Genomic DNA, 72,089 nt, shown 5'->3' with positions numbered 1-72,089 from the left:
TGTGTTCTAGATTTGTATGCAAGTGATCAATAAAATCTGTGGTACATTGAAAATGGATGTTTGAAGCATATGATAGGTGACAAAGATAATTTTATTTATCTTGATAAAATAAATAAAGAAAAGAATGTAACCTTCCGTAATAACTCACTTGCTGCTATCAAAGGGAAAGGGGCTGTGTTGTTAAAGAAAAAGGGCAAGGATGAAAATGTTTTATTTGTTGATGGATTAAGACATAACTTATTAAGTATTAGTCAAATGTGTGACCAAGGGCATGAATTTACTTTTATATAAAATAATTTTGTGGTAAGATATATGGACATGGGTAAGAGCACAATAAAGGGAACAAGAACTCCAGGAAATGTCTATGTCTTGGAAGGTGGCCAAGAACATTGTTACTTAAGAAAATCTAAAGAAAGATGGATTTGGCACAAAAGGTTGGGACACCGTAGATTTTATAAATTATACAAATCAAGTAGAATGGGAGTAGTTCATGACTTTCCCAACATCTCTCCACTTGAAAATAACATTTGCAAATCATGTCAATTTGGTAAGAAAACTAGAGTTCAGTTTAATGCTAAAGAAGGTACTTCAAGTAAGCCACTTGAACTTATTCATACTGATTTGTGTGGTCCTATGAGAAATAAGTCTCCTCGTGGTGAACAATATTTCATATTATTCATTGATGATTTTACAAGAACGTGTTGGATAGGTTTACTAAAAAATAAATATGAATCATTTGATAAATTTAAATTATTCAAGGATCTGGTAGAAAATGAGTTAGATATGAAAATGAAATGTATTAGATATGATAGAGGAGGAGAGTATATATCAGATGATTTTTTGAATTTCTGTGAACAACATGACATTAAAAGATAATTTTGTATAAATAAGACTCCTCAACAATATCGAATAGTAGAAAGAATGAACAGAACAATCCAACACATGGAACCTGTGATGCTTGATGAGTTAGGAACATCACATACCTTCTGGGGGGTAAGCGACACATACAACCACATATATTCTTAAGAAAGTTCATGTTTGAGTAAATGGTGATAAAAATCCATATGAACTATCGTATAGTAATCCTGCAACTTTCAAACTGATCTGATCCTTCTAATCTTGATGATGAATCACAGAGGTTGGTTCGAAATTTCGATACAATAAAATCATGAATGCGATGAATCCAGAAGACAAAACCACACAAAACTTTCAAACAATTTAGAATTTTTGGAAGCAAATGTTACATAAAAAAATGATGATAAGCTTGGAAAGTTTGAATCTAGAACTGATGAAGGAATCCTTCTCAGATATTCTTCTAGAAGCAAGCAATATAAATGCTATAATAAAAGGCTTCAAGAGATCATTGAATGCATAGACGTTGTGATAGATGAAGCATCCAAAAGTATAAAAAGAGAACCAGTGGATGACAAATCTTTCCCTACTACAGGCCAAAAGGTTGTAAGAGAAGGAAATAGAGAAGCATCAAAAGAAGGAAACGAAGATATAGATACATCAGAAAAGACTACTTCAACGTATGATTAGAAAAATCATCCTAAATCTTAGATTATAGGTGGAAAGGAAGCAGGAATACAAACTAGAAGAAATCTTGTTGGAACTTCTAGTTACTAGCCTTACTATCCAATATTGAACCTCAAAATGTGAATCAAGAAAGAAAATATGAATTTTCGGTCAAATAAATGCATGAAGGCCTTTATCAAATAGAAAAGAACCATACATGTGAATTAGTACCAAGGCCTCATGATAAAAATGTTTTTCGGACAAAATGGGTGTTCACGAATAAACTGAATGAAAATGGAGAAGTAATTCGAAACAAAGAAAGCCTTGTATGCAAAAGCTATGCTCAACAACAAGGGATATACTTTGAATAAACATTTGCACCTTTAGCTAGACCTAAAGCCATAAGACTATTCTTGCATTTTCAAGTTTTCATAAATTTAAAGTATATCAAATGGATGTTAAATTTGCATTCTTAAATGGGGATCTAGAAGAAGAAGTCTATATTGAACAACTTGAAGGGTTCATTCTAAGAGATGATAAAAATCTTGTTTGCAAAATTAAGAAGGCTCTGTATGGGATAAAACAAGCTCCTCATGCATGGTATTATCATCTTGATAGGTATATTCAACAACAAGGCTTCATAAAAGGGTCTTTAGATAACAACCTATATATCAAATTTGATACTGAAAAATTGTTGATAGTTGTTGTTTATGTAGATGACATCATACTTGGAATTAATGTAGAATCCACGAGTCAAGAATTTTCTTCAATTACGCAACAAGAATTTGAGATGTATCTATTTGGTGAACTAACATACTTCCTTGGTCTCCAAGTTCAAAAAAATAAGAATGGTATATTTATTTCTCAAATCAAGTACCTAATAAACAAATTTTGAAGAAACATGGAATTGAATAATGCAAGAATGTATGCACACCAATGGTAATAGGATGCAATATTAGTCAAAATGATGATTCTCCTTCAGTAAATCAACCAGACTATTCTATAAATGCTTGGAAACTTTCTCTGCGTTACACGCATAAGATCAAATATTATGCATGTGGTTAGAATTGCTGGAAAATTTCAAGAAAATCCTAAGGAAACTCATCTCCAAGCAGTTAAGAGAATATTCAAGTATCTACAAGGAACTCAACATTTTGGTCTATGGTACCCCAAAAATGTAGACTTTGCACTTCATGCTTACATAGATGTAGATTATGAAGGTAATATTGATGATCGTAAGAGTACTGGTGGAGGAGCATTATATTAGGGACCCTAATTGGTATCCTTGTTCATCAACAAACAAAGCTCCATTGCTTTGTCTACTATTGAGGTGGAATATTTTGTTGCTGCATCTCATTGTACTCAACTTCTATGGATGATCTAAACATTGCAAGACATTCAAGTCACTAGTCCTCAACCTGTACCTATTCTTTGTGGAAATACTAGTGCCATAAGTATCTCTAAGAATCCTATCTTGTAGTGAAAACCCAAACACATTCCAATAAAATATCGTTTTCAGAGAGACCAGGTGCCTTAACAAAAGGTCAAACTGGAGTATGTTCCTTCAAAGGAACAAGTTGCAAATATATTTACAAATCCACCTCCACATGATTCCTTTGAATATATTAGACAAAAATTAGGAATGATTCCTTCTTCATCAGTCCGCTAATTGTTCTAACAGGTATGTTATGTTCAAGGGGAGCTGTGACGATAAATTACTACATTTTACTTTCTGTACACAGATGGTATGAAGGATAGTCACATATATATGTGGTTTCAAAGTTAGATAGATGTGTATACATATCAACGATTAATATAAAATCACATAGATTCAGGGGGAGCCTCCTATATCCATTCAACATTTCATGTTTGGTCTTATGTTTTTGAAATTGGTTTGTTACAGTATGTTGGTCTACGGGGGGGAATTATTATTCCTTTTTGGCATTATGAGTTCTTAAGCATGTCTTGTTGCATATATTTTCTAATGAATGGGTATTTCTACTATTATTGTTGAAGATTTATATGTTGTTCTTATGTCACTGGTTATCAATTATGCATGGATTCTAAATGAATACATTTATTTATTAATATGTTTGATGAGGAGGACGTGTCTTCTATGATTGATATTGATGATTGGTTGTTGATTTTTGAAGTTACTTGGTGATGTTCATAAGCATTACATACTTAGTATCATATTGATGATGCTGAAGAGATTGATGACACATTTCCCTATCTTAATTCTTGATGAGGATGTTCATGTTGCTTCTATATTGTTGCTATAAAATATTCATGTTGTAGGTTCCTATATGGTATATGGTGGTTGATGATGACTATCATGATCCTACAACTTCATTGTTGAGGTCCTAGTTTTGGTTATATATGTCGTATATGCCCCCTAATGTAAAGGTCATGTAAAGAACCATGATTTAATCATTGTAATATTCAGTCATGTATGAGTTATTGAGCCATGATATGACATTTTGAGACATTGATGTAAGTTGGGTCAAATATGTAAACCACTATTGATCCGAATCAGATCCATAGAAGCTGTCAAAGAACCATGATTGTATCAGGTTGGAACAAATCTCTAAAGAATCTAAAACAATGATCAAAAACACCCTGAACTAGTGGCAATGGCAGCCAACGTGGAACAACGAGGACCTCAGTCAAAGCACGTTGATCAAGGCCCATGGAGACTGCGCAGGAGGTCAAAGTAGCCCCTGGGAGCCTCGAATCGAGAAAATAAGGAGGTTTTTGATGCACAATTAGCGCTAAGTGTGCATCACTAGGTGAACAGGGCCGTGAAGGAGGAAGCCTGAGAGCATGGACACATGGGGAACTGAAGAACTGCGGGCGGAAAAGCGAAAAGCACTAAAGGATGAAGGTGGGACCCGCGCTCTAGAAACCAGCAGTATTGATCGAGGTGTCCTCAAACGGTAAGAGTTTTTGGACAAGAGAGGAGCGATTCCATTCATCGATTGATGTGTGGCAAGAAGAGGTGAGAGAAAACTACCATTGATCGTGTGCTATCGGTCAAGCAAGTCAACCACGTGAAACGTGCATATGGCGTCGGATCTGGAGGCCCCAGATTGGACGGTTGAGAATGCACTCGATGGAGGAAGCGGAATTGACGAAGGAATAAGTCATGATTTGGAAGGATTTGGAATCCCTTTAACCGCCATTGTGGAGGAAAGAGTCATCCATGACGTAACTGAAGAAATGAACTGATGAAGCAGGTTGGTGCCGTTTAGAGGAGGACATGTGGCCACTCCCTGAGCACTGATGATAACGTCGAACAGGGAACTCCAAGCGCAACTGCAAAAGGTGAATCGACAGTGGCAGAAGAGGAACTGAACAGGCATTGGAACGAATGTCTAAAAGTCGTGAATAGAGAAAAAATACATAGTTAGTCAAGTTAGAGTTAGTCGAGAGACGAAGAAGTGGAATAGTGAACCCTGAGAGGAGGGTTGAAAACAAAGTGACAGAAACAGATAAAGAAGACAGTAAAGCAAAGCAGAAAGAGGACAGAGGGTCGCGCTAACCAGAGGCAGCATCGAGCACCAAAGGCTCGAGAGACCGAGCCATCCCAGAGAGGATCTATTTGGGCTGAGCACCACATTGGGCTCTCCACTGTAGACTATAAGGTCACAGAGCTAGTAGGAAGAAGAAGTCTGTGTATTCAAGTGGCTTGGGGAATCCAAGAACCACCTTGCCAAGCAAATCTACTTCAGGAGAACTCATATTGAGTCCCTGTATTGTAATTCTCTGCTTAAAGGCACAATAAAACAAGGCCACCACTGAAAGCTAGACCGGAGATGTAGCCCTGGAGAATAGGGTGAAATCCTTATTAATTTCTCGTGTCTTTGTGTTTTCTTACTGTATTTCTCTGTTGTCTTTCCATTTGAATGTCTGTGTATTGGCAATCTGATCGATCCGTTGCTTAAATAACATAGAACAAACACCACCACATGAGTCTGTAATACCTTTGTTTTAATAAATTTTTAACTGATGTCACTCATAGGGTGAATATTAGATCAAGTGGTATCAGAGATCTAGGCTATAAGGTTAGACAAGCTTGTGTTGGTTTAGCTGTGAATGCTAACTAGATCAAAGCTCAAATTAGGAGAAGGAGAGTTGGTGGAAACTAATACTGAAATTGGGAGAGTCTATTCTTGGAAGACAATGTGAGAGGAAGGTTCTGTGGGGCCAGACCCTCAACTCATAGAAAGTTTCCTAGCTATAAAGTCTATGGTAGAAGAAATGTACAGAGACTTTAGAAATCATAAGGTTGAAGATTCATCAGGTTCTAAACAAGATAAAGAAGAAGACGAGTCTCACTTCCATGACCACTCCAAAGGAAAGGGGAAAGAGGAAAGCTTTCTCACACCTCCTAATAGCCCTGTGCATAATAAGAAAGCATCTTTGATTAAGCTAGATGTTAAATTTGATTTGACTATATATGATGGAGAGCTAAATGCTAAAAAGTTGGACAATTGGATTAGACAAATTGATGTGTATTGCAGGGTACAAAACATAGATTTAGACAAGAGTAAGATTCAGCTAGCAAGCCTACACCTAGGAGGCACTACCTTGGTGTGGTGGGAAGGCAAAACCCAAGCTGATATGAAAAGACATGGCAAGACTATCTCTATCTAGAATGAATTTGTTGCTGCAATCAAAAAGCAGTTCTATCCATTGGCCTACATGCAACAAGCCATGATGAGTTGGCAAACTCTTCGACAGTTGAAAGGGAAAAGTGTGCAAGGGTATAGTCAAGAATTTAGAAAGAGAGCATTGATGTTGGGTATCTCATTAGACTCACCAGAGACTCTTTTGAAGTACATTGGTGGTCTACATAGCTACATGAGGCATACCATCCTCATGTTTAATCCCACTAGTATAGATGAGGTATCTATACAAGCTACTCATCTAGAAGCTAGAGGAAAGAACAGAAATCCAGAAGTTAGGGGATCATCCCAACCCACTATAAGCAAGAGCAAGGAGAAAAGAAAGCAAAAGTGGAAAGCAAGGAAGGCTAACACTATAAAGAAAGATAAAGATTCATGCACTCACTGTAAAAAGGATGGGCATGATGATGAGCATTGTTGGATTCTGCATCTAGAGCTGAGACCTAAGAAGTCCGAGGGCAAGAAGAAGAAGACAACTGCAACTATTTAGAAAGATTTGGGGTCAGACTCAGAAGATGAAACAACTACAACAGCCACAGGTATAAAAGGTAATAATTCTGAAGCATCTACTAGTAATTCTTCTCAATCTGTTATTGATGAAGAAAATGGGAGAAAAAGACATGAGTTTTCCATATTCGAGTTATTTCTAAAAATCAAAAGATTGACACTTTGTTTGATAGCGGCTCACAAGTAAATCTAATTTCTAAAGAAATTGTAAAGAAATTGGGATTGGCAACTACACCTCAAAAGAAACCATACCCATTAGGATGGTTGAATGATAAAGCACAAATACAAGTGACTAGACAGTGCAAACTCAAGTTTTCTTTTGGGTCAACATTTGTAGATGAGGTTGAGTTAAACATAATTCCTTTGGATATATGTCGAATTGTTTTAGGAAGTCCTTACTTGTATGATAGAAAAGCTATTTTCTATAGAGCTAAGAACAAGTATCTACTTGTTAAAGATGGAATCAAATACTTTGTAAGAGCTCATAAGCTCAAGAATAATTATACTCTCATAAACTCAGGACAGATGAAAAGAATGATAAATTCATGCAAACAATTCTTACTGATGGTTGTAAAGGAAAAGAAACCTGATAAAACCAATGTATTTGAGGCCTGTAATGTTGAATAACAAGTTGATATAGAAAAGGTTGTTTCAGAGTATGATGTCTTGTTTCAAGAACCTAAAGGTTTGCCACCCAAAAAGGGAATAGTACATGATATTATTTTGTAGAAATATGTTCCATTGCCTAACATTGGGATGTATAGGTTGTTTGCTTTGGAGAATGCCAAAATCAAGAAGTAGGTGCAGGAGTTGCTTGAGAAAGGGTTCATCAGACCTAGCACATCACCATGTGGGTCACCAATCGTTTTGGTGAGAAAGAAAGATGGCACGTGGAGAATGTGCATTGATTACCGAGCATTGAATAAGATAATAATAAAAAATCCTTATCCCCTTCCTCGCACATATGCTCTTTTAGATCAATTAAAGGAAGCTGTTTATTTCACCAAGCTGGATTTGCACAGTGGATACCATCAGGTTAGAGTTGCAGAGCAAGATGCATGGAAGACTGCTTTCAAAACAAAGCAGGGATTGTATGAATGGCTGGTTATGCCTTTTGGCTTAACTAATGCTCCTGCTACTTTCATGAGATTAATGAATGATGTACTCAAACCTTTTCTTGATGATTTTGTTATTGTGTATCTGGATGACATTTTGATTTTTAGTAAAACGTGGGAAGAATATTTAAAGCATGTTACACAGGCATTAGATGTTTTGAAAAGAGAAAAACTTTATGTTAAACTCTCAAAATGTGAATTTGGCAAAACATCTCTAAACTACTTGGGTCATATAGTAGGGGGAGGTGAATTGAAAATAGACCCCTCTAAAGTGGCAGTCATTGTGAACTGGCCTAAACCCAGGTCTGCTACAGAAGTGAGAAGCTTCTTAGGAGCAGCACAATATTGGAGGAAATTCATTTCTAACTTCTCCTCGATTGCAGCTCCCTTACATGCTTTAACAGGATTGAATAAGGTGTTTCAGTGGGGAGGCAAACATCAGAAAGCCTTCGACACCTTGAAAGAGAAAATTCGTACAACACCTATACTAGCACTGCCAGATCTATAAATACCATTTGAGATCCAAACTGATGCCAGTGACTCTACCATGGGAGCAGTGTTGACACATCACGGTAAACCCATATGTTATCATTCTGAGACTTTTAATCTTGCAGTAGTTAACTATCCTACATATGATAAAGAATTGTATGCATTAGTTCAGAGTGTGAAAAAGTGGAAACATTATTTAATGGGCAAAGAGACAGTAATACATACTGATCATCAACCACTTCAATATCTACACTCCCAAACTAAGTTGTAGCAATCAAGACATTAAAAATGGATGGGTTTCCTACAACAGTTTCACTCAGTCATCAAATATAAAAAGGGTGTACATAACAAGGTTGTAGACATGTTATCTAGACCAGTTATAAATGCATCTACTATACTTAAGCATAATTCTGTACTACATGAAAGCTACATAGAACAATATGCTCAGGATATGGACTTTAAAGATGTATATGCAACTTTCAGTCAAGGAAAAAGAGTAGAAGAATTGGACTACTGTATAAAGGACCGAATCTTATACCATTGTGGGAAACTTTACATTCCACAAACTAAGAGGATAAAGATAATTAGGGAAGCACACGCTTCTCTGATATCAGGTCACTTTGGGGTAAGTAAAACAGTTGCACAGCTGCAAAGATTCTTCTATTGGCCGAAAATGAATGAGACAGTTTCTAGGTATGTAAGAGGGTGTGCTATGTGTGCTAAAAGCAATCCCAACAATAGAAAACTAGGCTTGTACACTCCATTTCCAGTTCCTTCTCACCCTTGGGAGAGTATTTCCATGGATTTTGTTGGAGGACTGCCTAAATATAGGAAAGGTCATGAGTATCTATATGTTATTGTGGATAGGCTCAGCAAAATGTGTATTTTGATACCTTGTAATAAACAGATTATAACTGAAAAACTGCAAAATTGTTCTTTGAACATGTATGGGTTCATTTTGGATTACCCACTTCCATTGTATCTGATCGAGACACCCGATTTGTGGGGAAGTTTTGGTCAAGTCTGTGGGAACTGATGGACACCAAACTGAAGAAAAGCACAACTTTTCATCCACAAACAGATGGCGAGACAGAAGTAGTAAATAGGATAGTGATCCAATTACTGAGAGATTATTACAGCAAACATCCTAAGCTTTGGGATGAACACTTGTGTTATGTGCAACATGCTTACAATAGAGCCAAACACTCTTCTACATAGAGATCTCCTTTTGAGACCTGGTTTGGTTTCACACCAAGGTCTCCTTTGGATTTTGTCTTTTGTAAAGACACCATGATTGATGGACACAGTGATGTGGACAAGGAAACTAGGTTCATTGAATAGATCCAAGAGATCCACCAGGTAGTATAGGAATAGCTAGAAAATAGCCAAGCCAAGTACAAGGCTAGGCATGATAAGCATCAGATGGAGCATAGTTTTCAAGTTGGAGGCCAAGTCTGGCTATATATCAGCAAGGACAGGATGCAAAGTGAAGGTAAAAAGCTAAAGCCTATCAAGTATGGACCTTTTAGGATACTTGAGAAGATTGGTGAAAATGCTTTTCGCCTTGATCTACCAGCTTACATGCACATCTACTCAGTCATAAATGCAGATTTCTTGAGATTGTTTGAACCTTTAATGATTGAGGACCCTGAAGAGCAGAGTCAATTGCTTTCTATTGATGACCTGCTACCTGAATATCTTAATGAGTTGCAGGAAGACACAGTGCTGGACAGGAAGGTGAGGATGATGCGTAGGGGAGATGTTGAGTACCTCAGGATTGGGCTCAAAGGTTCAAAGCCAAGCAGTGCAAAGTGGATTGAGATTAGACAAGTGAGAAAGAAATACCCTCACTTAGTCGATGCTTGAAAACCAACTTTTGGTGGTCCAAAAGCTTTTTCAGTGGGAAGGCCGTGATTCGAATCGGATCCATAGAAGACTATCAAAGAACCATGATTGTATCAGGTTGGAACAAATCTCTAAAGAATCCAAAACAACAATAAAAAACACCCTGAACCAGTGGCAATGGCAGCCAATGTGGAATGACGAGGACCTCGGTCAAAGCGCATTGACCGAGGGCCATGGAGACCACCCAGGAGGTCAAAGTAGCCCCTGGGAGCCCTAGATCGGGAAAATAAGGAGGTTTTTGATGCGAGATTAGCGCTTAGCACCAATCGCGCATTGCTGAGCGAACAGGGCCATGAAGGAGGAAGTCCGAGAAAACGAACGCATGGGGAAACAAAGAACTGCGGGCAGAAAAGAAAAAAGCGCTAAAGGACGAAGGCGAGATCCCAATTTTGGAAACTAGTGGTATTGATCGGGGTGTCCTCAAACGATGAGAGATTTTGGACGAGAGAAGAGCAATTTCATTCATTGATCGACATGCGGCAAGTAGAGGTGAGAGAAACCCATCGTTGATCGTGTGCTATCAGTCGAGTAATTCAACTGCATGAAACGTGTGTATGGCGTCAGATCTGGAGGCCCCAGATCGGACGGTTGAGAATGCACCCGATGGAGGAAGTGGAACTGATGAAGGAATAAGCTATGATTTAGAAGGATTTGGAATCCATTTGACCACCATGGTGGAGGAAAGATTCATCCATGATGTAACTGAAGAAATGAACCGATGAAGTAGGCTGGCGCCATTTAGAGGAGGACATGTGGCCACTCCCTGAGCGTTGATGATGATGTCAAACAGGAAACTCCAAGCACAGCTGTAGAAGGTGAATCGACAAAGGTGGAAGAGGAACCAAACAGGCATTGGAATGAATGGCTAAAAGCTATGAAAAGAGATAGAATACGTAGTTAGTCAAGTTAGAGTTAGTCGAGAGATGAAGAAGTGGAACAGTGAACCCTAAGAGGAGGACTGAACACAGAGAGACAAAAACAAAGAAAGAAGACAATAAAGAAAAGCAGAAAGAGGACAAAGGGCTGAGCTGACCAGAGGCAGCGTCAAGCACTAGAGGCTCGAGAGATCCGAGCCATCTCAAAGAGGATCTATCCAGGCTAAGCACCACATTGGGCTCTCCATTGTAGACCAAAAGGTCATAGATCTAGTAGGAAGAAGAAGTCTATGTACTTAAGTGGCTTAGGGAATCCAAGAACCACCCTGCCAAGAAAATTTTCTTCAAGAGAACTCATATTGAGTCCCTGTATTGTAATTCTCTACTTAAAGGCACAATAAAACAAGGCCACCACTGAAAGCTGGACTGGAGATGTAGCCTTAGAGAATAGGGTGAACTCCTTATTAATTTCTTGTGTCTTTGTGTTTGCTTACTGTATTTCTCTGCTGTCTTTCCATTTGAATGTCTGTGTATTGGCAATCTGATCGATCCGTTGCTTAAATAACATTGAACACACACTAGCACATGCGTCTGTAATACCTTTGTTTTAATAAATCTTTAACTGATGTCACTCATAGGGTGAATATCAGATCAATTATGTAATCACAAGTCATTGGTAATAGGAAAGGTCATTTTTTGTTGAGTCATAAAATCTTTTACTCTAGTGAATATCTTCAAAAGGTTCAATATATGCTTAGGAGGAGCACGGTCAATATGCAGTTTTCATATTCCGCAGATCAGATCTATAGTGATCCTCTATACTCAATGGGAATGTAATACCACTATGTTGTTATGGAAACATATTTTGTTTTTCATTTGACTATTTTCAATATGTTGGCTAGTAAGCCATGATGAAATGGAATTAAAAACAATGATTTAATAAATACATTTTATAAATAAACGCTGGAAAATTTACGGGAAAGAAACGCTTGAGTAAGAGATGCTTGCCAAATATCAAAACCAATGTGGTGGATCATAATATGATAAAGTTTCTTAAAATAATCAGTTGAGAAAATACTGAGAAAAGTGTCGTGGGAGAGAAAAAAAAGCTTTAAAGGAAAAAAATTTAAAATAAGAAAAAAGCCTAGGCTAGTGGGTTGGAAGAACTGTGAAAGGCGAGACACTTCCAAGGAAAAATCTACCGAGGGTTAACGTATAGAATACATTATTTGGAATCATGAAGAGGTTGTTGATTCCAGGTAAGAATTTCTTGGCTCAGGGAGAACCAGAGGATTTTGGTTCAAGTTTGGGAGGAAAAGTGTTTTCCCAAGTGAACTTTCCAGCTAGGATTTTGGTTAGAGGTTTTTATTACTATCATTTTGAAGTTCTTTTATTTACATATTTGGAACTCTGAAGGATGAACCGATTTGTTTTGAAATTATGTTATGTAAATTTAGATAATTTTATGTGTAGGAAATTAAGAAAGACTAGTGAAACAAATGATGTGATAAATGATTCTATAGATATGATTCTCATGTATAGGTTTGATAACATAAAAAATTGTGTTGTAAATATTCAACACATCCTGAGGTCTATGTTTTTATGTATTTGGATGATTCTATGAAGGGGACCAGTAAATTATTTCATGGAAAGTGGATTATATGTATATGAGATATATAAAGGGATTAGTTATTCATAAGTCGATTGTTAAAAGAGTAATAAAATTTTATGCGACAGATGAGTTGCATGTTAATTATGCTGAATAAATATTAACTAATAATCGATTGGTATTTTATTCTGTGTTAACATTCCATCTAGTTAAAGTGCATATGTGTTCCATAGGTCATGGATAGGTAGAGAGAAACCCTTATCCAGATGGAGACAGGTACAATAAAACCGTTAAGGTCTTGATATGGCGCAAGCTCTAATTCTTACTGATGAGGTAGTATATAAGTCTTAGTTATGTATAGAGTTGTCCTAATTGAGATCCTTGAGGGGATGTAAGGTTAAATAAAGTACAAAATGGAATCATTTCATATAAGTTCTTACTCATTCCAAATAAGACATGATGCTCCTATTTGATTGGAATAGTGCTAGATTTGCAAGATAAATCCCAAATTTTGGGAACCAAACTCTACAGACATCTGAGTCGTCTGAGGAAACCACACAACAAAGGCCTAGTGAGTAGCATGCACAACCATTGCATGACTCCTTACCAAGTTATTCGATTATTCTTGGTGATGAACAAGATCAAATTTGAAAAACCTTAATACTTAATTAACTAAGTTTAAATTAACGAGTTTTTTCTTATTCTACCAAACCAAGAAGGTAAAGGAGAGATATTTTGCAGATTGTTATCTAGAATTTGTGTAAGATGAAGAACCAATCATTCAATTATAATATGTAATCTTAAATATTTCTACTATGAAAAATAAACATCTGAAAAGAGAGACAATTTGTATTGACAAACATTAAAATTAGAAATTCCTATGTGATCAACGAGTTCTTCTGAAAGTTGTAGCAATTAACATATAAGATAATGTAGAATAGTACAAAATGTATAACATACTAAAGAAAACATAAATTGAATATGAATCAATTTTCAGAAGTGATGCATTAATCAGTGGAAAGCATATTAAGAAAATTTTCAATTGAGGTAATTATGTTGACTTGTTTATGTTAACATGAATGCATTCAACATATTGACAGTAAGAAAATTAATTCATGCCAAACAACAACTCTTATTGTAATTACCACCATTCTAGTGCAAACAATACTTGGTGTGTTATTTTAACATAAGTCAAGAATGCTAGAAGGAAAAGAAGGCTCAGAACCATAAATACCCAAGTTACCTATACACTTAGTGCGATGACCAATTTATCACAGGAAATAAAAACATATGCTAGTATATCACTCATTGAACAACTCAAGAATAAGATGTAATCAAAGGAAAATAATAATAGTAATAGGTTACAATGTATCGCCTATTAGGGCTAAAATATTTATTGGAAATCACTGCGACATTCCTGAACTAGATTAACTAAAAAGAAACACATGACAATAGCCAATCGAGGTGGCATGCCAGTGTTGAAAATAGAGGCTGCAGGCCCATTTTTTCAAGTCGAGATTGCTAGTAAAAAAACCAACAAAAGATAAATTTATAATTCTATTGTTCCTATCCTGTGAATAATATCCATAAGGAAAATTCAGAGGTAAGCCTTAAATTGGAAACACTCTGCCAAGATATAGATAAACTTGCACAAAGACCTCCATGAAACATGGCATCAATAGAATACAAATAGGTAGTGATTCATAGGGAAATGCACTATGTACCCACTTGGAGCAAAGAGGAAGCTTGTTAGCCATTGCTGAAAATAAATGGAGTTGAAACCAAGTTGGAGCTACAAGGGTGTGACAAAGGTACATGTAGAAGAAAAGAAAGGCAACGGGATAATATTAATACTGAAGAATGGAAAGGAGACAACTAATGAGAGAAAAAATTGTGTTGGAACAGGGGAAAAGTATACCTCGTCGAGATGTGAATTGGGTCAGATCTGTTTCTGCTAATAAAAATGAAAACACTAGAAATCCAAACCTAGATAAAGATAAAAATAATTTGATAACCAATTACATAATAACTTGTTGGAATAAGTCAATAGAACAAATCATTATAAAAACAATAGATCTTACCCAGAAACCCTCACACAAGAAATGTCATTGCAGAGTATTTGGAACCTAGCTTCTAGGTGTGGTTTCCAAAGAGATAAAGAGTTGTAACATTCACCAGCAACACACACACCTTACGAATTAGTGAAGAAAAGCTTGAAATAATAGAAAACTCTCTACGCATCGGTGAAGAAAAGGGAAAAATACTTACCTGAACAAAGGAAGAGCTAAATCCCTTAAGTAAGAGGATTTTCACCACTAGTGATGAGGCTCATCAATAGGTAAACTATATGGGTCTTAATGGCACTATCCAACTTATTAAAATCAACTTTTCCCACATTTACTTACATATTTTATTATATTTTTCTTAGTGAGAAGGGTAAAGGTGAGATGTTATGTCATGTGGCCTAATATGCATTAATTACAGGAATTGGAGTAGTTTTTGGTTAATTTAAGTGCAAGAACTCGAAGTGGACAAGGAAGAGGGATTGTAGGGGATATGTCTCCCTCCTTAACTCCTCAAATCATTCGAAGATTCCTCCACCATATCTCATCATCTCAGAGTTACAAGCAGCCAAGCCAACCAAGTTCATTGGTAGCCAAGCTAGTGATAGTGAAGACAAGTCATTCTCAAGTTTGGGAGCCAAGTCTCCCTAATTTTTAGGAAGATTTTGGTAGCTTTAGTTTGTATAAATATGAAGGATAAGGGCCTCATTAGGATTCAATTTTTTACTATAGCCAAGAGGCAATTCAAAGCTAAAACGTTGTGACTGTTAACCTTATGTTGTATTCAATATTTTGATGATAATGAGAAGGTTTACTTTGATCTAGCACTGAGTTGACTCAGAGGGCTAAAGATCTTGGGTTAGGGACCAACCCTAGTAGTATAAGTTCCTCCTTTTGTACATGTATTCTTAGGTTAAAATTATAGTTAGTTGTTGAAGTTATTCCCGCTTTGTTTAATTTACAAGTATTTGAATGATTGTTTAGTTTTTCTTCCATTAGTTGAAGAAGTAGATCCGTGGTATAGTAGTGAAAGAGAATACTTTAGAAAATCTTGTGACGGTGGCCTCTCCCTCATCTCCCTAATGGGATCATGGTTTGAGGGGCCCCACTCTCACAACCCATTTTTTATCTTTCGATCATTCCATAACTTAGGGTTCCTTATTGAAAAGATAACTATTTACAATTTCTTGGAAGCACCTGAAGTTATCGTTTTTTTTTCTTCTGTAGTTTGTTAAAGTTTGAGAAGTCATTTCATTTCATAGATATAGTCATTAGCCATCAATAAATTAGTTTTACCAAATTCAACTCATATTTTCCATATTTACATAAGTTATGCATAATTAAAGAGAAGAACATGTGTTGTTGCGTGATTTGTTGATTTTTAGGAAGGAACTCATTCCACCAGCCTCATCTAAGCCTTCTCCACCTACTGCCAAGGTCTACTAACCCTTAATCCAAATTCCTATTTTATAGCTACCTGGACAACCACCTTGAGCAAATTCAACCATCCCAAAGTGTTGGATGGAGTCTTGGGCACTGTGCACCTTCCCTACACATTATTCCACCATCAAACATTTTCCCAACACTTCATTTAGCCTTCTCTAGCTTCCTATAGCCTTCAACTAGTTTCCTGTAGAAAACTAGGACATCCTGTAGTAAACTAGGATATCTTGTAGTAACCAGAGGAAACCCTGTAGCAACCTCGTTTAGCCAGTTTTGAGAAGAAATGATGATCTGAGCATAGGGCAGGTCCTCCATTTGACTTCCATGCCTCTCATTGCCATTTTGCACTAGATTTTACATGCCTTTCTCCCAAGCAAAGATTAGATTGTTTAACTTAGCATTTACATTTCTAAATCGAAAATCAAAAGACTCTTTTTCTGAAATTTTAACATCAGATAGCTAGTGCATGCATACATCATTCATAGCAGTGATAGGATAACTTCCATGCCCACTTAGTCCAAATAGCTAAATGATAGAATGAAAAGTTAGATTAGTTCTCTTCTACAAGTAATGTGCGTCAATTCTTAGCTAGGTTATTTTATGGCATTTGATAACACTTTCCATTCAACACTTTCATTTTCCTAGAATAGGCAAGCATTTACTTTCTTGCATTAAAGATAACTTTACATTCAATTTCAGTAGTCAACCTCCTTCTAGCCAATAGAAGGTTGGTTTAAAAACCCTAGTGGTCTATCGCCCTAGTTGAAAAGTGACAAGAGTAGACTGTTTCATCTACTGTACATACAACATTGTCACCTCCAAGTTTGTACAAACCCTGGGTTGATAAAGTAAAGTTGGTAGCCCTAGGAAATGCAACATCCTTACTAAAATACTGGGGCCCATCACTTTTTGGCGTCGTTGCTAGACAGATGTAATTTCTTCCTTCCTTTCTATTTGATATTCATTAAATAGTTGAAATTGCTTCTTTCTTTCTACTTTTCATTCAATAGATAGTTGCAATTTATGATTTCTTTCTATTTTGCAAGTAACTTTGGAAAAAACCTAAAAAAAAAACAATTTCTTTCATGCCTCATAGGAGTAGAGATAATTTAGGACTTTTATTTATTTTTTTTTTATTTTTTTTTCGAATACCCCTACACCATCAGACAACTAACCTTTCCTCTTCTTCAGTGGTTGTCAACTTCCTTCTTTGATTGCAGGGGAGCTAGAGGACCCATTAGGTGAACAACCAGAGATCTTTGAAGAGCCTATTGGGGAAGAAGAAGAAGAAACCCTTCCACACACTTACAACATGGATAAAAACAGAAATGAAGGTGCTTTTCCCATTAGAGAGACTAATGGAGATGCTAGGATGAAAAACATAAGCCCCTCTGCCCTTCCTCACTTCCATGGCTTAACCTCAGAAGACCCTGATACCTTCTTGTTTGAGTTTGTTGTCATCTGCAGAACTTATGATTATACCTCTAATGACCAGAAGCCATCCACCCTTAAGGATGAAACCTTGCACTGGTTCATGGGTTTACCTAGGGACAACATCACTACCTGGGCTCAAATGCAACAATCCTTCAATAACAAGTATAGGGACTACTGTAGGTCCAAGGATACCAAAGAAGAAATCTTCAGAATGACCTTGGGACATGATGAATCCTTGGAAGATTATGAGGAAAGGTTCCAACTCATCTACAAAAGGGCCAAACGCATCCTCAATCTTGAATCACTCAAGTTTTTCCTTCTTAGAGGGATTGGGGAAGATATCCTAGAAACCCTAAACATGTTTTCTGGAGGGGACATTTACCAGCTATCTATGATGATATCAAAATAGTTTTCAAAAATCATTCTAGGGTAGCAAGAAAGAAGGGTACGGCTAGTCAAGCTTTGGCCAGTTCATCCTCCTCCAACACATCCATCAAAAGTGAAATTGGGAACATATTGGAAGACTTTAAGAGTGAGATGTTGCATACCCTTTCTCTATAAATGGACACCATTTAGGTCAAGAGGAAGGAGGAAGCATATAGAGCCTTAGATATCTTTTTCCCTAGATGCACCAGGAAGAACCCTAGAAATGAATGTCCATTGAATATTATAGAGGTTTTCTAGGTCTGTGAGGAAAACCACTCCATAGAAAAGTGCCATTCTCTGCTTGGATTGAAAGTTGTGTATCAAGGAACTGAAGGTGTGACTGAAAAATCTACTATATCAATAAAAGGAGGCCTCAAGGACCTCGACCATACCAATAGGGAATGAAAGGGGAACCCTATTCATATTACAACCCAAATCAGAATGCATCCATTCCCCCTTGGTGTCCTCCTGCTCATCCTTCATGGTCCACACATTCTCCTTGGTCTTATGCACCTTAATACCATTCCCAACCTACCAATCAATCATTTCAGCCATATTCTCCCCCACAATCTCTATGGAATACACCAACACAGGGGTGGAGGCCCCTATTCAACCAATGTCTAGCCTTACTGCCTCCACCACCATCTCAATCACAACTCTTTCACCGTACTCCACCTAAGAAAACTTAGATGCCCACTCAACCAAATCTAAACCTGAATAACAAGGCACAATAGGTCTATAGTGGAGAGACATCCTATGCTACCTATGCTGTAGATATTCAAGAAATCAACCTCAGGTCTGGAAGGGTGCTTCCAGATAACTAACCTCCATCTCCACTTGAGGATATTGAAGAGGAAAAGGAAGAGAGTGTTCCTCAAACCAATCCACCTCCTTTTCCTAAGAGATTAATCCATCCTAGCCAACACACCCAAGAAGAGGTTGAACTTCGGGGTGAATTGAAAACTTGTGTGTTAAAATCCCACTCATTCAAGCTATCAAGGATGTCCCCATATACAACAAGTTAATCAAGAAGAAATGCTTCAAACATCCTCAAAGGAGAAAGAAAGGCACCCTTACCATTAATTTCATTAGACAATTGTCTGACTTAATGTTGGGGAGAGTGATTTTCTTGAAGTATCTAGACCCTAAAAGTCCTGTGGTAGATGTGCACATTGATGGCATCATTTTCCCCCATACCTTGATTGATCTTGGGGATTCCATCAATGTGATGACTAAGGAGACCATGCTTAAACTGAATCTCTAAGAATCATTAAGGAAGACCACAACAGTCTTGCAGCTTACAGTTGAATACAGAGTAGCTCCTGAGGGAGTTGTTGAGGATGTGATGGTCTCCATTGATGCCTTGGAATACCCCGTTGACTTTTTAGTTCTCCAACCTAAGACCAAATTCTATGGTTATCCTCTCATCCTTGAAAGGCCATGGTTAGCCATTGATGATGCTTACATAAGTTGCAGGGCTGGGAATATGGCCACTAAAAATGGGCATTTGTCCAAACATTTGGTCTTGTACCCTTTGTTATCACAAAAAATTGATCATCTAGCCATAATTTACTAGATGTGTTGAAGTACACCATGTAGGGCCAATTTTACCAGAGTAAAATTGCTTTCACTCTGAGAAATTACTTAATAAACCACATTTGTTATGTCATTTATAATTAAAGCCATTAAGAATAATCAAATTTATCACTATTTATTTAATTATATTCTAGGAATAATTAGTTAAAACATTGTTTAATTAATATTCCTTGTCACATTTGACCTAGTTATGAGAAATAAATAGATAAATCATTAATTATCTTATTTTTCTCTAGCAATAATTAATTAATCACTAATTAGTTATTATTCCTTGTCAAGTTTGACCAAATCCCTTAGGAATAATTAAATAAATCATTATTTGTTTATTATTCCTTAATCATATTTCTTGAGGTGATAAATAAATCTCTTATTTATTTATTATTTCTAAATAAAAATTTAAATACTTTTTCCCTCTAGCCAGATATAATAAAATAATCCAAATGGTTATTTCTAGAATGGGGTTAGTAATATTTTATTATTGCTCATTATTCGATGATAACCTAATAATTTGTTATAAATAGAAGGGTTTTCCATTCATTATTCACTTTCGATTATTTTCATTGTTGCACTCACTATGATAACTCTGATTATTATCACTATTGCCTACCATTTTTCTTTTCCACTTGATTTCTCACTGAACTCAAACATTTTATTTGTTGGGTTTTACACATTATAGAGGAGAGAGACTCTACAAAAGCTGAAGACATTTGAGGATAGCCAAGAACCCATCCCATAGAGGGGAACTGGTAAGATTATTTGTTCCCTTCACAAGTGTTGTTTAAGAAAATATATTCTTTATATATCTAGTTTCCATTGGATTATTGTAGTTACTTGCACTTATTTTACTATTCCATTTTGTTGTTTAACTATGATTATGTCATAGATCAGGGATTTGGTAGGTTTTGTTTCTATCATTCGCTGCAGATCTATAATGTTTAGCAGTCTTTTCATTGTTATGGTTGTTTGTAATCCACAACCTAAAGTGGTTTTCTTTCATACACATTTGAGAAGAAAACACAATAACAAATTGGTAACTCCACTGGGGATTTTTCTGATTATTGCCAACAAATTGGCGACTCCATTGTGTTTTTTTTATGATCTAAAAACCTGGGGGACCTTCAGTTTTCAGCTTATGGTTTTTATTTTTGAGTCCCTTAATGTTGTTTACTAGCTTTTTAACCCTATATTAGTCAAATTTCTAACTTCTACAAGTTTTCTCGTCTTTTCCACAGGTCACAGGAACCAACCGCGACAGAGACAAAATGTTTTCCCAAGATCTGTTGACCGAGAATCAAGGAGAAGAAATCACACTCTTCTACTCCAAAAGTGCGATCTGGGGGTCCAAAGCACACTTTCTGGCCCAAAAAGTGCGATATCCTAGGAATCATGTTAGTACCTTTGATTTTTAGGGTTTCTAGGATTTTTTCCAATCTGTTTCTGGGTTTGGCTGAGCTGTCTATTAGGTTGGCCAATGTCTCACCCCGCTGTTGTAGCGGCTATAAACACCCTCCAAAAATTTTCCTTACCCTATTTTGGAGCATCCCTACCAACCTTCACAACAACTTGCCTTGCTTCATCAAGTTCTCAAGCTTTAGTGTCTTTCTTGCTCAAAGGCAACCTGTCGATCATAGTTTGATCTCTTCCCTTCATAGGCTACTCACCCGGACTTGGTCCAACTACAGGCTGAACAACTTCCCCTTGTAAATTGCACATTTTTGGAGGGCAACCAACCTTCCCTCCAGAAATTGTGCAATCCTCTTTGACAACATGCTGGGCTCCAGGATTGCACAATCTTGCCAGCCCACCCTCCTAGTAAGATTTGCACAAATTTTCCCAGTAGCAGGCTGTTCAGCCTAGGATTTGTGCAAATCTGGGCAGTAGCCAACTGCTCTACCCAAAAATTGTGCAAATCTCCTAGGTAGCCAGCCCAACTCCCAGCCAGAAATGAACTTTTTTCTCCAGCAGTCGAGCAGTCGCTTGCATGTGTAGCTGAGTTGACCGCTTCCCTCAAGGACCGAGCAAAACAGACTTGCATGCATAGGCTACTTCTCCCAAGGAAACATGCAAAGGCATCCCTTGTCTCAGGAATCTATGTTTAGCATTTGGAGGCTACATGTAAGGAGAAATTCAGAAACTTCCCACCAAGTGTCACTTCCCCTAGATTTGTGGCATGCGTGTCACAACGTCGATGTTATCAAAACTCATCAATGGACACTGCAGAGCTCATTCCTCACATCAACCTTGCATCTTTGACATCACACATCACATCTTGGACCAGTCGGCACATTCATCTCAACTGTTTTGGGGTAAGCCTGCTTTCCATGCCTTGTGTTGCATTTCTATCGCTTTTTGGGTTTTCGCTTGTATGAGTATTGTTTTGTTGATTTCGTTTGCTATCTCACTACTATCGCATGCATGAAAATATTTTACATGGACGTTCGTCCAACTGGCGAACTGCCTCACCCACTTGCATGTTTATCTGTTTGATGAATCTTTCATTCATGTTTTGCATGCACTGTTAATCACTTTTGATATCACTTAGTGTCGCCATGCATTCATTGACTTGCTTTCAGTTTCCCGTTGGCAAGTCGAGCCAACCTTGGCCCGAGCGCTCACTTCACCAACGCTGCATTACACAATCTAGGAAAGGAAGGCTCACATTCCTCTCCAGATTTGCGCATTCCTACCCAATAATGGACTCCAGGATTGTTTTATACATTTCTGGAGGATAATGGCTACCTGGCCCAAGAAATTGGGCAAATATGTCCCTGGGCTAGCAGTCCTTCCCAGCTGGAATTGTGCATTGCGTAATCCCCGTAGTAAACAACCAGATTGGACTATGCATTGTGCAATTCTAGCAGTCAGTCAATCTCCTAGCAACCTGGACTATGCCTTGTACAGTTTTGGCAGTCGGTCTTCCGACCTCCCAATCAAAATTATGCAACCTTCGTGATCATTAACCCAGGTATGTTGCAAGTCAGTTCTAATGTTCATTTTAGTTTTCGACTGATAGATTTATTTCTATGAGTGTTTCCATGTCTCCAGGTATCACAGGTGTTCATCCACCTCTCAACAGTACAGGTATAATGGTTTCCAAGAGAGAAGAGATGAAGACACCATTCAAAGCATGCTTGGGAATGCAATCCATCAAGTGTCCATGGGCTTACCTACTCATGAAGACATCAAGTTCTTCATGGATAAGGACATCAAGCAGTAACATCACAATGAGCAACATCATTAACAACAGTTGAAGGTAGCATACCGAATGCGGCAAACACAACGAATGTAAGAGGAAGTTTGTTAACAACATAGAGGTGGAGAAAAGTTGCAAGATCAAGCAGACCAATTGATAATGAAAGAAATTTTAGAGACCCAAGCTATGAAGTGATGACACGACATGAAGATCACACAAAGGAAAAAGGTGGAACAAAGAAGGAGTTGCATGTGTTGAAGTAGCAACTCAAGAATAACATGAAGCTACACAAATAGTCCAATGAGTTGTAGCAGGAATAGGAATAACAGTGGGCACAACATGTACTCGCAGATGAAACTATGCCTATACGAGTTAATGATCCATCCGAGAAACTGACACAGAGAAAACATGGTGAGAAATGTTGTTGATCGCATGCAAGGGATCTAGAAACATTCATGTCGTTGAGCACATGCATGCAATCCAACCCATTCAGCACACTCACCAAGGCGAAGACAAGAAGCAAGTCCAATTGGGGCTGAACATGTACTTTAGCAAGTTGATGTGCATGACCACTAGCACACACTTGAAGATAAACACGGACACTATGCATCAGTGTGTTTCAGTTTCAACCATACCAAAGAAGACCATGTGCATTTTAGCAGACAAGTTGGATGAAGGGGTCGAACCAATGCACCGGTTGCAATGAAAGCAAGAGTTCACTTCATCAAGACATCACCATGAGGTGCATGCACAACATCATAGATGACAAAGCTTGGCATTAGCTCACCAGCCTCACCATTGCAAGCATGTCAAAGAGTTGGTCTCACCACCACAGACCAAGTGTCAGTGATGTCTTGCAAGGCTTTCTCAAGCCATGTTGCCTCACATGAGTACATGTGTATTGTAATGTTGAGTCATGTCAAGTGTAATTCAAGTGTCAACAGTTGGATGTAACAGTCATATAGTAGGTGAAGAGTCATGAGGGTAGTTGAACTGTCACAAAGGGGAATGTCAAGGGTCACCATACCCTTTGCTATAAATAGTCCCTCATAACTCATTGTATAGGCTTTTGGTCAGCCAAGCCTCTACAAAGACTATCTTGAAGAAGGCTTGGATAGTATTGTAACACACCTTGGCTTCTCCACTTCATGGAGCTAGTATATCTCTTTTGAGGAGTAGGCAGATGTGGATGTAATGTTCCACTGTTGTGGCTAGCAAGTTTACATGGTGTATTTATGATTGTGACTTACACTTCTTTAATAATTAGAGCCAACACAGTTTCACGCATATGTTGTTAATGTAGTTGGACTGTTCTGGTTGCCTTAATGATATATGTTGTTTAAATTACGGACTTGTATATGAACTAATTTGTATGCAATTATATGAATATTGTTGTTAATGTGTTGAATATGTTGTTAATGTTGTCACCATCCGTGTCGGCTACTCTATCGGACATCAGACAGACCTTTCTCATGAACCTTTCTGTATCAACCATCACACTCATCTCAGACTGATCTGTGAGTGCCATTCATGTTATCTTACCTTGTTGTTGTGATTTCCGCATGTGAGTGGACTACTCCACTGGAAGCTGTGCATCTCCTTTGTGTGGTGTGTTCCTAGCTGAGCTAGGACTGATCCCTTTCAACCTAGAACTCACCTTCACCTTCCTCTCCCTTCGAAGTGTTGGAAACTCTTGTACACATTCCTTGAATCTCTGCATCAGTCACACCCTTTCTATTGACAAAGATATCTTACTTTCCTCTATGTGACATCGTGGTCAAGGCCTTACCTTACGAACCATTGCTAGGACTCCTACACCAAATAGTCTAAGGTCTAATTAGGACTTCTTACCAGGGAGATCCCTTTGACATGTTTGGTGGGTCCAACACCGTCAACATTTTTGGCGCTAGATGGAGGCCCTAATGACAAGCAAGGTCCTCTTATGCAGTTTTGAACCTTTGCATATATTTCATGGAGTCTTGCATTCTTCTTCCCTTGAGGTGTTTTTCAAATTGTGAAGATGTCTCTATCTCGAGGAAGCTTTTCAATCTCTTGTCCACTCACATGTATGATGGTGAAGGAAAAGTGGTCTGTCCTGAGCACTTACATAAATTTATTTCCATGATTTATGAGGAAGCTGAGTTTATTGATGAACAGGCTAGGTTGCTTCTTGCATACACACTTTGCAAATCTCCATTTCGTTGGGTGCTCAGACTACTGGCTGACACTGTGCACTCATGTGAGCTCTTCTGTGATCTTATTGAAGACATGTTCTATCATTTTTATCTAGACCATCTTGATTGAAAACTGTTATAGCAACGGAGGGCTCCAGATGAATCTATTATTGATTTTTTGCAGTGCTTCCGTGACTTGCAGTCTCAAGCTCCTAGGAGCCAGATGAAGTTCACTTATCTCTGGGACTGATTCAAGTACTGTCTTAAGAAATTTTCCCATTCCAAGAGGAAGCCTGATGTCAAGCCTCACTCAACCTTCTTCATTATGGAACTGCAAAATCCCATGTGGGAGCAAGCACTGTCTCAATGGACTTTCTACCTTCCTCTCATTCAATAGTTCCACCATTGCCTAGTGATGTTGAAGATCATGTTCACACATCTCTTCACCCTTCACACCCTCCCAACATCACTCCACTCAATTTTTGCATAGTGTTGGTTGTGAGTCCTTCGAGTTCCCATATGCATTCTTTTCTTCAACCTTCGTCTTCGCACTTAGGTGTTCCTCCTGTTAAATTGGAAAATAGGGCCAAACTCCATGTGGGTTGGCTTATTTCTAGCAGCTGATATTTTTATTGGATCCCTCTCGTCTAGAGGTGTAGGATTGATCCAAAGATCATTCGATTCCGATAAGTATTTATGGAGATATGAATTTATTTTGTTTATGTAATTATTATCAAGCCGACCAGCACTTATGTAGGCTCTAGAAGCCCAACGGACGTGTCTATTCAACCTCTACATTTTTAGTATAAATAAGAGAGGATTTGATGTCATTTAGAACACACATTCTCCATGTGAACTCCTCCTCTCCACGTCTTGGGTTTTTGGAGAAGGAGAAGACACAAAAGAGAATACGTTGGATGCCCTAGCTGCAGTAGAAAGAGCAGCAGTCCATACACTATAATGAAGGCCATCCACACGCTGTAATGGTAACCTTATCCACGCAACCATACGTTGAGATGCACGCAGCAATGAAATATATATACGCTGCTCATTGGAAGACCTAGCTGCAAAATGATGCTCTAATCCTGCGCAGGTCAAGAAGACATCTATCTAAATGATGAATCTTCACATGCTGTTCAAGGAGACCAGATACGTTGGAAACCTTATACAGTATACGCTGTTCATGGCTATAAATAATATACGCAGTCATGATTTGTTCATGGTTACGCAGGTCATAATCCAACGCAGTCATGGATCTGCTGAGATGTATTCATCTACAAACTGAACCCTAACACGCTGATACGCTGTATACGCTGATATATTTATGGTACGCTGATGCTATAAACCCTAACACGCATATGAACGCAGTCAAGTAATGAAGGCTGGACATATGAAGGCAGTGATGTATTTATGAACGCAGTCAAGGTAATGAAGGCAGTATACATGGAACGCAGTCACATGATGGAATGTTGTCAAGGCAGAAGGAACACGTTGTAATGTGAACGCAGTCACATTTATATATATGGAACGTAGCCACTTTTATATATGGATCATATAACTCTCAGTTATATATGGAACAGGAACGCAGTTATATATAACTTGCATTCATATATGGAACGCAACGACATTTATATATGGATCGCAGTCATATATGAAATTGGAATGCAGTCACATATGGTCTCATACGCTGTCCAGAGACTCCTTCCACAGCAATAGATACATATACGTAGGCATGCAGTCACTCAGGTATATATTCAACGCAGCCCAGGCATATACATATCTCAGGCAGTATATATATACACACAGTAAATATATATATATACACGCACAGTTTCATTCAGGCAATATATACATATATATATATATACGCAATAATGGAAACGAATTATTGTAGATGATAACATGATTGTGTAGTTTGAGACTGCATGGAGGATTTCGGAACTATAGCCTAGCTACTTTGCTAGGCTGCAAGCCATAGCAAGCAGCTAAGGCTGATAACAGTATTATAGTGTTGCGGCATGATGATGCACAGGCAGCATGATGACTATGATTCATACTAGCAGGGGCAGCATATGCACAGGCAGCATGATAACGATGATGCATGGGCAGCATGAAGCATGAAGATGCATGATGCAACATGATGGTGCTACACGGTAAGGTGCAGCAGATGAATGAAATGGATAGGTGAAGTCGTCACCTAGGAGATTTAGTTGAAGCAGAATATCTTCAACTGATCTCATCATTATAGGAAATGATCTATGCTCAGATCCAGATAAGTCAAAGTGTTGACTTCTGTTGTAAATGTATTATCTCTCTCTCTCTCTCCTTCTCTGCTGAACTTTGAAGATAAAAGAAGATTTGATCAAAGGGTTTCCCCACACATTGTGGGGTTTGTCCCTGGCTCGCGCCACATCTTGTGTCCTCTTGTCTTGGCTTGTCTTGTACGATTTTATATTTATGTTCTATCTGCAGTTTATTGTAATGTTGATGTGATTGCTAACTGTGAAAATTTAAATAAATTTCTCTAGCATAGAACATACCTAAATTTAACATGGAACCAGAGCTTAGGTGAAGACAATGCCCAAGCAAGAGTGAAAGAGAAATCACTGAAGACAGTTGGGACAAGACAGAAGGATCAATGGGTTCATCATAATTCACCTAGGGTGAAGTCAAAGCAGAGAATGTTATAAGAATGGCGCAGTGGAAGATTCTGATGGTCCATCTTAAGATCACTTCATTGGGAAGTTCAGATCTAAGGGTGGAAGGAAAGTTGGATGCCTTGTTGAAATAATTTTGGCCATTATGCGAAGGAGTGTCTGGATGGCAGAGACACATCTCTTGATGAATATTACAATCATTCCTGGGACATCTTCAATGATCAAAAGAATGACTGGTAATGCAGGCCATCAAGGAAATGGTCGACTCTTCTACGAAAGCAAGGAACCCCAAAATCTCTTTTATGTACCTGATCGAACCTGGTGTCCATCTCGGAAAGGGAAGTCAAAGGTTACAGGATGGCACTTATCGATGGAAAGGTACATGTTTGAAAATAGATATTTTAAAGATTTTTTTGAGTTCAGGGTTGTATCAAGCTGCACGAAGTACACTAGGGACCATGTCCATTGACTCAGCTCTGGAGGTCTGTGAGTCAGATGGTGACTAGGATGCTTGAATTAAAAAAGAAGCATGAAGGTACATGTCTGAAATGTACCGAAGGAAAATATTATAAGGGGACCATTACCCTCTTACAGCGGCTCGACAGGCTTGGAACAACCCAAGGAGTTTGAGACTCATGATCAGGAATCTCATGTATACAGGTGGAAGAAAGCCCTTTATGGCTTGAAGCAAATCACCTCGGGCGTAGTATGAGAGGATTGATAGCTGTCTAATGCAGCTGAGATTCACTAGGAGTGAAACTGATCCAAAACCATTACTCGAAGGTTGTGGATGATAAACCTCTCGTACCGGCACCTATGTTTGACAGGTGCAGACCCTCTCATTTATAGGAGACAGAGGGAGTTGGATTTTGAATGTGGGAAGATAAGCTGCAAGCTTGTGACTGCCTCGAGGATCTTAACTTTCAGAAGTTATATGGTAATGATGTCGGACCAGATTTGGGAAATGCTTCTGAGTTTCATAAACTCATTTGTGTTGATGTTTTTGGAGAACCTCTATTCGGACATCTGTGTTGCAGTTAGCATGGTGAGCTCATATTTGGTTGAGCCTCACTAGATTGGTGCCAAGAATCTTCTAAGATATCTTCAGGGCACAATCTCTCATGGATTGAGATACACTACCAGAAAGAAGAAATTGCATTATTATTCGAATGCTGAATGGGCAGGCAATATGGAGGATCACTAGAGCACTTTTTAGTGTTGGTTCTCTTTGGATTCTGCTACGATGCAGGAAGCAGAAGTCGGTTGCTATGAGCATCGCCAAGACTGAATACATGGCTACGAGTATGATCTCGTATGAAGCTGCATGGTTGCGGAAGCTCTTAAGTGAGCTGTTTTTTCTCAGTGACAACCAGAGGTAGGATTCAATTATTGAGGAATCCTGTATTCGATAATTGCTCCAGCAGACAGACAACTGATACTGTCTTATCTAGGATATGGAAAGTCGATGAGCAAGGAGGCTCCATCGCACTAAGATGATGTAGAGGTCGCTAAAGCCCTGGGGGAAAGATCAAATTTGTGATTTTCCTAAACGACTTGTAGTCGTCAAGAGACCTTTGTAAAAGGGTCCTGCATGTTGCATACATTGAGCTCTGGGAGCTTTAGGGGGCTTGCAGTTCTTACTGGAGCAACATACGACCATAGGGTGACTCACCCTCCCCTGGTGGTGCGCACTGAAACAAGATGATTCGCTCTCTTGTGGGACAAGATGATTCGCTCTCTTGTGTAGCAGGATGATTAGTTCTCCTGTGAGGCCTGGATTGATGTGTTCTCCATGGTGGCCTGGATTGATGTGTTCTCCATGGCGATTGTAGCAGGATTGATGTGTTCTCCTGTGAGGACAGGATTGATTAAGTTCTCCTATCGAGGCATCCTACCCATGCAGTCTGGGACTCATGGGAAGTACCTCTCATCTAATCAATGAGCAGGGAAATGAAGTTAGGGACCATAGTAGTACCAATGGATACATCGTTGTATCTGTCGTACTCCCTACACTAGGATGACCTCCATTGATCTGGGATCAATGATACTGGTCTGGGACCAGTGGTAGGAGTTGTACATACTATGACGCTGACTTCAGGTCGGCTGAGACTGGTCTGGGACCAGTGGTACATACTCCGAGACTGACTTTGTGTCAGTGTAGGACTGGTTTGGGACCAGTGAGAGTCGTACATACTATGACGTTGACTTCGAGTCAGTTGAGATTGGTCTAGGACTAGTAGTACACTCTCTGAGCCTGCAATACTGGTCTGGGACCAGTGGTAGGAGTTGTACATACTATGACGCTGACTTCGGGTCAGTTGAGACTGGTCTGGGACCAGTGGTACATACTCCAAGACTGACTTCGTGTCAATGCAGGACAGGTTTGGGACCAGTGAGAGTCGTACATACTATGACGTCGACTTCGGGTCGGTTGAGACTGGTCTAGGACCAGTAGTACACTCTATGAGCCTGCGATACTGGTCTGGGACCAGTGGTAGGAGTTGTACATACTATGACGCTGACTTAGGGTCGACTGAGACTGGTCTGGGACCAGTGGTACATACTCTGAGACTAACTTCGTGTCAGTGCAGTACTGGTCTAGGACCAGTGAGAGTGGTACATTCTATGACGCTAACTTCGGGTCCGCTGGGACTGGTCTGGGACCAGTGGTACACTCTCTAAAACTATGATACTGGCCTGGGACCAGTAGTAGGAGTGGTACCTACTATGACGCTGATTTTGGGTCAGTTGAGACTGGTCTGGGACCAGTGGTACACACTCTGAGTCCGACTTCGGGTCAGTGGAGAATGGTATGAGAACATTCTCGATCAATTCTTCTTCTTCATAGTTCAGTAGAGCAGAGCTAGCAGAGCCAGCAGAGCTGAGCAGAGTAAAGCCAGTAGAGCTGAGCAGAGTTGGGCAGAACAATGCAAGGCACTGATGGCAGAGATAGTACAGTCGGACTTATGGATCAATGGATGGAGTTCTCCCTAGTTGAGAGGGAGTGTTAAATTGGCAGCTAGGGAAAAACTCCATGTGGGTTGGCTTATTTCTGGCAACTGATATTTTTATTGGATCCCTCTCGTCGAGAGGTGTAGGATTGATCCAAAGATCATCCGATTCCGATAAGTATTTATAGAGATATGATTTTTTATTTTTTTTATTTTTTTTTATTTTCTTTTTTATTTTTATTTATTTTTAATGTAATTATTATCAAGCCGACTAGCACTTATGTAGGCTCTAGAAGCCCAACCGATGTGTCTATTCACCCTCTACATTTTTAGTATAAATAAGAGAGGATTTAATGTCATTTAGAACACACATTCTCCATGTGAACTCCTCCTCTCCACGTCTTGGGTTTTTGGAGAAGGAGAAGACACAAAAGAGAATACATTGGATGCCCTAGCTGCAGTAGAAAGAGCAACAGTCCATACGCTATAATGAAGGCCATCCACACGCTGTAATGGTAACCTTATCCATGCAACCATACATTGAGATGCACGCAACAATGAAATATATATACACTGCTCATTGGAAGACCTAGTTGCAAAATGATGCTCTAATCCTGCGCAGGTCAAGAAGACATTTATCTAAATGATGAATCTTCACATGCTGTTCAAGGAGACAAGATACGTTGGAAACCTTATACAGTATACGCTGTTCATGGCTATAAATAATATACGCAGTCATGATATGTTCATGGTTATGCAGGTCATAATCCAATGCAGTCATGGATCCACTAAGATGTATTCATCTACAAACTGAACCCTAACACGCTGATACGTTGTATACGCTGATATATTTATGGTACGCTGATGCTATAAACCCTAACATGCATATGAACGCAGTCAAGTAATGAAGGCTGGACATATGAAGGCAGTGATGTATTTATGAACACAGTCAAGGTAATGAAGGCAATATACATGGAACTTAGTCACATGATGGAATGTTGTCAAGGCAGAAGGAACATGTTGTAATGTGAATGCAGTCACATTTATATATATGGAACGTAGCCGCTTTTCTATATGGATCACATAACTCTCAGTTATATATGGAACAGGAACACAGTTATATATAACTTGCATTCATATATGGAATGCAGCAACATTTATATATGGATCGCAGTCATATATGAAATTGGAATGCAGTCACATATGGTCTCATACGCTGTCCAGAGACTCCTTCCACTGTAATAGATACATATAAGCAGACATGCAGTCACTCAGGTATATATTCAACGCAGCCCAGGCATATATATATCTCAGGCAGTATATATATACACACAGTAAATATATATATACATGCACAACTTCATTCAGGCAATATATATATATATATATATATATATATATATATATATATATATATATATATATATATATATATACGCAGTAATGGAAACGGATTACTGTAGACGATAACATGATTGTGTAGTTTGAGACTGCATGGAGGATTTCGGAACTATAGCCTAGCTGCTTTGCTAGGCTGCAAGCCATAGCAAGCAGCTAAGGCTGATAACAGTATTATAGTGTTGTAGCATGATGATGCACAGGCACCATGATGACTATGATTCGTACTAGCAGGGGCAGAATATGAACAGGCAGCATGATAATGATGATGCATGGGCAACATGAAGCATGAAGATGCATGATGCAGCATGATGGTGCTACACGGTAAGGTGCAACAGATGAACAAAATGGATAGGTGAAGTCATCACCTAGGAGATTTAGTTGAAGCAGAATATCTTCAACTGATCTCATCATTATAGGAAATGATCTATGCTTTGATCCAGATAAGTCAAAGTGTTGACTTCTGTTGTAAATGTATTATCTCTCTCTCTCTCCTTCTCTACTGAAATTTGAAGATAAACGAAGATTTGATCAAAGGGTTTCCCCACACATTGTGGGGTTTGTCCCTGGCTCGCGCCACATCTTGTGTCTTGTTGTCTTGGCTTGTCTTCTGTGATTTTATATTTATGTTCTATCTGCAGTTTATTGTAATGTTGATGTGATTGCTAACTGTGAAAATTTAAATAAATTGCTCTAGCATAGAACATACCTAAATTTAACACCTCCAGATGATGTTGTCTTGTGTATGTCCATTCTAGACCTTTCACTTGTTGTGAACGAGGAATGACCCACTGACAGAGTTGGTGTTTCACAACCAACATGCATTGTGATTCATGAAGAGTATGAGCAGGATCTTGAACATCAACACTTGGCAAAGGATAACTCCCTTCTGTCTGAGCCCCCTCCACTCTTTCGTAGCTTCTTTGGTGAACCTGCCATCCATGATTTTGCATGTGTGTCTTCATCCACGAATGCACCCATTGTTGATCACTCACAAGACTCACAAGATGCTTGTTCATCATTCGACAACAGAGAGGATAAGTTAATAATTGAAGATCCACTTGATCCTTCATCTGTGTTTTTTGGAAATACTGAGGATGAGTTCATTTTCTTTTCATCTAACCCCTCTATTTGATTCATCTGATCATGAGGATGCTGAAGAATTCATTGATTTTTCTGATTGTGGTGGTCATGATCCATTTTCTTCCATTTTTGATCATGATCAGGAACCTATCAAAGTTTATCTTTCGAAGCCACCTTTTATGATGATATACCTGATGATGAAGTTGAGACACCCAAGACTATCGAGGCATTTCAGCCCGAGTTGATGGTTATGTCAGGGTCTTGCTCTCTTGGGGTGAGTATCACTTCTGAACAAGAAACTATTCAATCACCCAAGACTCCTTATCACTCATTTGTATGCATTGAAGATCCATATCACACACAAATCACACTTCCTCCACTCGAACTGCACGATCCCATTGCTCATGCATTGGAGGAGTCTTACATTACAAGCACTCATTCATGACACAAGTTACCTTTATTTTTTTCATTTTCTTGCATGTCCTAGTCAAGAGTGTGCTTTTGCTTCAATGTTTCACGTAGTGTCACATAGCACCATGGTAAGTCCACTTACTATCCATCATGCACATGCACTCACTTATGTCCTGCGAGAACTTTGAAACATGAAGTGTGGTTGTCTTCACTGTTATATATTTCTTGTATGCTGGTCTGCATGACTGGGTTACTCGTGGACCAAGCCTTCACCCACATGGGTCTACCAATGCGCCGGTAGCTGCATTGGAAGTATCACTTAACGTGATCAGGCCCATGCATAGTTAGTGTAGGAGTAGGAGTAGCATTTGATTTTAGTTGTTTGCTTGCATGCTTGTTTACTGTCATGCTTTGTTTGCCTGCTTTTCTCTCAATTTTTCTTCAGATTTTTCTTGGCTTTGTTGTTAGTTTGTTTGCTTGTTTCGTTCATATGTTAGTTTGCATGAAACCATGTGTGACTCATGAAACGAGTTGGGTAAAGTAAAATAGGGTTTGTACAACTATCGCTACTTGGTTATCTATCATCTTTCCTCTATATGATGAACTTGTTACTCTTAGTCCATGATACATCGAAAGAAAATACATACCCTTCGAAGTGAACCTTGGTGTAAACACAATGCTTGCATGCTAACTAGTGTCACCTTCTCTAGTCGATTGTTTTTGGGTTAACCCTTGTCAGCTCAGTAAAATAGAGAAAGGTGAGGGCGAAAACCTTAATAGACACGTCAGAGATACAATAAGTTACTTCTTTTTTGGAACAACCTCTTCTTCTCTCAATAAGTTGGGATCCCTCTTCCGCCTCTAAAATGAATAAGTGTTATGCATAATGAAAATGAAAAAAATGAAAAGTCAAAATATTCAAAATGAAAATGAATAAGGCATAAGAAGAGAAAGGCTTCTTGCACAGGGAGGTGATGCAAGTAACTTTTCCGTGGTACTGACCAGGCTCATTGGCAGCAGAGCCATGCTTATGTTCCTATGTGACTCCATCGGGGTATTGTCCAGGCCTGTTGGCAGTGGAGCAACACTAGAGATGAAACTTAGACTCCGACGACTATAATGCTTGTGCGCCTATATACCCCTCAAGCCCAATTGAAACAACTGTGTTTCCTTAGTTTGGAATGTGTGTCAATTGACCAAGACTTTGGCAGATGCTACACTTTACATCAAGCTAGTGTGAAGCCAAGATGAGCTGAGAATTGAACAATACTTCCAAAGGTTTTAGACTTGTTTTTCATGGACAAGGTTTATGTAGAGAGCTAGAGTTCTACCAGTGTGTCACCATGTGGTGTAGTGGATAAAACCACCCTCCAAAATTTTTCCTTAGCCTGTTTTGGAGCCTCCTTACCAACCTTCATAGCAGCTTGCTTAACGTTGTCAAGTCCTCAAGATTTAGTGCCTTTCTTGCTCAAAGGCAGCCTGTCGATCACAATTTGATCTCTTCAAGTCATAGGCTACTCACTCGGACTTGGTTCAGCTGCAGGCTGAGTAGCTTCCCATTGAAAATTGCACATTTCTGGAGGGAAACCAACCTTCCCTCCAGAAATTGCGGAATCCTCTCTGACAACCTGCTGGGCTCCAGGATTGCACAATCTTTCTAGCCAACCCTCCTAGTAGGATTTGCGAAAATTTTCCCAGCAACAGGTTGTTCAGTCCAGGATTTGTGCAAATCTGGGCAACAGACAGTTGCTCTGCCTAGAAATTACACAAATATCTTGGGTAGCTAGGCCCGCTCCTAGTAAAAAATGCACATTTTTCTCTAGTAGTCAAGCAGTTGCTTGCATGTGTAGCTGAGTTGACCGGTTCCCTTCGGGACTGAGCAAAATAGACTTGCATGCATAGGTTGCTTCTCCCAAGGTAGTATACAAAGGCATTCCTTGTCTCAGGGATCTATGTTTAGTAGTTGGAGGTTACATACAAGGAGCAATTTAGAAACTTCCCACCAAGTGTCGCTTCCCCTAGATTTGTGGCATGCGTGTCACAACCTCGATGTTATAAAAAATCATCAACATAACACTATAGAGATCATTCCTCACATCAAACTTGTAGCTCTTACATCCCACATCACATCTAAGAGTAGTCAACACATTCAACTCAGTTGTTTTGGGGTAAGCGTGCTTCCCATGCCTTATGTTTCATTTCTGTCACTTTTTTGGTTTTCACTTGTATGAGTACTGTTTTCTTGATTTCTTTGAATACTTGCTATAATTTACATGTATACTAGCTTGTTCTAGCTCTGTTTTAGTTTTCGTTGCTATCTCATTGTTGTCGCATGCTTGAAACTCTTTTGCACAGACGTTCGCCCAATTGGCGAACTGCCTCACCCACATGCATGTTGATCTATTTTCCAAACCTTTCATTTATGTTTTTCATGCACTATTAATCACTTCTATCACTTAGTGTTACCATGCATTCATTGACCTACTTGCTTTCAGTTGCCCGTCGGCGAGTCGGACCAACCTTGGCCTAGGCTCTGCCTTCACCAAGGCTACATTGCACAATCTAGGTAAGGAAGGCTCATCTTCCTCTCTAGATTTTCGCATTCCTACACAGCGCTAGACTCTAGGACTATTTTGCACATTTTTGGAGGATAGTGGCTACTTGGCCCAAGAAATTGTGCAAATCTATTCCTGGGCTAGCAGTCCTTCCCAGCTGGAATTGCACATTGTGCAATCCCAATAGTAAACAACTAGACTAGACTATGAATTGCGTAGTTCCAATAGTCAGTCAGTCTCCCAGTAGCCCAGACTATGCCTTATGCTATCTTGGTAGTCGGTCTCTTGACCTCTCGACCAAAATTGGGCAACCTTCATGATCATTCACCCTAGTATGTTGCAAGTCAGTTCTCATGTTCATTTTGGTTTTCGACTGACATATTTATTGCTATGAGTGTTTCCATGTCTCCAAGTATCACAGGTGTTCATCCGCCTCTCAGCAGTACATGTACAATGGTTTCCAAGAGATAAGAGACGAAGACACTATTCAGAGCACGCTTGGGGATACAGTTGATCAAGTGTCCCTGGGCTTACCTACTCATGAAGACATCAAGTTGTTTGTGGACAAGGACATCAAGCAACAACATCACAATGAGTAGCATCATGAATAACAACTGAAGGAAGCATACCGAATGCAACAAATGTAACGAATGAAGCGAATGCAAGAGGAAGGTTGTTGACAACATAGAGGTAGAGAAAAGTTGCATGATCAAGCAAATCCACTGATAATGAAAGCAACTTTGGAGACTCAGGCTATGAAGTGAAGGACCAACATGAAGATCACATGAAGGTAGAAGGTGGAAAAAAGAAGGAGTTGCATGTGTTGAAGCAACAGCTCAGGAAGAACATGAAGATGCACAAACAGTCTAATGAGTTGCAGGAGGAACATAAACGACAGTGGAAGCAACATTTACTTGCAGATGAAACTGTGCCAGTACAAGTTAATGATCCATCCCAGTAACTGACACAAAGAAAACATGGTGAGCAATGTTGTTGATCATGTGCAAGGGATCTAGAAACATGCATGTAGATGAGCACATGCATGCAATCCAACCCATTCAAAACACTCCCCAAGGCGAAGACAAGAAGCAAGCCCAACTGGGGCTGAACATGTACTTCAACAAGTTGATGCACATGACCACCAACACACACTTGAAGATCAGCATGGACACTATGCATTAGTGTGTTTCCGGTTCAACTATACTTAAGAAGACCATGTGCATGTTAGTAGATGAGTTGGATGAAGGGGCCGAAACAATGCACTAGTTGCAACAAAAGCAAGAGTTTGCTTCAGGAAGATGTCACCATGAGGTGCATGCACACCATCATGGATGACCAACTTGGCATCAGCTCACCAACTACACCATCACAAGCATGTCAAAGAGTTGATCTCACCACAACGGATCAGGTGTCAGTGATTTCTTGCAAGGCTTGCTCAATCCATGTTGTCTCACATCAGTACATGTGCATTGTAATGTTGAGTCATGTCAAGTGTAAGTCAAGTGTCAATAGTTGGATGTAACAGTCATGGAGTAGGTGAAGAGTCATGAGGGTAGTTGAACAGTCACAAAGGGGAATGTCAAGGGTCACGCCACCCTTTGCTATAAATAGTCCCTCATAAGTCATTGTATAGGCTTTTGGTTAGCCAAGCTTCTACTAAGACTATCTTGAAGAAGGCTTGGACAGTATTATAATGTGCCTTGGCTTCTCCACTGCATGGAACTATTACATCTCTTTGGAGGAGCAGGTGGATAATGCTATAACATTTCACTGTTGGGGCTAGCAGGTTTACATGGTGTATTGTATGATTGTGTGTTGGGTCCCTATAATACTAGTGATTACCCCATTACTATTGTAGTTATACCCCTTATTTATATTTTTGTGCCCCCATTTCCCCCATATTGTTATTAATGTGCCCATAGAATCCCTCTATTGTTATTTTTATGGCTTTATATTATTATTATTAGGTTGGCTGGATTATATTGTGACTCCTTAGACTCTTATATATAGAAAGGAGGTTTTGTCATTTGTATCATCCAAGAATTGTTCATTTATGTAATGTAAAGGAGGTTGCCCCCTCAAAGAGGCTAAATTCTAAGGCATTGATCTATCTTTTCTATCTTTTCTTGAGCTGGTTTCATAACATTGTGACTTACACTTATTTAATAATAAGAGCGAACACATTTTCACACATATGTTGTTACTATAGTTGGACTATTCCAGTTTCCTTAATGATATATGTAGTTTAACTTATGTACTTGTATACGAATTGATTTGTATGCAATTATATGAATCTTGTTGTTAATGTGTTGCATATGTTGTTAATGCTGTCACCGTCCATGTCAACTGCTCTGCCAGACATCAGATAGACCTTTCTCATGAACCTTGCTATATCAACTATCACACTTGTCTCAGAATGATCCATGAGTGTTGTTCATGTTATCTTAACTTGTTTTTGTGACTGCCACATCCGAGTGGACTGCTCCTCTAGAAGTTGTGCATGTCCTTTGTGTGGTGTGTTCTTAGCTGAGTTGGGAATGATCCCTTTCAACCTGGAACTCACTTTCACCTTCCTCCCCTTTCGAAGCATTGGAACCTCTCGTACAAATTCCTTGACTCTTTGCATCAGTCGCACCCTTGCTACTGATAGAGTTGTCTTACTTACCTCTATGTGACATCGCGGTGAAGGCATTACCTTACGACCCACTACTGGGACTCCTACACCAAACGGTCTGAGGTATAATTGGGAATTCTTACCTAGGATATCCCCTTGACATGTTGGCATGTTCAACACCATAAAAAACCAATTAGGCCTTGATCTACTCTATTTTTCTTGTTGAAGTGGAATTTAGCCTCTTTAGGGATTCTAGTATGCTTCCACATTTATACGAGGAGTTTAGCTGAGTAAGAAGTCTGAGTTTTTGTAGAGCTTTCAACCATATTTTCTAGATCTATACCTTCCTATTTTATATCTTCAAAGATAGGTTGTTTCCATCCAAAGTTTCACCTTAAACCTTGTTTTGTCATTTACCTTAGGGTCCCATTGTTTTCCCAAAGTTTCACACCCATCTCCCTATCTTTTTGCAACAATTTTCCTGTCTGGTTTTTTGTTGTTGCTACACCACTTTTGATCTGGAATTTATCTAGGAAAAAGAATTAAAGGTATTATAAACTCATATGCATGGATGTGCCTATGTTACTTTATGCAACAAATCGATAAGATTTTGAAATACATAGACACTAAAGCAATTAGAGAAAACACAATAGTAAAACATGTAAATACAACAAGTTTAATAAGGAGTTCAACTAATGCTCCTGGGCTACGTCTCTTCGTCCAACCTTCAGTGGTGGCCTCTTTATTATGTTTTCGAAGCAGAGTTTTTACAACAGTGAGCTCAATTTAAGTCTCACTCAACAGATATAAATCAGTAGGACTGGACTTGGATCCCCCAAGTCTCTGGAGTACACAGAATCTCCTTACTAAAACTCGACCTCTGTTGGTCATAGTAGTATGAGACCAATCTGAGACTCATACATGACAGGTCTATGCCTAGGAGTTTGCTTGAACCTCTCAAGCCTTCTCGAGAGTACACAGACTCTCTGACTCTCTCTAGCTCTGTCTCAATGCTGTTATTTCTCTGTAGGTTAGCTCGACTTACTTTCTCTGTTCTCTGCTCTTATCTTTCTTACTCGCTTTTGTCACTGCTTGCTTTGTTTCTGTCAGTTCGTGGCTTTAAAGCCAATCTGCTTTCTAACTGTTCATTTCCGCTTCCCATTGCTCTAGTTCTCTTGCCTCTATCCATTTGAATCCCTCTCCTCTGCATCATCATCATTGTGTAATGCCTTACAGGGAGGTGGCCACCTGTTTCATAACGAACTGAGTGTCAGTTCTCTTAGAAATGTTTGAACTGCTATTACTTCCATTTAACTTCCAAGAATGCCCGAGAACATGATTCCTCTGTCAACTCATCATTCATGCCAGACTTCAAACATTTATACAACTCGATTTGTTTACCCCGTTGAATCTGGTCATCCGTCAGATTACATGTCCGCCATCGATCTAGAGCCTCCAGATCCTATGGTCTCTGTCCATATTGGGCGGGTAAGTTGCATGACATTTACCCATCTGATGTGAGTGGTTTTATTTGTATTCCACTGGACGCGTGGCACCCAGTATGTGGCATTGGGCGGGACTTGGTTGAAACCGCTTATCACTCGAAGCCCTTCCGATATCCTGCCGGTTTTCGTGCGGGACCCACATCTGATGGAATTGGCGAATTTTGTATGGTTTTTGACTTTTTGGGTCCAGGTCGCTTGGGGATTTTTCTTCCCTGAGGGGTTTTCTCGACAATATGTGATTATCGACTTGTCATTAATCGCAGAAACCTCCCCCATTTCTCAAAAAGGCTTCCCGTTTTGTTGTTTCGTGGCAGTGCCCGTTATCATGGGCCAACGGTTGACGCACTTGACCGAGGGTCCTCGTTTCTTGGTGATGCTTACAAATTACAACTGTTCGAGGATATTCCTAATAAGCTCAACCTTTGTAAGTCTTTTAAACTTTGGCATGAATTTTACAAAGTTATGAAAACTTAGAGAGTTCTTTAGGACCCAAATCGGATCACGGCCTTCCCACTAAAAATCTTTTGGACCACCAAAAGTTGGTTTTTAAGCATCAATCAAGTGAGGGTACATATTCCTTGCTTGCCCAATTTCTATCCATTTCACATTGCTTGGTTTTGAACCTTTGAGTCTAATCCTCAGGTACTCAACATCCCCCCTGCGCGCAATTCTCACCTTCCTATCCAGAACTGTATCTTCTTGCAACTTATTGAGATATTCAGGGAATAGATCATCAATAGAAGGCAATTGACTCTACTCTTTGGTATCTTCAATCAATGAAGGTTCAAATAGTCTCAAGTTGTCTACATTAACAACTGAGTAGATGTGCATGTAAGCTGGTAAATCAAGGCGAAAATCATTCTCACCAATTTTCTCAAGTATCTTGAAAGGTCCATACCTTATTAGCTTCATTTTCTTACCTTCACCTTGCATTCTGTCTTTGTTGATATATAGCCAGAATTGATCACCAACTTGGAAACTATGCTCAGTCCGATGCTTATCATGCCTTACCTTGTACTTGGCTTGGCTCTTTTCCAGTTGTTCTTATACTGCCTGGTGAATCTCTTGGATTTGTTTGATGAACTTGGTTGCCTTGTCCACATCACTATGTCCATCAACTGCTATGTCTTTACCAAAGACAAAATCCAAGGGAGACCTTGGTGTGAAACCAAAACAGGTCTTAAAAGGATATCTCTGTGTAGAAGAATGTTTAGCTCAGTTGTAAGCATGCTGCACATAACATAAATGTTCATCCCAAAGCTTGGGATGCTTGCTGCAATAGCCTTTGAGCAACTGGATCACTGTCTTGTTGACCACTTTTTTTTGGCCATCTGTTTGTAGATGAAAAGTTGTGCTCTTCTTCAGTCTGGTGTCCATCAATTCCCACAAACTTGACCAAAATTTCCCAACAAATCGGGTATCTCGATCAGATATAATGGAAGTGGGTAATCCAAAATGAACCCATACATGCTGAAAGAACAACTTTGCAGTTTGTTCAGCTATAATTTGTTTGTTACAAGGTATTAAAATACACATTTTGCTGAACCTATCCACAACAACATATAAATACTCATGACCTTTTCTAGATTTAAGCAGTCCCCCAATGAAGTCCATAGAAACACTTTCCCAAGGATGAGAAGGAACTGGTAGTAGAGTGTACAAGCCTAGTCTTCAATTGTTGGGCTTGCTTTTAGCACACATGGTATACCCTCTTACATATCTAGAAACTATCTCATTCATTTTTGGCCAATAACAAAATTTTTGCAATTGTGCAACTCTTTTACTTATTCTAAAGTGACCTGATATTAGAGAAGTGTGTGCTTCTCGAATTATCTTTACTCTTTCTATTTGAGGAATGCATAACTTTCCCAAATGATACAAGAGTTGGTCCTTAACATGATAATCCAATTCTTCTACTTGTTTGCCATGACTTAAAGTTGCATATACATATTCAAATCTATATCTTGAGCATATTGTTCAATGTAGCTTTTATGCAATACTGAATTATGCTTAAGTATAGTAGATGCATTTATGATTGGTTTGGAAAACATATCTGCAACTTTATTGTGTATGCCCTTTTTATATCTGATGACTAGATGAAACTGTTGTATAAAACCCATCCACCTATAGTGTCTTGATTGTTGCAACTTAGTTTGTGAGTGCAAATATTGAAGTGGTTGATGATCAGTATGTATAACTGTCTCTTTGCCCATTACTTAATGTTTCCACTTTTTCACACTCTGTACTAATGCATACAATTCTTTATCATATGTGGGATTATTAACTACTGCAGAATTAAATGTCTCAGAATGATAACATATGGGTTTACCATGCTCTATCAAAATTGCTCCAATGGCATAGTCACTGGCATCCGTTTCAATCTCAAATGGTCTTTGAAGATTAGGTAGTGCTAGTACTGGTGTTGTACTAATATTTTCTTTTAAGGTGTCTAAGGCTTTTTGCTATTTGCCTCCCCACTGAAACACCTTGTTCAATCCTATTAAAGCATGTAAGGGAGCTGCAATCAAGGAAAAGTTAGAAATAAACTTTCTCCAATACTGTGCTGCTCCTAATAAGCTTCTAACTTCTGTAGCATATTTGGGTTTAGGCTAGTTTACAATGACTACAACCTTAGAGGGATCTATCTTCAATTCAGTGACCACCCCCTACAATATGACCCAAATAGTTCAAAGATGTTTTGCCAAATTCACATTTTGAGAGCTTAACATAAAGATTTTCTATTTTCAAAACATCTAGAGTTTGTTTGACATGCTTCAAATGTTCTTCCAATGTTTTACTAAATATAAGAATGTCATCCAAATATACAATGAAAAAATCCTCAATAAAATGTCTGAGTACATCATTCATTATTCTCATGAAAGTAGCAAGAGCATTAGTTAAGCCAAAAGGCATAACCAACCACTCATACAATCCCTTCTTTGTTTTGAAAGCAGTCTTCCATGCATCTTGCTCTGCAACTCCGACCTGATGATAGCCACTATCTAAGTCCAACCTGGAAAAATAAACAACTTCTTTCAACTAATCTAATAGATCATCTGTGCAAGGAAGGGGATAAATATTGTTGATCATTATCTTATTCAGTGCTTGGTAATCAATGCACATTCTCCATGAGCCATATTTCTTTCTCACCAAGACAATTTGAGACCCACAAGGTGATGTGCTAGGTCTTATGAACCCTTTCTCGAGTAGCTCCTATACCTGCTTCTTGATTTCTGCATTCTCTAAAGCAGACAAACTTTTATACCTGTGGCTGCAATTGTTGTTTCAACCCCTAAATTTGACCCCAAATATTTTTGAATAGCTGCAACAATCTTCTTCTTCTTGCCATCATACTTCTTGGGTTTCAGCTCCAGATGCAGAATCCAATAGTGTTCATCATCATTCCCATCCTTCTTACAGTGAGTGCATGAAGATTTGGTATTTTGTATATTATTTGTCTTCCTCTCTTTCCATTTCTATTTTCTTTTCTCCTTATTTTTGCTTGCAGTGGACTTTGATGACCCCCCAACTTTTGGGTTCACATTCTTGCCTCTAGCCTCTAGATGTTTAGCTTGAACAGATGCCTCATCTATGCAAGTGGGATTAAACATGAGAATAGTGTGCCTTAAGTAACTGTGTAGACCACCTATATACTTTAGCAGAGTTTTAGGTGAGTCTAAAGAAATTCCTAGAACCAAATCTCTTTTCCTAAATTCTTGAGTGTAACTTTGTACACTTTTCCTTTTAATTGTTGAAGAGATTTCCAACTCATCATGGCTTTCTGCATATAAGCTAGTGGATAGAACTATTTTTTAATTGCAAAAACAAATTCACTCCAGACAGAAAGAATTTTACCATGCTTCTTCATGTCAACTTGTGTCCTACCTTCCCACCATACCAAGGAAGTGCCTCCAAGGCATAGGTTGGTCAGCTGAATCTTACTACTATCTGAATCAATGCTCTACACTATGCAATAAACATCAATCTGTCTAATCCAATTATCCAACTTCTCTGTATTCAACTCTCCATCATATATTGGTAAATCAAGTTTAACATCTAATTTAATCAAAGGTTTCTTCTTTTTGTTTTCAGGGCTACTAGGAGGTGTGGGAAGTTTTTCTTCTTTCCATTTGCCTTTAGAGTGGTCATGGAGGAGAGATTCTTCTGCTCCTTTATCTCGTTTAGAGTTTGATGAATCTTCCTCTCTACCTTTCTTAAATTCTCTATAAATTTCCTCTACCATGGCTCTCATGGTCATGAAACTATCCATGAACTGAGGGTCTGATTCCAAGGGACTTTCTTTTGACATTTTCCTCTTAGGATAGACTCTTCCAATTTCAGGGTTAGTGTCAACTAACTCTCCTTCTCCTAATTTAAGCTTTGATATAGTTATCATTCAACAATAAAATCTAGCACAAGCTTATCTAAACTTAGTAACCTAGTAGCTCTGATACCACTTGATCTGGAATTTATCTAGGAAAAAGAATTAAAGGTATTACAGACTCATGTGCATATATGTGCCTATGTTACTTTATGCAACAGATCAATAATATTGTGAAATACATAGACACTGAAGAAATTAGAGAAAACACAACAGTAAAACATGTAAATACAACAAGTTGAATAAGGAGTTTACCCAATGCTCCTGGGCTACGTCTCCTGGTTCAGCCTTCAGTGGTGGCCTCTCTATTATGTTTTCAAAGCAGATTTTTGACAACAATGAGCTCAATTTGAGTCTCACTCAACAAATATAAATCAGTAGGACTAGATTTGGATCCCCCAAGTCTCTGGAGTACACAGATTCTTCTTACTAAAACTCGACCTCTGTTGGTCACAGTAGTATGATCCCAATCTAAGACTCATACATGACAGGCCTATGCCAAGGAGTTCACTTGAACCTCTCAAGTCTTCTCAGAAGTACACAAACTCTCTATCTTTGGCTTTGTCTCGATGCTACCTTTGCTCTATAGGTCAACTCGACTTACTTTCTATTTCTCTACTCTTAGCTTTCTTACTCAATTTTCTCACTGGTTGCTTTGTTTTTTTCAGTTCGTGGCTTTAAAGCCAATCTGCCTTTTGACTATTCATTTCCGCTTCTCGGTGCTTTGGTTCTCCTACCTCTATCCATTTGAATCCCTCTATTCTACATCATCATCACTGTGTAACGCCTTAGAGGGAGGTGGCCACCTATTTCGTAACGAACTGAGTGTCAGTTCTCTTGGAAATGTTTGAACTACCGTTACTTCTGTTTAACTTCCCAGAATGCCCGCGAACATGATTCCTTTGCCAACTCATCATTCATGTTGGACTTCAAACCTTTATACAACTCGGCCTATTTACCTCGTTGAATTCGGTCATCCGTTGAATTGCATGTCCACCATCGATCTAGAGCCTCTAGATCCTATGGTCTCCGTCCATATCAGGTGGGGAAGTTGCATGACGTTTACCCATCCGATGTGAGCGGTTTTCTCTCTCTTCCACCGAATGTGTGGCACCCAGTGTGTGGCATCAAGCAAGACTCGGTTGAAACCACTTATTGCTCGAAGCCCTTCTAATATCCTGTTGGTTTTCGTGTAGGACCCGCCTCTGAAAAAATCGGCAAATTCTGTACGATTTTTGACTTTTCGGGTTTGGGTCGCTCAAGGATTTTTCTTCTCTGATGGGTTTGCCTAGCGATATGCAATTAGCGATGACTTGCCACTAATCGCATATCAAAAACCTCCCCTGTTTCTCAAAAAGGCTTCTCGATTTTCTATTTCGTGGCAGCACGCATTACAATGGGCCAACAGTTGGTGCGCTTGACCGAGAGTCCTCGTTGCTTGGCGTTGTTCACAAATTACAATTGTTCGAGGATATTTCTAATAAGCTTGACCTTTGTAAGTCTTTGAAACTTTGGCATGAATTTTACAGAGTTATGAAAACCTAGAGAGTTTTTAGGATCTAATTCGGATCAAATTTCTAGCAACATAGTGTCATTTGATCCCAGTCACATTGACACTTGGATCTTTTTGCCTTTTCCTTGTGTTTTTAGTTGATTTTTCCACCAAACAACACAATGTTTGCAAACCCAGTTTGGGTGGGGTTTAAAGAGTTGATTTTCTGTTCATTTTCTATTTTTAATTTTATTTCATTTCAACAATTTTTTTTTTCAAACACAATCTGGGCTTAATTAATAAACACACTTACACACACAAGCACACCTTAAGTGAAGGGTGCTTGGTTTACACCACCAAGCCAATAGTTAATTAATTTATCTCCCCACACAGAGACAAAAACATCTTGTTGATCTCCCTTTGCCATTTCCATGACACTTGTGTCTTATAACCATTGCGCCACCAAGGCATTTGTCACAAATAATCTTCGGCCGTCATCCCTAGTTTCCTCTTGGTCATATTACTCCCCCCCACAGGGTTTGAGTTCATATTTCCCTGAGTCCCCATACCGACTCATATTCTAGTTCATATGATTCCACATCTGATTCTAAGCCTCCTTTACCACTTACTGCCATCATGTTAGGACCCACTACAGGTGCAGGAAACAAACCTAGTGTTGGATCTGGTTCTACCCCAGTAGTGACTTCTAACAGAACTGTCAGAGGAACTGTTCCAGGAGCTCCTATGCTACCCTTCATGGCTGGGTTAAGCCTCTTGAATTTTAGGCAGTTGATAAATGATCCTATACACCACGATGCTAGTTGGCCAACTATGCCAACTAAGCTTCCCTCTGACATTCCCAATTTTGAGGGTAATTATGGAGAAGACCATGCCAATCATTTCCACTCCTCCCATATGTGGTGTTCATCCAATTCTTTGACCAATGATTCCATTTGTCTTCAATTGTTCCAACACACACTCTCTGGAGATGCTATGAAGTGGTAAGTTGACCAACCCACCGCCTCTCATTCCATTTTCGCGATCCTTGCTAAAGTGTTCCCTTCATATTTTTAGTTACCTCTCTGATATGACATTGGTATGGAGCTCTTGACTACATTCTGTTAGTTATTTTCAACCTTGTCTTTTTGATCATGTCTAGGAATGGCATAGAGGGAGGAGCATGTGCTATGCTCTGCCCTTCGAAGACTGTGTCTACCTATATTGGTTTCTTATGACTCTTTCATGCATATGAGGAAATATGTATTGAAGCCATTTCTATACATGATAGTCTACTTGGATGACATTTTCATTTTCAAAAAATTTCATCATGAACATGTCATGTGTGAGAAAAATACTTGATGTCGTATGTCAAAAAAATTTGTTATTGAAGATGTCAAAGTATGAGTTGGGTAAAACTTCTTTGATGTACTTGGGCCATAATATTGGAGAAGGTGAGATGAAGTTAGGCCTCTCCAAGATTGATACCATTATGGATTGGTCAACGTTCAAGATGGTCATCTGGATAAGAGGTTTTTTCGGAGCAGACCAATGTTGGAGGAATTTTTTTGTAAAATTGTCTTCTATTGTAGCCCATTTTCATTCTTTGGAAGTTGTGAAAAATGTATTCTAGTGGGGAGGCAAAAAAAGAGGCATTTGATGCTTTGAAACAAAAGATTAGTTCAGCTTTTATACTTTCTCTTCTAGTCATGAAAAATTCATTTGAGTTTCAGGTTGATGTATGAGACTATGCCATGGGCACAGTCGTTATGCAACATGGTAAGCCCATTTCATTTCATTCAGAAATTTTCAATGGTGCAATGTTTAAGTTGCAGTGACAAAGGCACTTTCATTGGATGGGTTTTCTTCTACTATTCCACTTGGTCAAAAGGAATAAGAAAGGTATACATGACAAGTTTGTTGATGTACTTTCTAGGCCTATTTTTTGTGTAATTACTTTCCTCAAGCATGATTTTGTTTTACATGAAAGTTATGATCAACAAAATACATACTTTCGAGGTGTACATTCAATCTTGAGTCAAAAGGAATCAAGTAGAGGAATTTGTTTATCATTTGCATCATAATATGTTGTATCATTTTGGTAAGAAGGATGTTGATATTGATAGTAACATGGAAAAAGCCAAGAAGTTCATTGAACAAGTCCAAATGGTACATCAAACAGTGCAAGATCAACTTGAAAAGAGCAAAGGAAAGTACAAATCAAGGCACAACAAGCATCGTGTAGATCACAAGTTCAAAGCTAGTGATGAGTGGGTTGAGATTGGAAAGGTGATGTAATTGTACCCTCACCTATTGGACAACTGAAAGTGATATTTTGGGGTCCAAAAGGCTTCCAGTGGGGAGGAATGATTAGGTGCTTAAAAAATAGTTTAAAATTCAAATTTGTCGGATTGGTGTAGAACCTGGATGACCGCGTAGTTCTCATCATCCTGAATCTGACACAACTCACTTCGTGTGAAACAGACACTATATGCTCCCAGAATCATGTTTTGTTCGCTTTCCTATATAAGTGAATTTGAAAAAAAATGGCAGCCTAATTAGAAATCTGTATTGCTGACGTGGCGCTGACTTGGCAAGTTTATGTGGTAGGTTGACTAGTCAAGTGTCTTTGGAAAATTATATTGTGCCAAGTGGAACATTCTCATTGGTTCAAAATTTGGTGTTTTTGATTGGCTGGATTAGTTTCCAACCATGGGCTGACACGTGGCCTAGCTAGAGGGTACCACGTGGCAGCCTGAGGGCCATGAAAATTATGGGTTAAGTCTAGGTAGAGGCAACAGGGGTCATGTCCTGGTAGAGGCAACGATGGTTTATTAAGAACCATAAGCCTCCTACCAATGTGCCACAAGAATGGTTCTTAATAAACCATGTGTTCAACATTTATTTGAATACAATTAGCACACCAATCTGGGAAAGGCACCATCCTGTGGACACGCTAACCTCATGCGATCACTGCCAGACATGAGTGGGGGCCTGACCATTGGGGGCGGGTCATTGGCCTTAGCCTTGGGCATGTGGCCCTCTACATGTCCAAATTTTTCGGAATTTAGGCATTAGCGGACATTTAAAGTGTCCAATAATTTTGCCTGATTTTTGGTGAAATTATCGCTTTGTGAGCACGTTTTGGGGAATTTGTGGTGCGATTAGTAGAAGATTGGAAAAGGCCATAAATTCTCTAGTTTTTTACCGAATTAGGAGCAGAAAGAGGCTACACGGGAATTTTTGGGCATTTTGGAGCCATTGGAACATGTTTCAGAGCTTTCTGAGACTTGTAAACTGTAGTATTCACATTTTTGAGCATAATAGAGAGGGCCAAGCCATTGGAAGTTGGATCAACGAGACGTAGCCCAGGAGGGGTGAACTCATTCATCATGTGCTGTGATATTGTTTATGGTGATTCTTATGTTTGTTATATGTTGTTGTTCAATCATTTTTTAATGTTAATTTTCACACAAAATCACATAAAAGCACTCAAAAACATTTGTCTAAACTTGTAGATAATTTCATAAATCCTCAAGAATATTTAATATATTATGAAAATGAATTTTAGCACAACAAAACTAACTTTCATATTCAGATCAAGGAATAGGAGGATAAAGATGAAGTATACCATACTACATCTTACCGAATATGTACCGAATATGTTATTATAGGAGGGGAACAACTTGATGAAGATGACCTGATTGATCAAATCCTCCAGAATCAGACCCCCAACACCATGTATCTTGATAAGTTAGTAAATAAATATGAAGATAATCCTTGGAATGATTTGTGCCTAGCTGACTCAAGTCCTACTCATGTCAAGATGATAGAATTTGGTCCAGCTAAAACATTGAAAATCAACCCCTCTCTCTCTACACATCAGGAAAAGGAGTTATGTGACATGCTAAGAGAGAATCTGGATGCATTTTCTTGGAGTTATAAGGAAATGAATGTATTGCACCCTTTGGTGTGTACTCACCACATTTACATCAAGGAAGGATGTAAACCAATGTGCCAACCTCAGAGGAGAATGAACCTAGCCCTCAAAGACATAGTTAAAGAAGGACTATAGAAGTTGTTGGATACAGGGTTCATTTACCCCATCTCAGATAGTGAGTGGGTGTCTCCTCTAGTTCTGGTCCCAAAGAAAATGGAAAATGGAGGATTTTTGTGGACTACAGAGAGTAAAAAAAACCCACTAAAAAAGACCATATCCCTCTACCTCTCATTGATCAAGTCTTGGATGGTCTTGCAGGGAAGAAGTTCTTCTCTTTCCTGGATGGATTTAGTGGTTATAATCAGATCTAGATCACCCCAGAGGACCAATATAAAACAACCTTCACTTGTCCTTGGGGTACCTTTTCCTATGGGGTCCTTCCTTTTGGATTATGTAATGCCCCTGCCACTTTTCAAAGAGTAGCTCTAAGCATCTTTCCAAAGCTAGTCCATGACTTTATAAGAATCTATATGGATGATTTCACTCCCTATGGATGTGATTTCTTGGAGGCTCTCTGTAACTTGGGGAAAGTATTAAATAAGTGCATTGAAATGAACCTATCCCTTAGTCCTGAGAAGTGTGAGTTCTTGATGAATGCATTGACTGTTCTAGGTCACTCAATATCCCAGGAAGGACTACAAGTGGACCCAAATAAAATTTCTATCATAAAGAGGTCCATACCCCTCAGAAGTAGAGGAATGTCAAAAGTTTCTTGGGCTTAGCTCTTAGCTGGATACTATAGGAGATTCATAAAGGATTTCAGAAAAGTAGCCTCACCATTGTTTGGACTACTAGCTAAGGACTCTAACTTTTGCTGGTCAGAAAGCTGCCAAGAGGCCCTAGAAACCTTAAAGGACAAGTTGACTACTACACCCATACTCTGAGGCCCAAATTGGGCCCTTCCTTTCCACATCCTATAGAAAATCTGATGCAGGTTAACTCGATAATGCAATATAAATCAAAGCAGAATACTATAACCTACTTCTACTATCAATTTCCAGAAGCTTAAAGATCGAGCTAAACAACATAACTAGAAGAAGATGAATCAAAGGCACAATACACATGAAAATAATTTGGGGAAAGCCTCAGCTAAAAACCCCACACTATCGTATTATCATACACGGTGGAAATACATAGGAATTATAGAAAGCCTTAGCTCTCATAGCTAGCCAGCTCTCAGTACAATCTCCACAGATGATCACAGGCAATCTTGGCTTCTCTCCAACCTTCCTCTCTACCCTCCAAGCTCCTATTTCCTTGTGTTGTTCCTTGTGGATGATTTATTGTTACCAAGTGGACAATCTTCCTCTAAAACTGCGCAATCTTCAAAAATGATTCCTTGACTGCATGCATGAGTTTTCTTATAAAGAAAACACATGCCACTGATAGTACACTATCCTTGACATTTAGCTCAACTGGGTCTTTCTCAGAATAGACATGCATGAGTTTCTAATGAGGGAATCTTTAGTTAACTTGAGTAGCACTAGTTGAGTGCCTGCATGCATCAACTGACTGTTAACTCACCATTAGTTCCTCAAACAGTTTGGAACTAATTTAGCTAGACTTAACTTAGTAAACTGAGTTAACTAATTACAACTCAAATATAACTCAATATTATCTCCTTAATTTAAGGGATAATTCTTACATGACTTCAGAAAGAATTCTAACTTGAATTTCTCCAACTAATTAATTTGAATTAATTAATTAATTATTTCCAAGTAGCTGTTAAGACTAAATTTGATTTTAATTAAAAATTTAATTCAAGGACAAATTAAATTGGAATATTCTTGTTGCCATATTTCAACACTCCCTCTTAATAAGAAAGGGATTATTTGCCACCCAATCCTGTCTCTATGGAATGTTGAGTCTGGAAAATGTCATTCATTTCCATTACACTTTCACTATTATGTCCATTATATCACCTCCATTTGACCTCCATTTCACTACTATGTCACCACATTCATCCCACTTTCATTATCATTGGGCCACCTTTATGTTTTTCCAATCTTTATTATTTCTAAGCCTTTTAAGTGAATTTGTGGTTAAACATTAGAAAATAATGTGCATATGCTTATACCTAACAAATGAGTTGAGATTGTTGACATGTGTAGGTTGAAAGGAGGCTTCTAGAAGACACTTATATGGCACTCTAAGGCCAAATTCGAATTTGAGTGGAAAGAATCATGGGATCATGAGGATATGTGTCTCATCTCATAATTGTATAGTAACTCTAAGAAGACATGTGTCTTATCAGTTCCTATTTTAATTCGGACTCTAGAGGTAGAGGGAGAGATTCATGGATTCTCATTAATGAGATGGCTTCTCATCTTTTTGTATAAATAGGAGATCTCTCTCCTTCATTTGGGAGCTTAGCTTATTAGTCTTTTTAGCTTGTGAGTTCTTTAGCTTGGAGTTTGTAGTTCTTCCTTGATGGCTTTTGAAAGCTTTGGAGAGCTTTGTTGTACTTTGTAATATTGAATAATTTGAATAAAGCTTTGATGTTCTCAACATGGAAGGAGATGTGAAGTAGATTTCATGGAGCATATTAAAATGTAAGGTAGAGTAGATTTCATTTTGTAATTTTGCTTTGATTTCATTATGTCATTTAATTGCTTTCAACTTTGATAGATTAGATTTTTCATTTATGCAATTTTAATTCATGCAAGTGTGTTCAATCGGTCGATTGTAGGTTAATAATGCACATAGCTTTTTAATGACTAATGACATGACAAAATCATCTTGTCCTTCTTCTGATTTATTTTTTTTGAGTTCTAATTCGAGCATTATTATTTCAATCAGTTTTGTTTTGCTCATTTACTTTCCTACAATTTAGATATCATATTGCTTAACTTGTTCATGATTGCTTCCCATAAGGTAGATTGAGCTGAAGGGTAAAGGATTAGAAGAGTTGAAGTAGTGTGATTAGTTTCCTTTATGCAATTTAATTTCTTGCAATTTAGATATCATATTTCTTAACTTGTTCATGATTGCTTCCCATAAGGTAGATTGAGCTGAAGGGTAAAGGATCAGAAGAGTTGAAGTAGTGTGATTAGTTTCCTTTATGCAATTTAATTTCTTGCAATTTAGATATAATATTGCTTAACTTGTTCATGATTGCTTCCCATAAGGTAGATTGAGCTGAAGGGTAAAGGATCAGAAGAGTTGAAGTAGTGTGATGAATTAGTTGCTTTGCTTTCAACCTTTGAGTTGCTTTAAGTTCAGTTTTTACTTTCTTTTTCATACAACAACAAGGATACTGGGTTTCATAGTCACTAGCTCATTGATTGGTTGTTGCATTCCATTTTGATTGAAGTAGCTGCATATTTACACTTTTGTTCAAGTACTAATTCCACCAATAACATGTTTTGAGATTTTTTTAAGTGCTAAAGTTTTGGAAGTTAGCATTAGGGACTTAGGCCTTAGGCCTTGTCTTGAAATATCTATCCATACTTGTCCTTTAAAAGTATTCTTACGACCTTAGAATAGGATTTCCATTTGCATTAGACACTTTAGGAAACCAACAAAAAAAAAACCCCAAAACAAAATAAAATCTATAAAACAACGAAGTAAGAAAAAGGTTAACTAAGCACATATGGTGCACCACACTTCATCAGTTTACGATACCCGGATTGATAATTTATGTAGAGCAATTTAAGACGTTAAATTGACTAGACATTTTGGCGCCATTGCCGGGGAAGTGTGATTAGGAGACCTTATTTCTTACATATAAAAAAAAAATAACAATTCTTGAGTATGCTCTCCTCCTGCACTTTGTGTGATCTGGAGGATCAGAAAAAGGATTGTTATGTAAAAAAAAATAAAAATAAATTTTTTTTAATAATTCTTGAGTATGCTCTCCTCTTGCACTTTGTGTGATCTGGAGGATCAGAAAAAGAATTGTTATGCAAAAAAAGAAAAAAAGAAAAAAAAGGAGACAAAATAAACTTCATCATTTCAATTTATTCAATAAAAAAAAAATAAAAAAAATAAAAATAAAAAAATAGAACTCAATTGCTTTGATAGGTTCAAATTGTCCAAAATTGACTGGTTATGGTTTGCAGTGGTCCCCAAAACACTGTATCCTATTTTAATAAGGTTTTGCAACTTAGCTGCGGAAAGTTCCTTGATTTCGCAGCCAGTTGAGAATTCCGCAGCTGTTTCAAGGTTTAGCAGGTTACAAGTGTCCAATGGAGAAATTGACCACATGGGCATCTTCAGAATCGTCCCGACATGGATCCTATCCTAGTCACCCAGCTCAGATCAATGAAAAACCAGCCTAAGACCTCAGTCAAAGTCCTGTTTTTAACATGTTTTTCTTGAAGTATTTGCTGCCTGAAATTGAAAATCATTAATCCTTTTTATAAAATTTTACAATTTCAGAGAAGAAGAAAAGAGAAAAACAATCCTAGCTTCCACTATGGGCTTAACAAGAAATATGCATCCCTGTCCAATCATTGGCTCTGAAACAAACCTATAAGAACATTTGTTAAAAAAAAAATAGAAGCACATTAAGCTTTTTGTTAAGGGGAACGAATTGGGCCATGATGATGAGAGATTAGCCACTAGAACACCCTATTAAAATCACCATTATTTTGGGTTTGCGGGGCTCACAAATTGTTGTAAAAGGGGATGTTGTTTTTTGTTTTTACCTAACATTAAACAAAACCAGGAGAAGACCAGACTCTCATGACGTGGAAATAGTAGGAAAAAGTGTGTATGGATAGATGATGATGACCAGTGGTAGGAAGCTTGGCTGGCTGGCTGGCTGCTACTTATGGGGGTTTAGTTGGGTGAACAGATGGATAGGCAAATGATAATTTTTTTTCCATGAGGGAAACAACAGAAGCTTAACATGCAAGTACTTGGACTCTTTTGAGGATTCGTTCTTCTTTTTCTTTTCATTGCTATGAAAAGGTGAAAATTGTGGATAGCTTGACATGTATGAGAATGCACAAAGTCGTATCATCCAACCACTAATTCAAAAATGCTATAGGCCGAATGAAGAACAGTAAAACTCAGAAAAACGTAAACAATTGAAACAAACGTCAAGTTTCAAATGCTCGATTTGCCCAAACAAAGACGAATTTGAAGAAAATAAAACATGGAGTTTTTTTCCAGCTCGGTCAATTAGATAACCCAGAAACCGTTTGAAGAAAGTTGTGGCGGTCTGGAAGAAATTTCCGGTTCTTTAGAGTGCATTTTTGACTGCCGCGTGGAAAAAAACATAATTTTAATTAAATGAACAGGCTGTGATGTAATTCCGCGTGCCTGAGGAAGAGAAATTCAAATAGGAATAAACTATGTGCTGTTATTCAAGCTTAATTACATGTCTTTAATAACTAACAGTCCCATGCAACGTGTGACTGTGTTTTAGTTTCACGACCAGCAACAAAGACGTGTTTAAAACTCATACAGCTCCTCTCCACTGTACTTTGCGCAACCATTTCATCAACGTGTAACGTCTCTCACATAGCCATTCAGTTCAAAAATTCCAACTCCACTTCACTACCCTACCATTGTGTTAAAGCTGCACCTCGTTCGCATACGTCTCCATTTCATTTTGTGAACTCATCTCGGCTGCTCATCCTCTGTTTTTGCTTATAGCTCCTAAACACTCCCGTTACCCGTATCAATCTTCCATTTTCAGCCATTATTCTTCCATAAACCTTGCAACATAGTCATCTTACCTCTGTTAAACCATCACACGCAGTTGAATTCCAGATTGAATTTTAAACAGAGGAAAGGATGGGTCGGTTATTAAGGGCAGAACCGGAAGGGCCTAAGTCTATGAAAGGGCCAAATAGTTATGATCATGGTTATAGGCTGTTTATCAAATTATAAGTCCATCAATAAAACTGTTTTTCTCCATTCACAGAGTTCCTAAATGTAGACAATAAAAAAAAATTTCAAAACTGATGGTTGACTGTTCCAGCCACTTTCCGCAGCTGGCTTAACTTTCCGCAGCTATTTTGTTAAACTCTAGGTTGCAGGTGTCATCAAGCAAAACAAGCCACATGGGTGACTGCGGAAATGTTAGTACATGGATGGTGTCTTATTCATTCGATAAAATTTGATGAAAAAGATGCCGGTCAAAGGGAAGTCAAGTTGAGTGTTTTCACTAAGTCGCCACATTAAGTTGCTACATGTCAAGAAAAAAATAATAATTTTGAATCAATGAAATGAATAAGTTATTTTCTGAAGGTATTTATTAATTTTGGATTGATGATGAAAAATGAATGGCTAACTTTTTATTCAAGATTTTTAGCTACAGAAACAGTGCACATTCCACAGCTAAAGTCCAATTCCGCAGGCAGAAAAACCTCATTGTTCAAATCAGCCTAATTTTTTCATACAAAATCAGATTTTGATGATTTAAGTACCATTGGAAAGATCTCAACAAGATCTACACAATGAGAAATCCATCATTTGAGTTTGAAATGGCAAATAATGAAATAAATTGCTGAAAAGAAGCAACATCAACTTGAGGCACTAATTCCAGATCAGGTATAAATTCTTTTGATTTTTCCTTTGAGAACTTGTTTCACTAATACAAATTCTTAGTTTTGTGTGTAAATATCATAACTAGAGAGATTGATCACCTCTCCCCTTTGATAATCTTACATTCCATTGCAGAAGAAGTATTAGTTTTTCTTGCATGTTCTAGGAGGAAGGACAAATGACTACAAGAGAATGGTGTCTCTCTAAGAGACCAATTTGTTTCATAAGAGGATGATCAGCAACAAAGAGGAAATATGCTGATACAAAATCAGATCCAAACACTTGAAAAACTTTCAGATACTATTGTCTCCATCACATCCATCCATCACATCCATACTTCATAATAAACCATTCATCTCATTTTCCTCCATATTTTCCATTTATATTCACATACAATTTCCATCTCTTTTTGTCCATTCATAACCCACAAATAAAAGTAAGAGGCTCATTCATATGCTTATTTCTCATTACCATTTCTACTCTCCATTGCCATCTTCCATTTTCATCTTCCATTCCTTGTCATTTTCATTCCGCAAATAAGCCCTGCTTCAATGCAAATTATTGAGTCCATAGTCCTTTGAGTCTAAGTTCTTTGTAAAAAACACCTTGAGGCTTGCATGCCTTAAAGGCAAGTCTTCATGCTGACAAATAATGGAAATACATTAAAGTCCCTTGTTCGTTAGATCTTCTAGGTGACTTGACATCGACAAATTCATTCGTACCTAGCAAGATGTGCTTGGGCATCTTGACTCTCATTGTCATCAATGGTGAGAGTTCTCGTGTTGACTAGTGGCATCCATTAATGGCCACTAAGCCAACAATTTCCTACTATGTTCGACATCAGAACATCTTTTCACATAGTAGGAATTGTGCCAATGAGTTTTGGAGACATGAAGACTATTATTTTCAGCATTTGGGAGCAGATTCAACAAGTTTTAATAGAAGCAATAAAAAGTCATCTTATCTCTCTATCCATGACTCCTCTTGTTCAGCGACTTGAAGAAGAATATGATCATAAATTTTCAGCCACTACACATACAACTCATCCATTCCAAAGGGTAAGTGAAGGTACTGCATTTTCTAACTTTTGACCATAGAATTCCATAAAAAGCTAGAATGATAATTGTTGGAAAAACATTTCTCTTCCTCATTTCATAAAATTGCCAATACCATCAGTTGGGGGGGGGGGGGGGTAACATTCATATTCATATCTTGCCATGTCCATATCATATTCAGGAGCTCACATACTTCCAACATATATTAATTATTAGATTGCTATTATGAGCATACAATGGCTTTTGAAAAAGTGCTTAAAGGATAAATTGGATACAAACAAAATCATGGTTGTCACACAAGAACCAACCATCATGCAATCCAATAAAGATATACTTTGCAAAAATAATCAAAATATCATTATGCAAAGTTCAAAGATCAAAATAAAAGGCAACAAAAAAAAAATGGTTGTAACACAAGAACCAACCATGTTGCAATTCAAGTGAAACACTTTGCAGAAATATGAAGTTATCAAATGATATCATGCAAAGTTAAGCCAAAGCTCAAGGATCAAAAGAGTTAATGTAATATATATTGCATGAAGACATGCAATAGCTTCAGTTGGGGGGTATGTTGAGTCTTGAAAATGTCATTCATTTCCATTACACTTTCACTATTATGTCCATTATATCACCTCCATTTCACCTCCATTTCACTACTATGTCAACACATTCATCCCACTTTCATTATCATTGGGCCACCTTTATGTTTTTCCAATCTTTATTATTTTTAAGCCTTTTAAGTGAATTTGTGGTTAAACATTAGAAAAGAATGTGCATATGCTTATACCCAACAAATGGGTTGAGATTGTTGACATGTGTAGGTTGAAAGGAGGCTTCTAGAAGACTCTTATGTGGTGCTCTAAGGCCAAATTCGAATTTGAATGGAAAGAATCCTGGGATCATGAGGATATGTGTCACATCTCCTAATTGTATTGTAACTCTAAGAAGACATGTGTCTTATCAGTTCCTATTTTAATTAGGACTCTAGAGGTAGAGGGAGAGATTCATGGATTCTCATTAATGAGATGGCTTCTCATCTTTTTGTATAAATAGGAGATCTCTCTCCTTCATTTGGGAGCTTAGCTTATTAGTTTTTTTAGCTTGTGAGTTCTTTAGCTTGGAGTTTGTAGTTCTTCCTTGATGGCTTTTGAAGCTTTGGAGAGCTTTGTTGTACTTTGTAATATTGAAGAATTTGAATAAAGCTTTGATGTTCTCAACATAGAAGGAGATGTGAAGTAGATTTCATGGAGCATATTAGAATGTAAGGTAGAGTAGATTTCATTTTGTAATTTTGCTTTGATTTCATTATGTCATTTAATTGCTTTCAAGTTTGATAGATTAGATTTTTCATTCATGCAAGTGTGTTCAACCGGTTGATTGTAGGTTAGTAATGCACATAGCTTTTTAATGACTAATGACATGACGGAATCATCTTGTCCTTCTGCTGATTTATTTTTTTTGAGTTCTAATTCCAGCATTGTTATTTCAATCAGTTTTGTTTTGCTCATTTACTTTCCTGCAATTTAGATATCATATTGCTTAACTTGTTCATGATTGCTTCCCATAAGGTAGATTGAGCTGAAGGGTAAAGGATCAGAAGAGTTGAAGTAGTGTGATTAGTTTCCTTTATGCAATTTAATTTCTTGCAATTTAGATATCATATTGCTTAACTTGTTCATGATTGCTTCCCATAAGGTAGATTGAGCTGAAGGGTAAAGGATCAGAAGAGTTGAAGTAGTGTGATTAGTTTCTTTTATGCAATTTAATTTCTTGCAATTTAGATATCATATTGCTTAACTTGTTCAAGATTTCTTCCCATAAGGTAGATTGAGCTGAAGGGTGAAGGATCAGAAGATTTGAAGTAGTGTGATGAATTAGTTGCTTTGCTTTCAGTCTTTAAGTTGCTTTAAGTTCAATTTTTACTTTTTTTTTTATATAGCAACAAGGATACTGGTTTTCATAGTCACTAGCTCATTGATTGGTTGTTGCATTCCATTTTGATTGAAGTAGCTGCATATTTACACTTTTGTTCAAGTACTAATTCCACCAATAACATGTTTTGAGATCTTTTGAAGTGCTAAAGTTTTGGAAGTTACCATTAGGGACTTAGGCCTTAGGCCTTGTCTTGAAATCTCTATCCATACTTGTCTTTTTAATGTACTCTTAAGACCTTAGAATAGGATTTCCATTTGCATTAGACACTTTAGGAAACTAACAAAAACAAAACCCCAAAACAAAATAAAATATATAAAACAACGAAGTAAGAAAAAGGTTAACTAAGCACATATGGTGCACCACACTTCATCAGTTTACGATACCCGGATTGATAATTTATGTAAAGCAATTTAAGACGTTAAATTGACTAGACATTTTAGCGCCATTGCCGGAGAAGTGTAATTAGGAGACCTTATTTCTTACATCTAAAAAAAAAATTAACAATTCTTGAATATGCTCTCCTCCTGCACTTTGTGTGATCTGGAGGATCAGAAAAATGATTGTTATGTAAAAAAAAATAAAAAATAAAAATAAAATTAATAATTCTTGAGTATGCTCTCCTCTTGCACTTTGTGTGATCTGGAGGATCAGAAAAAGAATTGTTATGCAAAAAAAAAAAAAGAAACAAAAAGGAGACAAAATAAACTTCATCATTTCAACTGATTCAATAAAAAAAAATAAAAAATAAAAAATAAAAAAATGGAACTCAACTGCTTTGATAGGTTCAAATTGTCCAAAATTGACTGGTTATGGTTTGCAGTGTTCCCCAAAACACTGTATCCTGTTTTAATAAGGTTTTGCAACTTAGCTGCGGAAAGTGCCCTGATTCCGCAGCCAGTTGAGAATTCCGCAGCTGTTTCAAGGTTTAGCAGGTTACAAGCGTCCAATGGAGAAATTGACCACATGGGCATCTCCAGAATCATCCTGACATGGATTCTATCTTAGTCACCCAGCTCAGATCAATGAAAAACTAGCCTAAGACCTCAGTCAAAGTCCTGCTTTTAACATTTTTTTCTTGAAGTATTTGCTGCCTGAAATTGAAAATCATTAATCCTTTTTATAAAATTTTACAATTTTAGAGAAGAAGAAAAGAGAAAAACAATCCTAGCTTCCACTATGGGCTTAACAAGAAATATGCATCCCTGTCCAAGCATTGGCCCTGAAACAAACCTGCAAGAACATTTGTTAAAAAAAAAATAGAAGCACATTAAGCTTTTTGTTAAGGGGAATGAATTTGGCCATGATGATGAGAGATTAGCCACTAAAACACCATATTAAAATCACCATTATTTTGGGTTTGCGGGGCTCACAAATTGTTGTAAAAGGGGATGTTGTTTTTTGTTTTTACCTAACATTAAACAAAACCAGGAGAAGACCACACTCTCATGACGTGGAAATAGTAGGACAAAGTGTGTATGGATAGATGATGATGACTAGTGGTAGGAAGCTCGGATGGCTGGCTGGCTGCTGCTTATGGGGGTTTAGTTGGGTGAACAGATGGATAGGCAAATGATAATTTTTTTTCCATGAGGGAAACAACAGAAGCTTAACATGCAAGTACTTGGACTCTTTTGAGGATTCGTTCTTCTTTTTCTTTTCATTGCTGTGAAAAGGTGAAAATTGTGGACAGTTTGACATGTATGAGAATGCACAAAGTTGTATCATTCAACCACTAATTCAAAAATTCTATAGGCCGAATGCAGAACAGTAAAACTCAGAAAAACGTAAATAACTAAAAAAACGTCAAATTTCAGACACTTGATTTGCTCAAACAAAGACGAATTTGAAGAAAAGAAAACATGGGTTTTTTTTCCAGCTGGGTCAATTAGATAACCTAGAAACCGTTTGAAGAAATTTGTGGCGGTCTGGGAGAAATCTTCGGTTCTTTGGAGTGAATTTTTGACTACCGCGTGAAAAAAACAGAATTTTAATTAAATGAACAGGCTGTGATGTAATTCTGCATGCCTGAGGAAGAGAAATCTAAATAGGAATCAACTATGTGTTGTTATTCAAGCTTAATTACATGTCTTTAATAACTAACACTCCCATGCAACGTGTGACTGTGTTTCAGTTTCACGACCAGCAACAAAGACGTGTTTAAAACTCATACGGCTCCTCTCCATCGTACTTTGCACAACCATTTCATCAACGTGTAACGTCTCTCACGCAGTCGTTCAGTTCAAAAATTCCAACTCCACTTCACTACCCTACCATTGTGTTAAAGCTGCACCTCGTTCGCATACGTCTCCATTTCATTTTGTGAACTCATCTCGGCTGCTCATCCTCTGTTTCTGCTTACAGCTCCTGAAAACTCCCGTTACCCATATCCATCTTCCATTTTCAGCCATTATTCTTCCATAAACCTTGCAATTTAGTCATCTTACCTCTGTTAAACCATCACACGCATTTGAATTCCAGATTGAATTTTAAACAGAGGAAAGTATGGGACGGTTATTAAGGGCAGAACCGGAAGGGACTAAGTCTATGAAAGGGCCAAATAGTTATGATCATGGTTATAGGTTGTTTATCAAATTATAAGTCCATCAATAAAACTGTTTTGCTCCATTCACAGAGTTCCTAAAATGCAGACAAAAAAACAAAATTTCAAAACTGATGGTTGACTGTTCCAGCCACTTTTCACAGCTGATTCAACTTTCCGCAGTTGGCTTAACTTTCCGCAGCTGGCTTAACTTTTGGCAGCTGTTTTGTTAAACTCTAGGTTGCAGGTGTCATCAAGCAAAACAAGCCACATGGGTAGCTAGGGAAATATTAGTAGATGGATGGTGTCCTATTCATTCGATCAAATTTGATGGAAAAGACCCCGGTCAAAGGGAAGACAAGTTGAGTGTTTTCACTAAGTCGCCACACTAAGTCGCTGCATGTCAAGAAAAAAATAATAATTTTGAACAATGAAATGAATAAGTTATTTTTTGAAGGTATTGATTAATTTTGGATTGATGATGAAAAATGAATGGCAAACTTTTTATTCAAGATTTCTAGCTACAGAAACCATGCACATTCCGTAGCTAAAGTCCAATTCCGCAGGCAGAAAAACCTCATTGTTCAAATCAGCCTAACTTTTTCATACAAAATCAGATTTTGATGATTTAAGTACCACTTGAAAGATCTCAACAAGATCTACACAATGAGAAATCCATCATTTGAGTTTGAAATGGCAAATAATGAAATAAATTGCTGAAAAGAAGCAACATCAACTTGAGGCACTAATTACAGATCAGGTATAAATTCTTTTGATTTTTCCTTTGAGAACTTGTTTCACTAATACAAATTCTTAGTTTTGTGTGTAAATATCATAACTAGAGAGATTGATCACCTCTCTCATTTGATAATTTTACATTCCATTGCAGAAGAAGTATTAGTTTTTCTTGCAGGTTCCAGGAGGAAGGACAAATGACTACAAGAGAATGGTGTCTCTCTAAGAGACTAATTTTTTTCATCAGAGGATGATCAGCAACAAAGAGGAAATATGCTGATGCAAAATTAGATCCAAACACTTGAAAAACTTTCAGATACGATTGTCTCCATCACATCCATCCATCACATCCATACTTCATAATAAACCATTCATCTCATTTTCCTCGATATTTTCCATTTACATTCACATACACTTTCCATCTCTTTTTTTCCATTCATAACCCACAAATAAAAGAAAGAGGCTCATTCATATGCTTATTGCCCATTACCATTTCTACTCTCCATTGCCATCTTCCATTTTCATCTTCCATTCCTTGTCATTTTCATTCCGCAAATAAGCCCTGCTTCAATGCAAATTATTGAGTCCATAGTCCTTTGAGTCTAAGTTCTTTGTAAAAGACACCTTGAGGCTTGCATGCCTTAATGGCAAGTCCTTATGCTGACAAACAATGGGAATACATTAATGTCCCTTGTTCGTTAGATTTTCTAGGTGACTCGACATCGACAAATTCATTCGTACCTAGCAAGATGTGTTTGGGCATCTTGACTCTCATTGTCATCAATGGTGAGAGTTCTCGTGTTGACTAGTGGCATCCATTAATGGCCACTAAGCCAACAATTTCCTACTATGTTCTACATCAGAACATCTTTTCACATAGTAGGAATTGTGCCAATGAGTTTTGAAGACATGAAGACTATTATTTTCAGCATTTTGGAGCAGATTCAACAAGTTTTAGTAGAAGCAATAAAAAGTCATCTTATCTCTCTATCCATGACTCCTCTTGTTCAACCACTTGAAGAAGAATATGATCAGAAATTTTCAACCACTACACATACAACTCATCCATTCCAAATGGTAAGTGAAGGTACGACATTTTCTAACTTTTGACTATAGAATTCCATAAAAATCTAGAATGGTAATTGTTGGAAAAACATTTCTCTTCCTCATTTCATAAAATTTCCAATACCATCAGTTGGGGGGGGGGAATACATTCATATTCATATCTTGCCATGTCCATATCATATTCAGGAGCTCACATACTTCCAACATATATTAATTATTACATTGCTATTATGAGTATACAATGGCTTTTGAAAAAGTTCTTAAAGGATAAATTGGATACAAACAAAATCATGGTTGTCACACAAGAACCAACCATCATGCAATCCAATAAAGATATACTTTGCAACAATAATCAAAATATCATTATGCAAAGTTCAAAGATCAAAATAGAAGGAAACAACAAAAAATAAATGGTTGTAACACAAGAACCAACCATGTTGCAATTCAAGTGAAACACTTTGCAGAAATATGAAGTTATCAAATGATATCATGCGAAGTTAAGCCAAAGCTCAAGGATCAAAAGAGTTAATGTAATATATATTGCATGAGGACATGCAATAGCTTCAGTTGGGGGGTATGTTGAGTCTTGAAAATGTCATTCATTTCCATTACACTTTCACTATTATGTCCATTATATCACCTCCATTTCACCTCCATTTCACTACTATGTCACCACATTCATCCCACTTTCATCATCATTGGGCCACCTTTATGTTTTTCCAATCTTTATTATTTCTAAGCATTTTAAGTGAATTTGTGGTTAAACATTAGAAAATAATGTTCATATGTTTATACCTAACAAATGGGTTGAGATTGTTGACATGTGTAGGTTGAAAGGAGGCTTCTAGAAGACTCTTATGTGGCACTCTAAGGCCAAATTCGAATTTGAGTGGAAAGAATCATGGGATCATGAGGATATGTGTCACATCTCCTAATTGTATTGTAACTCTAAGAAGACATGTGTCTTATCAGTTCCTATTTTAATTAGGACTCTAGAGATAGAGGGAGAGATTCATGGATTCTCATTAATGAGATGGCTTCTCATCTTTTTGTATAAATAGGAGATCTCTCTCCTTCATTTGGGAGCTTAGCTTATTAGTCTTTTTAGCTTGTGAGTTTTTTAGCTTGGAGTTTGTAGTTCTTCCTTGATGGCTTTTGAAAGCTTTGGAGAGCTTTGTTGTACTTTGTAATATTGAAGAATTTGAATAAAGCTTTGATGTTCTCAACATGGAAGGAGATGTGAAGTAGATTTCATGGAGCATATTAGAATGTAAGGTAGAGTAGATTTCATTTTGTAATTTTTCTTTGATTTCATTATGTCATTTAATTGCTTTCAAGTTTGATAGATTAGATTTTTCATTTATGCAAGTGTGTTCAACCGGTTGATTGTAGGTTAGTAATGCACATAGCTTTTTAATGACTAATGACATGACATAATCATATTGTCCTTCTACTGATTTTTTTTTTTTGAGTTCTAATTCCAGCATTGTTATTTCAATCAGTTTTGTTTTTCTCATTTACTTTCCTACACTTTAGATATCATATTGCTTAACTTGTTCATGATTGCTTCCCATAAGCTAGATTGAGCTGAAGGGTAAAGGATCAGAAGAGTTGAAGTAGTATGATTATTTTCCTTTATGCAATTTAATTTCTTGCAATTCATATATCATATTGCTTAACTTGTTCATGATTGCTTCCCATAAGGTAGATTGAGCTAAAGGTTAAAGGATCAGAAGAGTTGAAGTAGTGTGATTAGTTTCCTTTATGCAATTTAATTTCTTGCAATTTAGATATCATATTGCTTAACTTGTTCATGATTGCTTCCCATAAGGTAGATTGAGCTGAAGGGTAAAGGATTAGACGAATTGAAGTAGTGTGATGAATTAGTTGCTTTGCTTTCAGTCTTTGAGTTGCTTTAAGTTTAGTTTTTACTTTCTTTTTCATACAACAGCAAGGATACTGGGTTTCATAGTCACTAGCTCATTGATTGGTTGTTACATTCCATTTTGATTGAAGTAGCTGCATATTTACACTTTTGTTCAAGTACTAATTCCACCAATAACATGTTTTGAGATCTTTTGAAGTGCTAAAGTTTTGGAAGTTAACATTAGGGACTTAGGCCTTAGGCCTTGTCTTGAAATCTCTATCCATACTTGTCCTTTAAAAGTATTCTTAAGACCTCAGAATAGGATTTCCATTTGCATTAGACACTTTAGGAAACCAACAAAAACAAAACCCGAAAACAAAATAAAATCTATAAAACAACAAAGTAAGAAAAAGGTTAACTAAGCACATATGGTGCACAACACTTCATCAGTTTACGATACCCGGATTGATAATTTATGTAGAGCAATTTAAGACGTTGAATTGACTAGACATTTTTAAATTGACTAGACATGGAACTGGAATTTACACTTTGACATTGCCTTTGTCAAAATGTTATCATCTTGCTCCTCTGTCGATACTACAACAACATGATCCTCTCGACCTGTGAAAAGCCACGGGAAACAAATCTTGCCTTATGCTTCTCCACACTACCATCAGCAACTTATTTTACCTTGTAAAGCCAACGAGAACTCACAATTGACTTGTTCTCTAGTCTTTGAACCACGTCCCAAACACTGTTACGAACTATGGAGTTACACTCCTCCACCATAGCATCAACCCAAATCGACTGTTGCACTGCTTCCTCAAAGGAAGATGGCTCGGTCTCAAAATATTCCCCAGCAAGGGCCATGTATCCAATGTACCTCTCAAGTGACCTCCTCAGTCTACGCTAAGAATATGGTGCTCCCACATTCTCTCTCGCATCCTCCAACAATCTATCATATTCTCTTGCACGCTTCCGTTCATCTCTAGAAGACTTAGCTTGAGTGGATGTCTCCACTTCTGGAACCTTTGCATATGGCTTCTCCACATCAGTCTGAGGCTCCTCTTCCTTAGGAACCAACAGTTCCTCCAAAGCCTGTAGTTGGAGCTCCCTCTCAAGGGAAACTTGCATGGCCTTCTGCTCATCAAAATTGAGATCTCTGCGAACCACTGTCCTCCGACTGGTGGGAAAGTACACTCGATAGTTGTGTGGTGTATTAGTGTACCCCACAAGTATCCCCAACTTTGTTGTCGGCTCAAGCTTCTTCTGTGCATCCTTTGTCACGTGGAAATATACTGATGAGCCAAAGATCTTGAAGTGACCCACATCTAGTCTCTTACCAGAGAAAGCTTTCTCTGGTGACTTCATCCCAAGTATGCGGTGTGGGCTTCTATTCTACAAATAAACTATTGTATTGCATGCCTCATCCCACAAGTGAAGTGGTAGGCCTTGGTCATGTAGCATTGCCTATGTTGCCCCTACAATAGTTATGTCCTTCCTCTCAGCCACTCCATTCTGATGTGGGTTATGAGGTGCTAGCAACTCTCATTTAATTCCTTCCGCTGCACAAAAGTCCTTAAACTCTTGAGAGACATATTCTCCACCATTGTCGCTTCTCAAGGCCTTGATCTTCTTCCCTGACTCTTTCTCGACCAAAGGTTTGAACTCACAAAACTTTGTGATGGTTTGGTCCTTCTTTTTCATGAAATGAATCCAGCATTTACGAGAATAACTATTAATGAAAATCACATAATACCTTTGCTTCTCGATCATGAAAGGAAGACTTGGTGTACTTTCCCAAGCTATAACCTTTGCATGTGTCAAGTTTACCTTTGGGAAGTCCTGTGGATATTTGCTGCATTATCTTCAAAGCCCCACGATGCAAATGGCCCAACTGCCCATGCCATAACTCACTAATGTCTTGGCTTTGCACCAATTCTACTTTCGTACTCAATGTTGCACAATCATCTACTTCTAGTTTGTAGAGATTCTTCACCTGAATCCCTATCCTCTTGTTCTGACTCATGGCTATGTGTCTAGGAACAACTTTCCTTTTCTGAAGACAACATCGTAGCATTTTTCCTCTAACATCGTGACCAATACTAAGTTCTTCTTCAGTCCATGCACATACTTCACATCTGTCAAGGTGATAGGAGCTCCATGCTCCCTCTGAAAAGCAACCTTGCCCACTCCTAAAAAACTATACTTTCCATCATCACCCATCTCTTTGCGCATCTTGAGGTCTTTCTCCTCCAAGGCACTGAATAAATTTTTATCACCAATCATGTGGAATGAGGCTTCACTATCAAGATACCAGACACAACCCATCATCAATGACACCATGCATGTGATGAGGGTAAAGTCCATTTCGAACTAAGAGGCTAATGCCTAACCTTCTGATCCTTCCGGGGATCCCTTCTTAGACTTCTTTGATGGGAAATTAGTCACATAATGTCCCATATTGTGACAATTAAAGCATCTTACTTTAGACATGTCACCCTTATCCCCTCCATGAGAAGAATTTTATTTGAAATGGGAAGCCTTCTCCTTCCCTTTCCTTGCCTTACTTGCTAAGGCCATATTTTCTTCATCATCATTCTTGGATGAAGAACCATCTTGTGTGCTCCTCTTGCATGAGATCTGACCACAGTCATTCCCAATCTGGTAGTTTCTCCTTTCCATTCACAGAGCCTTGGTAGCTATTCCAACTCTTTGGAAGGCCAAGGAGAGTGAGGCTCACCATATCATCATCAACAGTAGTTATTACCACGTTGCCAAGCTCATCTCTGCAGGTGGTGAGCTTGTTCAGATATGTGGAAATAGTATCACCCTTCTCCATCTTGATTCTTCGAAGCTTATCCTTGAGCACCAATTTCCTCTGGTCGCTATTGTTCTGGTAGAGGTCCTTCAATGTCTTCCACATTGAAAATGGAGTATCTTTCCCATGGAGGCTCGAGACAATATGGTTTCGAAGTCCCTCAAGGATGATCCATCTCACCTTTGCTACACACTTCTTCCACTGAGCCAACTCTTGTGCATTAGTTGAAGTTGGCTTTGGGATTTCTTGATCAATGAATTCCTTCAATCCATTGTCTTCTGATATAGCCTCCATTCTATCTTTCCATGCTATGTAATTCGCACTACCTTCTAAGGCATACTCGAGTCTGAAGCCATAGAATGCCATTGCCCAACCTTGGAGTATGATATGAATTTGATTTGCACCTACAACTCCGAACTTCAAACTTCGAATTCTCTTATCAGTATAATGTTCACAACTCCAATAACATGTAAAAAATTTGATGTAGGTTAACTTAATAATGCAATATAAATCAAAGCAGAATACTATAACCTACTTATACTATCAATTTGTGGAAGCTTAAATATCAAGTTGAACAATATAACTAGAAGAAGAAGAATCAATGGCACAATACACATGAAAATACTTTGGGGAAAGCCTCAGCTAAAAACCCCACACTATTGTATTATCATACACGGTAGAAATACATAGGAATTATACAAAGCCTTAGCTCTCACAACTAGCCAACTCTCAGTATAATCCTCACAGATGCTCATAGGAAATCTTGGCTTCTCTCTAGCCTTTCTCTCTACCCTCCAAGCTCCTATTTCCTTGTGTTGTTCCTTGTGGACGATTTCCTATTACTAAGTGGATGATCTTCCTTCAAAACTACACAGTCTTCAAGGATGATTCCTTGATTGCATGCATGATTTGTTTTATAAAGAAAACACATGCAACTAGTAGTACACTGTCCTTGACATTTAGCTCAACTAGGTCTTTCTCAGAATAGACATGCATGCATTTCTAATGAGGGAATCTTCAGTTAACTTGAGTAGCACTAGTTGAGTGCATGCATGCATAAACTGACTGTTAACTCACCATTAGTTCCTCAAACAATTTGGAACTAATTTAACTGGACTTAAGTCACTAAACTGAGTTAACTAATTACAACTAAAATATAACTCAATTTTATCTCCTTAATTTAAGGGATAACTCTTGCATGACTTCAGAAAGACTTCTAACTTGAATTTCTCCAACTAATTAATTTGAAAGAATTAATTAATTATTTCCAAGTAGTTGTTAAGACTAAATTTGATTTTGATTCACAATTTAATTCAAGGAAAAATTAAATTGGAATATTCTTGTTGCCATATTTCAACACATCCATGTTGATTCCTCTCACAAAGATATTGAAGCAACTCTAGGCCATATAAATGACAAGGTGACTTATGCCATTTATTTTATTAGCAAAAATCTGTCCAAGGCTAAATTGAACTATAATGTGACTAAAAAAGAGCTCCTAGTTGTTATCCATTCCTTGAAAAAATTTAGACACTACATCATTGGTTACCAGACCTTTGTACATACTGGCCATGCTTATATCAAATATTTGATGAACAATCCTAATGTGAATGCCAAAATTATTAGATGGATTCTTTTATTACAACAATTTGTTCTAACTATCATTGATAAGCCTAATAGAGAAAATGTAGTTGCATATTTCTGGTCTAGACATGATTTGCCTACATGTGAGGAAGGAATGGTTGATGATCAACTACTAGATGAGAATTTATTTTCTATTTCAGTTCTCTCTCCATGGTTTTCTGACATAGCCAACTACCTAGTCGCTGCACAGTTCCCTCCAAATATGTCCTCCGAGGAGAAAAGAAGAATTGTAAGAAAGAGCACCCTATTCACTTGGATTGGGGGAAATCTCTTCAAGCTAGGCCCAGATCAAATTTTGAGGATATGTGTCAGGGAGGAGGAAGTATTTTACATCCTTCTAGCCTATCATGATGGGCCTTTTGGAGGTCACTTTGCAGCCAAGAGGACAACCTTCAAGGTACTGCAAGCTAGCTACTACTGGCCCACTCTCCACCAAGATGCAAGAATATACACCAGTCAATGTGATCAATGCCAAATAATGGGGAAACCTACTCCCAAGGATGAAATTCATTTGCAACCTCAGGTAACTCTTGAGCCATTTGACAAGTTTGGCAAGGACTTCATTGGGCCCATTGATCCACCATAAGGGCAGAAAAAATACATAATTGTATGCACTAATTATTTGACAAAGTGGGCTGAGACCAAGGCTGTCAAGGTAGCAACAAAAGAGAAAGTGGCTGAGTTCTTAAGGGAGAATATATTCTACAAGTTTGGGTACCCTAGAGAACTAGTCACTAATCAGGGAGCTCAATTCACATCACACCTGATTGAGAATTTGTTGAGGCAACATAAGATCAAACACAAGAAGTCAAATGCTTATCATCCTCAGGCCAATGGACAAGTAGAGGTTACTAAAGGAGCATTGGAAGGAGTTCTCACCAAGGTTGTGAGTAGCAGCAAAAAAATATTGGGTTGATAGATTTGTGGAGGCCACCTGGGCCTATAATACAACTAGGAAGACAACCACTGGCTTCACCCCTTATGAATTGGTCTATGGAAAGAATGCTCTACTCTCCATTGAGTTTGAGTACAAGACATTGAGAATGGAAGCATAGTTGGATTTGGATGTTACAAAGGAAGAACAGGAGAGGCTACTCCAACTCAATGGTTTTGATTAATTTTGGATGCAGGCCCTCCTACACACTGAAGTTGTTCAAGAACAGAGAAAGGTTTGGCATGGAAAATACATAAAGGAAAAGGTTTTTTAAGAATGATATTAGGCTCTACTATATGACTCCAAATTCAAGGACTTCAAAAGAAAATTGATGACTAGGTGGATGGGCACATATATGATAGAAAAGTGCCATGAAAATGGGGCTATGCAAATCAAGACCATTGATGAAGAAGGTATTCCCTTGCTTGTCAATGGATATATATTGAAATCCTATAAAAGACATCTGTCAAGGGAGGAGTTCATTAGTACCATCAGTAAGGAAGTGAATGTGATTAGAAGTGTCTCAACTTCCAACTCACCAAATTATTGAAGACTGTTTTTATTTTTGAAAAAGAGAAAAAAGAAAAAAAAGAGAAAAACAATAAGGGACCTAGGTGAAAACATGTATGAGGAACCTGCGGCAAACTTTTGGGTTGAAAACCTCCTTGAAGCAGCCCATGAGTGAAAAAAGGAAATAAAAGGATCCTTGGGTGAAAACCTCCCTTGAGGCACCTAGGGCAGAAAAATAGGCTGAAAAAATCCTTTGAGGTGACTTGTGTGTATTTCAAAAAACAAATTAGAGAAAAAGAGAAAAAGAAAAAGAAAGCGCCATGATAGGGACCTAAAACCTACCCACTAATAAAATTATGTGATTTTGTAAGTTTTTAAATACAACAAAGGACTCAAAGTTCAAGGCA

Source organism: Pinus tabuliformis, chromosome J, assembly GCF_031772625.1.
Source record: "Pinus tabuliformis cultivar Carrire ecotype Pingquan chromosome J, CPIR1, whole genome shotgun sequence".
NCBI classification, from domain to species: Eukaryota; Viridiplantae; Streptophyta; class Pinopsida; order Pinales; family Pinaceae; genus Pinus; species Pinus tabuliformis.
The sequence above is the reverse complement of the archived record's forward strand: the minus strand, read 5'-3'. Positions refer to the sequence as shown.